The sequence below is a fragment of the Miscanthus floridulus genome, chromosome 4 (genome assembly GCF_019320115.1).
Source record: "Miscanthus floridulus cultivar M001 chromosome 4, ASM1932011v1, whole genome shotgun sequence".
Taxonomy (NCBI): Eukaryota; Viridiplantae; Streptophyta; class Magnoliopsida; order Poales; family Poaceae; genus Miscanthus; species Miscanthus floridulus.
This window is the reverse complement of record NC_089583.1, coordinates 23549166-23621073: the sequence shown is the minus strand read 5'-3', so window position 1 is coordinate 23621073 and position 71908 is coordinate 23549166. Positions and strand designations below refer to the sequence as shown.

The 71908-nt window shown below is 45.9% G+C and overlaps 3 protein-coding genes and 2 pseudogenes across 5 annotated transcripts in view; 3 read left to right on the top strand and 2 right to left on the bottom strand.

Annotated features, from left to right (window-relative positions):
* LOC136548241 (uncharacterized) overlaps nt 1-6667 on the top strand; it is an 8046-nt gene extending 1379 nt beyond the window's left edge. Inside the window, exons 2-5 of the mRNA XM_066539841.1 lie at nt 4797-4957; nt 5060-5392; nt 5767-5824; nt 6647-6667. Of these exons, the coding sequence (XP_066395938.1) occupies nt 4797-4957; nt 5060-5392; nt 5767-5824; nt 6647-6667 (573 nt within the window). The remainder of the gene's footprint in view (nt 1-4796; nt 4958-5059; nt 5393-5766; nt 5825-6646) is intronic.
* A 20102-nt stretch (nt 6668-26769) lies between these two features.
* LOC136551156 (protein RETICULATA-RELATED 1, chloroplastic-like) lies at nt 26770-40306 on the top strand. Of its 2 annotated transcripts, none has more exons than XM_066542741.1 (8): nt 26770-27638; nt 27747-27845; nt 27951-28171; nt 29192-29261; nt 29359-29438; nt 29871-29935; nt 39446-39661; nt 39779-40306. In XM_066542741.1, the coding sequence occupies exons 1-7, from the start codon at nt 27072-27074 to the stop codon at nt 39637-39639; spliced, it is 1296 nt and encodes a 431-aa protein (XP_066398838.1). In that variant the 5' UTR covers nt 26770-27071; the 3' UTR covers nt 39640-39661; nt 39779-40306. The 2 variants fall into 2 exon arrangements, with proteins under 2 accessions (XP_066398838.1, XP_066398837.1); XM_066542740.1 differs by having other exon boundaries at nt 39763-40306.
* On the bottom strand, nt 30217-34625 carry LOC136549545 (uncharacterized). Of its 2 annotated transcripts, XM_066540850.1 has the most exons (5): nt 33886-34625; nt 33717-33811; nt 31619-33613; nt 31393-31511; nt 30217-31318 (listed from the first exon to the last, which is right to left on the bottom strand). In XM_066540850.1, the coding sequence occupies exons 2-5, from the start codon at nt 33733-33735 to the stop codon at nt 30800-30802; spliced, it is 2652 nt and encodes an 883-aa protein (XP_066396947.1). In that variant the 5' UTR covers nt 33736-33811; nt 33886-34625; the 3' UTR covers nt 30217-30799. The 2 variants fall into 2 exon arrangements, with proteins under 2 accessions (XP_066396947.1, XP_066396946.1); XM_066540849.1 differs by having other exon boundaries at nt 33717-34625.
* A 217-nt stretch (nt 40307-40523) lies between the features above and the next one.
* On the bottom strand, nt 40524-44124 carry LOC136548240 (vacuolar-sorting protein BRO1-like; annotated as a pseudogene).
* Nucleotides 44125-58380: 14256 nt separating this feature from the next.
* LOC136549544 (UDP-glycosyltransferase 76F1-like) lies at nt 58381-67583 on the top strand (annotated as a pseudogene).
* Nucleotides 67584-71908: the final 4325 nt, after the last annotated feature.

The following is a 71908-nucleotide window of genomic DNA, read 5'->3' as shown; positions in this document are numbered from 1 at the left end:
TGACAGTCTTGTGGTGGTGTGCATCCGTTCATGGAGGTCGTGGATTAGTTTGTGGCCATGGCTTTGCTTGTGTCCATTGCATGTGCTATGGATTTCATCTTCATTCTCCTTCTCCTTCCCTCCTCAAGGTACTAGCCATGTTGCCCTAACCCTAACTTCAATGTACCTTGGATTTTGCCTCTTTTCTTCTTCCTTTCTCCTTCTCTTTCTTCCTTGTGTGATTGATTGTCTCAATTTGGATCACCATGAATGGGTTCGCAGCATTGTGCACCGGAAGTCCTGGCAACCATCGGAAGTCCTAACTATCAAAACTTCTAGCTCTGGCCAAAACTCCTAACTCCTTGGTTCCCAATCCATTCATGTTTCTCCATTTCTAGATGTTCGTTCACTTATCTTTGCCTTGGTTCTTAGTTTTGTTTGGCTTTTCTTGTAGCCATGGCCTCTGGTAGCGATGACAGTCCTCCCCACCATCAAGATAAGTGGTCCAAGAAGAACAATGACCCCACCGGCTCCTTCAAGCCATCGGGTCGTACCAAGGTAGCTTGTCCCCATGATGCAGCTAGTGCTCATGGTCGTGGCAGGGGTGCTCATGCTCGTGGAGCTCAAGCATCCACTCAAGCTCTAGCTGACCCTCCTCCTTGTGTGGGTGCCATAGCTTGGGATAGGGTCCCTGGCATTGGAAGGATACTTGCAACTAATATGATAGAAGAAGCTCTCAATCAAGAAGGCCGCACTATTGATCTAGAGGTGTGTCCTCGCACACCTCCTTGGGGCATCATTCAATCTGGTGAAAGTCATCTTGTGCCCTTCCAAGGCAATCTTCCCACCATTTGAGAACCTCAGTGCACCCCCAATCCTATCGGTGGCTACACACTGCACTTGTCTGTGGACTATAGTCATGATGTGCAGCAGCTTAGCCAACAATGTACCAGGCATCTCTATGAGGAAGACGGCAAGGATTTGAGGATCAAGTGTCGCATTTGGCACCCCTTTATTTTGATTTCTATGACTACTTGGTCTATCACCATTTTCTTCATAGCTGAAAGCCCTAGTTTGGTCCATCACCATTTTCTTCATAGCTCAGCCAACCGAATGCATAGGGCCACGTCAGTTCAAGGCTGATGTACGCTGACACCAGCGCAGTGTGTGAGCGCCTATGAGGACCGGATGGCGGGTGTGTCAGGTCGATGATGATTAGATACATCCGGTCAGTAAAAATGGCTCTAGATCCTCTCTGTACTCGATCGGACACCATGTTGTGGTGAGTTTGGTCGTTTCTAACTATGAGTCTAGTCATTTCTTAAGACACGAGTGATCGGGACTTGATCGTGAGATTGGGTGGCTACGCTTGAACATAGGGGGCCATGTGGCAGTAGATGCGTAATCGGACGCTGGCGTGATGCATCTAGTCAACCTGACTGGCGCGTCCGGTCAGCATGCAGAGCCCCCTCCTTGACTCTAACGGCTCTATTTGTTTGAGGGGCTCTATAAATAGTATTTGGCCAGCTTGGGGCTCACTCTCTTAGCACTTTGACATACTTGAAAACCTTGTGAGCCTAAGCAAACACCTCCCACTCATCTCCATCATTGATTCATCATCATAATGAGCTTGGGAGTGATTCCAAGTGTATTTGCTTGAGTGATTGCATCTAGTGGCACTTAGGGATCGTTGTGGCTATGGATTTCTTATTTCTCTTAGTGGTTGTCGCCACCTAGATGGCTTGGAGCAGCAGAGGAGCTTCAGCACATGTTACTGATTGTTCATGGCCGGCTTGAAAGGTTCTAATATGGCTAGAGGGGGGTGAATAGCCTATTTAAAAATCTACAAAACCAACTAGAGCAATTTGATTAGTATGACAAATAGCGAAAAGCAACCTTGCTCTAGCTCTACAAGGGTTGCAAGCCACCTATCCAACAATTCTAGTTACTATGATCACTAGACACACAATTTACTAAGTCACTACTCACTAAGAGCTCTCACACTTGCTACTCCAAAGAGCTCCACTAGATGAACTTAAGCTACAAAGCAAGCTCTCAATTCTAGCTACACTAAAGAGCTTGTTACAACTAGTTTGCAGGAATGTAAATGAGTAAGTAAGGTGATTATACCACCGTGTAGAGGAGTGAACCAATCACAAGATGAATATTAACTCAATCATGGGAGAATATCAAAGGGCAAGAGACAAACCAATTTTCTCTCGAGGTTCACGTGCTTGCCAACACGCTATGTCCCCGTTGTGTCGACCAACACTTGGTGGCTCAGTGGCTAATAGGTGTTGCATGAACCTCGTCCACACAATTGGACACCACAAGAACCTACCCACAAGTGAGGTAACTCAATGACATGAGCAATCTACTAGGGTTACCTTTCGACGCTCTACCAGGGAAGGCACAAATCCCCTCACAATCATCGGAGATGGCCACGAATAATCACCAACTCATGCCAATCCTCCTCCACTGCTCCAAACCATCTAGGTGGTGGCAACCACCAAGAGCAACAAGCAAATCTCACAGTGAAACATGAACACCAAGTGCCTCTAGATGCAATCACTCAAGCAATGCATTTGGATTCTCTCCCAATCTCACAAAGAGATGATGAATCAATGATGGAGATGAGTGGGAGGGCTTTGGCTAAGCTCACAAGGTTGCTATGTCAATGCAAATGACCAAGAGTGTGAGCTTGAGCCGGCCATGGGGCTTAAATCAAGAGCCCCCACGAATAGAGCCGTTGGCTCTCTATTCTCTGAAAAGTCGGGGTGACCGGATGCACCGGTCATATCGACCGAACATAGGACCTAGGCATCCGGTCACACGATGCACACCACGTGGCCCCTGCTTCAAATGCTGATTGCCCAATCTCAATGGTCATCAGTGCACTTAAGTTGTGATCAGACACTATAGTGTAGGACCAGACACAGGACCCTAGCGTCCGATCACTTTTAGTAAGGTTCTAGTCGTGACCGAACACATACGGTTATAAGTGACTGGACGCAGACAAGCCAGAGTTCGGTCGTTTCCAGAGAGCTCCTCGAACCACTATTTTGCAACCGAACGCGTCCGCTCCTGTACAACCGGACGCAGCACCTGAGTTCGGTCATTCTCCAACTGTCACGCGTCACTGCTGTTCCTCATGCTACCATGCCAGCGTACGTCAGTACTGACCAGATGTAGGCCCTGAGTGTCCGATCACTCTTCGCACCAACGTCCGATCATGAGACCGAGACCGCGTGCTCATAGTTGCTACTGACCAGATGAAGGGTCAGAGTCTAGTCACTGTGTGACTAGCGTTTGGTGCACTCTGTGAAATCCTGTCTTTTCTGTACAGGGCATCAGTGGCACCATCGGACTATCCACACTCTACGGGCAGACACTCCACCGGTGAAGTTTTGAACCCTTGCTCCCAAGTGCTAAACACAATGTATATCACCTTTGTGCATGTGTGTTAGCATGTTTTCACAAATATTTTCAAGGGTGTTAGCACTCCACTAGATTCTAAATGCATATGCAATGAGTTTGAGCATCTAGTGGCACTTTGATAACCACATTTTGATACAAGTTTCACCCCCTCTTAATAGTACGGCTATCAATCCTAAATATGATCACACTCTCTAAGTGTATTGATCACTAAACCAAAAAGCTCTTTTCAATTTCACCTTTGCCTTGAGCTTTTTGATTTTCTTTCTCTTCTTTTCCAAGTCCAAGCACTTGATCATCACCCTGGCATCACCATTATCATGTCATGATCTTCATTTGCTTCACTACTTGGAGTAGTGCTACCTATCTCATAATCACTTTGATAAACTAGGTTAGCACTTAGGGTTTCATCAATTCACCAAAACTAAACTAGAGTTTTCATGGCTCTAGTGATTGTGAGGGGTCTTGCACCTTCCCCGACAAAGAGCCGCAAGGTAGCTCTAGTAAATTGTCTATGTCATTGAGTTACCTCACTTGTGGGTAGGTTCTTGCAGTGTCCATTTGTTGGACAAGGTATGTGCAACACCTCTTAGTCGCCGAACCACCAAGTGTTGGTCGACACAATGGGGACTAGCGTGTCGGCAAGCACGTGAACCTCAAGAGAAAAATCATGTGTCATTCTTGTGATTGGATTTCTCCTGGTGATTAGTTGTCATCATATTGTGATTGGTTCATTCCTCTACACGGCGGTATAATCACCCTACTCACTCCATTACTTTCTTGCAAACTAGTTGTAGCAAGCTCTTTAGTGTAGCTAGAATTGAGAGCTTGCTTGGTAGCTTAGTTTCATTTAGTGGAGCTCTTTAGTGTAGCCCTGTTGAGAGCTCTTAGTGAGTAGTGACTTAGCTTTGAGTGTACCTAGTGATCATAGCAACTAGAATTGTTGCCATAGGTGGCTTGTAACCCTTATAGAGCTAGAGAAAATTACTTTACGCCGTTTGTTATACTAATCAATTGTTCTAGTGGTTTTGTAGAGTTTTAAATAGGCTATTCACCCCCTCTAATCATATTAGAACTTTTCAAGTGGTATCAGAGATGTGGTCACCGTTTGATTGAAGGCTTAACAACCATAGTGTCAAAAGATGGCTCAAGTTGTGTTCAACCATTTGGGAGGCAAACCACCGTTCTTTGATGGCACATGCTATGATTATTGGAAGAGAAAGATGAAGATGCATCTTGGTTCAATCAATGACCAAGTATGGAATGTGACCGAGAGTGATTATGTTATTCTTGATCTCAACAATCTCACCAACCAAGACAAGGCCAATAAGTAATGCAATACAGTGGCTCTTAACACCATCTACAATGCCATTGATTCAAAGGTGTTTGAGCAAATCAAGGATCTTGAGAGAGCAAGTGAAGTTTGGAAGAGATTGGAAGAAACATATGAGGGCACACCGGCGGTCAAGAGTGCTAAGCTATACATTCTCAAGGACAAGTTGACAAGCTTCAAGATGAAGGATGATGAGAGCATTCCAAAGATGTTCCATAGATTATAAGTGATTATCAATGACTTAAAGGCCTTGGAAGAGAAGATCAAAGATGATGATGTGTCTCATTGGTTCTTGATGTGCTTACCTCCAAGATTTGAGATGTTGAGATTGCTCATCATAAGAGGAGGATTGGAGGAGCTTACCCCTAACCAAGTACTAGGTGATGTCATGACACAAGAGACATACCGTGTGGAAAGGGAGGGGGCTGATAAGGACGAGAAGAAGGAAGATGAAGACAAGAAGAATAAGAGTGTAGCATTCAAGGCTAGTTCATCATCCAAGAATAAGGGCAAGTCTAAGAAAGAATCAAGTGATGATGAAGATGCTAGTGACATTGATGATGAAGTTATGGCTCTCCTTGTGCACAAGATGGGTAAATTCATAAAGAAGGGCTATGGTGCAAGAAAGAAAAGAGATCAGAAGGAGTATGTGAGGAGATGCTACAAGTGCAAGAGCTCAGATCACGTTGTAGCGGATTATCCCTACAATAGTGACAATGATGAGGATGAGAAGAAGAAGCATAAGAAGGAAAAGAAGGATAGGAAGGAGAAGAAAATGACCTTCACAAAGAAGAAGAAGAAGGGAAGTGGCTATGTAGTCACTTGGGATAGTGATGGCACCTCCAATGATGATGATGGCTCTAGTGATGATGACAAGAAATCCATCAAGAAGGCACTAGCAAGCATCACCATCAACAACAAGCCTTTCATCTTTGACACTCCATTGACTTACCTCATGCAAAGCCCACCAAGGTAAAATATGATGTGAGTGATGATGATTGTGAAAGTGATGATTGTAGGAGTGATGATGAGGAAGAGGAGTACACCAAAGAGGAGCTCTTGGACATGTGTGAGCAAGTACATACTTGCTTTGAGATGAAGAGAAAGGAGTACAAAGAATTATGCAAGAAGATCAAATCTCTTGAGCAATCCTTTGATGAGCTCAATGCTTCTCATGAGAGTCTAAGGGAAGACCATGAGAAGCTTGGCAAAGCTCACTCTAAGCTTAAAAAGGCTCACTCCTCTCTCCTCGAGCAAGTCAAGAAGGAGGAAGTCAGGAAGGAGCAAGTGATTGTGTCTTGTGATGTGGGACTAACATGTGATATTCTTGATGAATCTTTTTATAAACCCATTATTGTTGCTCCCACTAACCCTTCTTGTAGCACTACCACTTCTACTTCACCTTTGAGTGATGGTTTCACTTGTGATGCCTCACTAATGGTGGAAAATGAGACCCTCAAGAAGGAGGTGAATGAGCTCACTTGTGCCTTAGGCAACGCCTATGGTGGAGATACCCACTTGCTAAAGTGCTTGGATAGCCAAAGGTTTTCTCTCAACAAAGAGAGATTAGGCTATATCTCCAAGAAAGGCAAGGCGGCATTTTTCACTTACAAGACTAGTTTTGTGAAGGGCAATTGTTAGTTTTGCAATAGATGCAAGCAAGTTGGGCATATAGAGCAAGATTAAAAAACAAGAACAAGAATGCTAATGTATCCTCTATTAAGTTTGATTCTTGTTATTTACTTACCAAGGGTGCCAATGGTGTGAAGGCTATGTTCATTGGTGCACCAATTGTGGGCTCAAAGAAGAAAGCCATTTGGGTGCCAAAGAGCTTAGTAACTAACCTTCAACGACCTAAGTAAGTTTGGATACCTAAAAAGAATTGATCTTCTTTTGTAGGTCAATTATAAAGCTGGATAAAGGCATTGGGTGCTTGATAGTGGGTGCACACAATAAATAGCCAGTGATTCAAGAATGTTGAATTCAATCAATGTAAATGATAGCAATGGGACTGATAGTATCACATTTGGTGACAATGGCAAAGGCAAGGCCAAAGGGCTTAGTAAGATTATAATATTCAATGACTTGAGCATTTCCAATGTGCTACTAGTAGAGAGCTTGAACTTCGACCTATTGTTGGTAGCTTAACTTTATGATCTTGGTTTCAAGTGCATATTTGGTGTGGATGATGTAGAGATCATAAGTGTAGATAACTCTAACTTGATATCAAAGGATTTAGATATGAGAATCTATACTTGGTTGATTTCAATGCTAGAAAAGCTCAATTGTCAACATATTTGCTCACTAAGTCTAGCATGGGTTGGTTATGACATAGAAGACTTGGCCATGTTGGAATGAAACAATTAAACAAATTGGTGAAGCATGATCTAGTTAGAAGCTTGAAAGATGTCACATTTGAGAAGGATAAGTTATGTAGTGCATGTCAAGCCAGAAAGCAAGTTGGAAATACACATCCTAAGAAGAGCATGATGAGCACATCTAATGTAACAACCCAAAAATCCATACATCAAAAATCACAACTACAATTTTTTTTTCAGAACTCCCATATGATGATGAGTGTCATGTATAGAAACCCAACCTAAGAGTTGCATTAGAAGTAACCCAACCCAAGTCAACACATAAGCATGGCATGTCATATGTTGATTATGATTATTTAATTTCTAACAAATAAATGTTGCATACAATGTTAACTTAAATTGTGATTTGGGTTTTCATTGGCTTTATGTTATGCTTAACAATTCCATTAAAGTAATAAACCATAAAGTTATTATTAAACAAAATTCCCTAAACTCCAATGAATAAGTTACCTCAGTTTTGAATTCAAATTCTAAACCAAATTTGAAATTCAAACAATGGAAAAGAAATGTAAAACAGAAAAAGAAAAAGAAAAAGGGAAGAAGAAGGCCTCGCAGGCTCGGCCTGCTCGGCCCGCGCCGGCCAGCCAGCCTCAGTGCGCGCGCACGTGGCCCAGCAAGCTGGCCCAGTAGGCCGCCCATGCCCGCGCGCCCGTTAGCCCCGCCAGCAGTTGCTGCCACATTGGCCCCGCGCGTTAGCCGCACGCTGCTCACCCGCACATCCCCTTTTTTGTTTCGCCCGCAGCCGCTGCCCACTGGACCCCGCACGCCAGCCACTCACTAGCAAAGTAGTGTCTTCTACCTCGCCCACGCCTCGCCTTGAGCTTGGACGTCCCCGCTGCGTCCCCACGCATCCGTAGAAGCATACACGCCCCGCCGAGACGTTTCACCATGACCGTAGCCACCTCACCGACGCCGCCGTCGTGCTCGGAAGGGTGTCACCGTGGCCAAAGCCATCAAAGGCCCTAGAGGACCCCTCAACCAACCCAACATGCCCACTGGTGCGTTGTGTCGCCCATGCGCACCACAGAACCGGCCTATGTCGTAGCCCTGTGCCATTCCCGCATGCCGGTGGAGCTCGAGCCGCCGCTCGCCGTGGCCAGCACCTTGGGAAGCTCTGGCCGCCACTTTGACCCCACCGACGCAGTCGCCATGGCCCGGGGAAGCTTTTCCCCTCCCCAATCGGACACTAGCGCCACCGTAGGGACTCACAGTGAGCTCGCCGCCGGTAGGAGCACTGCCACGGGAGAAACATGGGACCTCTCCCTCGCCGGTCACCCGCGAGTGCACCTGGTGTACATGGACCGCGCCTAAGAGATGAAGGGTGGACTCGGTCCACCGTAGACCAGTCTGCGGTCCATGGACCGTGAACATGGGTCCACCGTGAGCCGCGCTCACGCCCACAGCCTGAACACGAGGCCCAATAAGAGCCCATGGACATGACGTGGCAACGCCACAGCTTGCCACGTGTCCGGCCCGGCCCAGCCCAGACCGGCCCAAATCCAGCCCAATCTAGGCCCAGTTTGAACCCGGTCATGTTGACCATTGACCTGGCCCACACGTTAGTGACACGGACACTCTGGACCCACACGTCAGATGCTGACGTCATGATAACGTCATGCGGGACCCACATGTCAGAAGCCAGTGTAGCCGAGGTGACGTCATGCTGGCGTCACGCTGACATCAGCTGCTGACGTCAGTAGCCTAGGCCCCACATGTCAGTGACCCTGACTATTGACCGTTGACTGACGTTGACCGATGTTGACTTTGACCGGACCCACCTATCAGTGACCCAATAACCTTGGCCCCACCTATCGGTGTGGACGACGTTGATGACGTCACGATGACGTCATGCTGACATCAGCTAGGCCCCACCTGTTAGCTCGGAACCGTGATGCTGACATCATGCTGATGTCAGCAAGCCATGTGGACCAACCACAGCATGACACGTGTCAGCCCCGGATTAATTCAGCCTTTTTTCCATTTTCAGAAATAGATTTAAACTTTGGAAATTCATAACTAATTCATATGATCTCAGAAAAATATGAAATCAGGGCCAAAATTCATCTAAAATCAAGCTCTATGCAATGAACCTATGTTTGAGTGCATTTGGCTCTTTTGAATTTTCATTACTTCTTATGCTATTCTATAGACGTCGCTAATGCGACTATAACACGATCATTTGTAGACTCAGAGGAGAATCGGACAGACGAGGATCGTGAGTACCATGAGGAGTACGGAGACGACTACACTGAAGGTGCCACATCCCACCCAATCTCGTAGCACCTATTACGCATGGCTAATGTAGAACTGCTATTGCTTTACTTTACTGTTATAATCATACTATGATAGGACTTGCATGGTAGTATGCCTTCTTGATGGCCTTTACCTTGATGCAACCTTACCCCTACATACCCTACTATTAGGTTAGACACATGCTTACTGCTATATTTTATTTGCTGGTGCTTCTACTACGCTTAACTACATTAATGCGTGGTGTATTCTGGACTACGGGGAGAGTGCTGCGTGTGTGACTTGGGTGGGTGGAGGGTGAGAGTTGTGTCAACCAAGTTGGAGTATACGACAAGCCTAGGGCAAGTCATGCCATGTGGTGCTACCTGGGCACCCTTGGAATGGATACCTATGGTGGGTAAATGGTATACGAGGTGGTCTTGGGTGTGAACCTATGATGGGAGGAGCCCAGGATGGAGGTGCTATGGTGGCACGATAAATGGAAACCCTGATGAAGACATTCTGGCTTGGTCACCCCTAAGGACTTACTAGTACTCAGATTCACCGGGAAGCCTTATGTACCACTCGCCCTATATGGTGTGGGACGGCCGGACTACTTGGTAGGATATTGCCAATACTGCTAGGTTGATAGCGGACAGTGTAAGGAGGTATGGGGCGTGGAGGATTTCCCCCACACCCTTCTGAGACTTCATGGAGACCTTGTGGACCTGGCTCATGACTCACAATTTCAGCCACCCCAGATTAGACTTGGGGTGTACTAGGGCTAAATGGTAGAGTGGCATTATCCTAGGCTAGCAAGCGGCCGGAATTAGCCCAGTTAACGACGGTCAGTGAGGAAGGTGGATCTTGTGGTTATGTAAAACCTCTGCAGAGTGTATGGATGATCGATCGATACATGTGCTGACTTGTCGGCTATGGACCTTTCCTGGGTTTCGCTTAAACTAGATAGTGAGAGGAGTCCTTCTTTTCCCCCCTAGAAGTGAGTGTTCGGTCGTAGCCAGGGGCTATGGGCCTTGAGACAGTGCTGAGAGGGAGTTGGCCTGTCGACTGAGCGATGGTATGGTATGGTATGGTGAGGGTGTGGAGATGGTGGTATGTCGATCCCCGGGATTGAAACCTGGCTCTAGAATGGGAATGGGTGCAATATGTGTGGGAATGGTGTTAAAACTTGACTATACTGTTATATACTTGATATGCTAAAATACATAGGAAACCCTAGCCTTATAGGTTCCTTTTGACTATATCCAACTTGCATCCAATTTCCACAAAGCAATGCTCATAGGGTTGGGAGTGGCCAGTATAAATCGTACTGATAAATTTTGGCATACAGGTTCTGCTGAGGAGTATAGCTCCAAGGAGTTTGATGGTTGAGGGGTTCGTGCCTACGCTCGAGTTTGGCGATCTTATCTTCAAGCTGTTCTGAATGAATGCTACTTTTGATTCCACCAATGCGGCGATGTAATAATTTATATAATTCCGCACTATTTGTACTCTGATATTATCATTGTATGGATGCGATATTCGACTGGAATTTGGGTAATATGATCTACCACGGTCTTATTACACTTCAACTCTGTGGATTTCCCTTCGTAGAAATTGGGGTTGTTTCATCTAAGACATTTGAGTTATTGCACATGGACTTATTTGGACCAACCACATACACTAGCATTGAAGGAAACAAATATGGATTTGTGATAATGGATGATTTCACTAGATATACATAGGTGTTCTTTCTTGTTGATAAGAGTGATGTGTTTGCAACCTTTAAGACATTCATCAAGAGAATACACAATGAGTTTGAAACAACCATCAAGAAAGTGAGAAGTGACAATGGAAGTGAAATCAAGAACATAAGAGTTGATGATTTGTGTGATGAGTTTGGGATTAGACATCAATTCTCGGCCAAATACACTCCACAATCAAATGGCCTAGTTGAGAGAAAGAATAGAACTTTGATTGACATGGCAAGATCAATGTTGAGTGAGTACAATATGAGTCATTCATTTTGGGCCAAAGCAATCATCATAGCTTGCTACTATAGCAACCGCCTCTATTGTCACCTCATGATGGAGAAAACACCATTTGAGCTCTTGAATGGAAGAAAGCCCAACATTGCATACTTTTGGGTTTTTGATTGCAAGTGCTATATCTTGAAGAAAGGCACAATATTGAGTAAGTTTGAGAAAAAGTGTGATAAAGGTTTCTTGCTTGGTTACTCCACTACTAGCAAAGCTTATAGAGTTGAGAATTTGGCTAGTGGTACTCTTGAGAAGGTTCATGATGTGGAATTTGATAAAACCAATGGTTCCCAAGAGGAAGATGAGAATCTAGATGATGTGAGAGGCACTCAATTGGTCAATGCAATAAAGAACATAGACATTGGTGATATAAGGTCTAGAGAGGTGATTGATGTTGAAGATGATAAGAATCAAGTGCTCTCTAACTCGAATGTTCAAGCTAGTGGCTCTCATGATAAAAAACAAGCTAGTACTAGTGATGGCAAAGTGCAAGATCAAGTTCATCATCTCAACCAAATGAGCAATAAAGTGCAAGCAATCAAGTTCAAGTGCTCCAACCAACCAATTTTGCAAGAGATCATACATTGGATTCTATAATTGGTGATATCTTAAGAGGTGTACAAACAAGATCAAGATTGGTATCATTTTGTGAACATTTCTTATTTGTATCATCCATTGAACCAAAGATGATAGATGAAGCTTTGTTGGATGTTGATTGGGTGAATGCTATGCATGAAGAGCTAAACAACTTCACAAAAATCAAGTATGGGAGTTAGTTGAGAGGCCTAAGGATCATAATGTAATTAGAACCAAATGGGTCTTTTGGAACAAGAAAGATCAAGATGTGATTGTAGTAAGGAACAAAGCAAGATTAGTAGCTCAAGGATACACTCAAGTTGAAGGTCTTGACTTTGGAGAAACATATATCCTGGTTGCAAGATTGGAAGCAACTAGGATCTTGTTAGCATATGCTTTGCCCACAACATCAAGTTGTACCAAATGGATGTGAAGAGTGCATTTCTCAATGGGTACATCAATGAGCTTGTGTATATTGGGTAACCTCCTAGTTTTGAAGATGAGAAGAAGCCCAACCATGTGTACAATTTGAGAAAGGCTTTGTGTGGATTGAAGCAAGCACCTAGAGCATGGTATGAGAGATTAAAGGATTTCCTACTCTCTAAGGGGTTCATTATGGGCAAGGTTGACACCACTCTCTTCACAAAGAAGATTGGCAAGGACTTGTTTGTGTTGTAAATCTATGTTGATGATATCATATTTGGATCAACCAATCAAGATTTTTGTGAGGAGGTTGGAAAGATGATGGCAAGCGAGTTTGAGATGTCTATGATTGGAGAGCTTAGCTACTTCCTTGGTCTTCAAATCAAGCAAATGAAGAATGTCACATTTGTAAGTAAAGACAAGTACATCAAAGACATGCTCAAGAAGTTTGGTATGGATGAGAGCAAAGCAATTAGTACACCAATGGGGACAAATGGATGCTTAGATAGTGATGCTAGTGGCAACATGGTGGATCAAAAGATGTATCAGTCTATGATTGAAAGCCTATTCTATGTGACCGTATCAAGGACGGATATGATGTTTAGTGTATGCATGTGTGCTAGATTTTAAGCCTCACCAAAAGAAAGTTATTTAAAGGCAACCAAGAGAATATTGAGGTACTTGAAGTATACACAAAATATTAGATTGTGGTATCCCAAAGGAGTGAGATTTGAATTGATTGGATATTTGGACTCCGATTTTGTGGGATGCAAAGTTGAGACAAAGAGCACATCAGACACATGTCAACTATTGGGAAGATCACTTGTGTCTTGGTCATCAAAGAAGCAAAATAGTGTAGCACTTTCAACCACCGAAGTGGAGTATATTTTGACTGGTAGTTGTTGTGCTCAATTACTTTGGATAAAGGCTACTTTGAGTGACTTTGGAATCAAATTCAAACAAGTGCCACTGCTATGTGACAATGAGAGTGCCGTGAAGCTCACCAACAACCCGGTTCAACATTCAAGAACAAAGCACATAGATGTCCACCATCATTTCATATGAGATCACCAATAAAAAGGGAACATTTGCATTGAGTGTGGGCACCGATGATCAACTTGCTGATATTTTCACCAAGCCACTTGATGAGAAGAGGTTTTGCAAGCTAAGAAATAAATTGAACATACTTGACTTCTCAAATATGTGTTGATGCACCCCAATTATATGACATGCCTTTACTTCGAGCCAAGCAAGGTAAAATTGATTGACATGTCATACATCATTTGCTAAGGACTTATTTAGTGCATCTTGTCATTCCTATCATGTCTTAGGCTCATTCATGAAAATTAAATGAATTTGATGCTTGTATGTACCACTATTGCTTCTATGCTTGAAATGATCTAGTGGTAGCATATGACATGTTTGTGGGCTTGTGAACCTAGTGTTTGATCTAGAAAATGAGCTATAAGTGTTTAACTCAACATGGTACAAGATAACCCTTATTTGGAGGTGTGAAGAAGCTTGTCCTTGGATCAAACTGAGTTAAATATCTTTTGCAAATGATCTAGATTGAACCAAATATGGGAAAATGATCCTCACTTCACATGGTTTTGCCCCAACCTATCTAAAATTTGAGCTCACCTTTTGTGTTCATCGATGACAAAGGGGGAGAAGTAATTCACAAAGATAGGTGTTTGACAAAGGAAGGGGATCAATTAAAATTTGAAGCACACAAGTAGGGGGAGCAAGCTCATAAACTTGTTTGTTGCATTTGTATGTGCATTACATATATTTGCTTGCATAGCACAAGTTTTAAATTCAAATATCCATGCTTGTGTGATGTATGCTAGTTGGTAAACATGATTGATGTAATGAAAACTAGCATGCATAGGGTAGCTAGACACTTCAATTCATTTTACAAGTGGTACTAGAACCTTGTTTCTAATATTGGTCTCACGAGGTACCTAGTGTATTTTGTTTTCAAGTGGTATCTAGCAAACCATGGTCTAAGGATGGTGTTCAAATGGCAACTTCAATTGATATCACGCTTTAAAGGTCCATTCTTTACACCTTAGCATCATTTGGTAGACATTACTTCCCCACACTTCCTAATCTATGCATATGTGCAAGCTTTCACATCCAAACACTTAACACATATGTAGGGGGAGCTAATGCTACCAAATTGGGTTTATGAAACTTGTCCATAACCTTTACACATGGTAATATGCTTAGACAAGCAACATGAATCCAAGAAAATTTTACTGAATATCTTTGTGAAAGGGTTGTCATCAATTGCAAAAAAGGGAAGATTGAAAGCCCTAGTTTGGTTTTAGATAACTGATGAAGCCTATGGACTAATCCTAAGTGCTAAGTGTGTAGACAAGAGAGGATACTCCATTCCAAGTGGTGAAGCAAGAGGATGATCATGGTGGATGGTGATGACCATAAGATGATCAACTGCTCAACTTGGAAAAGAAGAAAAAGAAAAAGAAAATCCCATGGAGATCAAGGCAAAGGTTTTGCTTAGGGTTTTGGTTTTGGTGATCAAGACACTATAGAGAGTGTGATCACATTTAGGATCGATAGCCGTACTATAAAGAGAGAAAATCTTTGGCTAAATAGTTTATCGAGTGCCACTAGGTGACATGATTCTTGCATATGCATTTAGGAACCTAGTGTGCTAACTTTGTCCCTTGAAAAATCTTTGAAAAATGCTAACACACGTGCACACAAGTTCTACACTTTGTGGTTAGCGAGTTGAAAGCAAGGGCAAAGTGGTTGTGGACTTAGAAAAAGAAAAGGAGGAGCAGCATAGTGACCAAACTCTGGCGCCAGGGTGACCGGACTCACCTCAGGCGTGTTCAGTCATTTATAGCCGACTGCGCGAAGTTGGCCGAGAGTGTCAAGGATGGACCGGGTGTTGTGACCTAACTCTAGGATAGAGTCCAGTCATGTGATCCAGAGAAGGAGTGGCGTGGCCTTGCGAACGGACACTGGCAGCAGAGCAAAACTAAACACATAGGGCCTACATCAATTCAAGGCTGACGTACGCTGACGCCAACGCGGTGTGTGAGCACTTGTGAGGACCAGGCACCGAGCATGTTAGGTCAATGATGATCGGACGTGTTCGGTCAGTAAAAAACAACTCTACATCCTCTCTGTACTCGATCGGATGCCATATTGTGGTGAGTCTGGTCATTTCTAACTGCGAGTCTAGTCATTACTTAAGACACGAGCGATCAGGACTTGACCATTGAGATCAAGTGGCTAGGCTTGAACATGGTGGCCACATGGCAGCAGATGCGTGACCGAACGCTAGCATGGTGCGTCCGGTCAACCTGACCGACATGTCCAGTCAGCACGCAGAGCCTCCTCCCTTGACCCTATCGACTCTATTTGTTTGAGGGGCTCTATAAATAGTGTTTGGTCAGCTTGGGGATCACTCTCTTGGCACTTTAACATCCTTGACATCCTTGTGAGACTAAGCAAACACCTCTCACTCATCTCCATCATTGATTCATCACCATAGTGAGATTGGGAGTGATTCCATGTGCATTTGCTTAAGTGATTGCATCTAGTCGCACTTGGGGATCATTGTGGCTGTGGATTTCTTATTTATCTTGGTGGTTGCCGCCACTTAGATGTCTTGGAGTAGCAGAGGAGCTTTGGCACTTGTTGGTGATTGTTCATGGCTGGCTCTAGTGATTGTGAGGAGTCTTGCACCTTCCCCGGTGAATAGGCGCAAGGTAGCTCTAGTAAATTGCTCGTGTCATTGAGTTACCTCACTTGTGGGTAGGTTCTTGTGGTATCCATTTGTTGGATGAGGTTTGTGCAACACCTCTTAGCCACTGAACTACCAAGTGTTGGTCGACACAACTAGGACTAGCGTGCCGACAAGCATGTGAACCTCGGGAGAAAAATCGTGTGTCATTCTTGTGATTGAATTTCTCCTGGTGATTGGTTGTCATCGTATTATGATTGTTTAATTCCTCTACATGGCGGTATAATCACCCTACTCACTCCATGACGTTCTGGCAAACTAGTTGTAGCAAGCTCTTTAGGTAGCTAGAATTGAGAGCTTGATTGGCAGCTTAGTTTTATTTAGTGGAGCTCTTTAGTGTAGCCTTGTTGAGAGCTCTTAGTGAGTAGTGACTTAGCTCTTGAGTGTGCCTACTGATCATAGCAACTAGAATTGTTGGGATAGGTGGTTTGCAGCCCTTGTAGAGCTAGAGCAAATTGCTTTACATCGTTTGTTATACTAATCAATTGCTCTAGTGGTTTTGTAGAGTTTTAAATAGGCTATTCACGTCCCTCTAGCCATATTAGGACCTTTTAGCAGCAAGAAGGGGGAGCCTCTGGTCCTTGACATGAAGTATGTTGACACTTACAGTCTTGGTTAGATGCCAGAGTTGTAAATCAAGCAGCTTGTCCGTGATTTGAAGAGAACAGGGCTTGAGCACTTGATGGAATTCCACAAGCCATGGAACAATGAGATTATTTGTCAATTTTATGCCTCCTATCACTTGGACATCCCTAACCATTACATCCATTTGACCACTAAGGGCAAGCATTACAAGGTTGATGCCATCACTTTCTCTTGCCTTCTTGGCTTTGGCAAAGAGGATCACAATCAAGCCCGGATTTCTAATCTTTCCCAACTTGCTATCATGGAGTATCAGTATATGTACATGGATGGTCATTGGGATGATGGCAAGATAGTTTATCTCAAGCCCTACTACTATGTGTTGAACAATATCCTTTGCCAGATTCTCTATCCAAAGGGAGGTGATTCAACCTATCTTCGAGATGATTCTCCTATAGTGCTTGATTGTTTTGGCGAGCATCTCACTAAGTTCTCCATTGGTGAATACATTTGGGATAGGATCACTCAAGCTAGTGAGGATGTAGTGAGGCACTTTCCTTATGCTCCCAACATTATGCACATCATTAAGCAAGTTTCTAGCATCAAGTTTCCCACCGACGCCCGTCATACCGTGCTCAAGATCTCCAACAAGATGTCATTGCAGGCTAAGAAAGACCACCTAGAGAAAGCCAAGGGTGCTTGTGCTTCCGGATCCACCTCATGTGCTTCTCTACCATGTGGTTCTCACTCTCGCCATGCTTATAGTGAGGAGCCTATCTCCTCCTCCAGTGGTAAGCCCCCTAGCAAGTTCAAGTTCTTCATGAAGTATATGTTTGGGGCTTGTTGTGCTAGTGCTGAGCGTGAGCATGAGATGTTAGTGAGGATGCATCGGATTGAGCAGAAACTTGATATTCACTCCACTCCTCCTCGGGATTTGGAGCCCCTTCATGACCCTTTTGAGCTTTATGATGAGGCTTGCAAGGAGTTCTATGGTGAGTCATCCGATCAGCCTCGGGGTTGTGGCAAGCAACAAGTTGATGTTGATGATGAGGAGTATCGTGAGGAAGACGACAATGACAACGATGATGATGGTGATGATGGCGGCGACTATGACGATGAGGACTATGAGGATGAGTAGTCATTTCTTTCATGTGGCCTACCCCTTTTGGCACTTGTTGACAAAGGGAGAGTGTTAGGCTTTGATCTTATTGTAATAAGTTAGTTGGTCGCTTGTGTTCAAGACTTTAAAACTTTTAGCTTGTATTAACTATGTCGCGTAGTGACACTATGAGATGGACAACTATATATTTGTATGACGGATGATTGTAGGACAAGTAATGTTTATCTATCTATAGTATTAGCTTTTTCTTGTCTCTACTTGTGATTGATGGATGTTATATTTTGATGGCCATGTGTTGTCAAATTTTTCTACTTTGAGATCTTGGCCATCTTCTTTCTTTTTATTTGTTTGTGAATATAACTTGTCATATCGCATCTCTTTTCATGGATATACACTACTACACTCGCACCTTCATAGCCACATCGTAACCCCCGTGGCAATCCAATTTCAGCCTCGATAGTAAGCTATCAGCAGTGATAGTCATAGTCATCACCATCCCTATTTGAGACTGTCTACGATGTACACACACACCAGCGTATTGGCTTGTGATCCATCCATGATAAGGTCCATACTTCTATCACATTGGAGCATGACCCAGCTATGTTGGTATACACTAACACCATCATATTGGCTTATGATCCATCCATGATCAGGTCATTGTTTCCATTGCATTGGAGCACGACCTGCCTGTGTTGGTGTACACTAACACCGCCATGCTGCCTTATGATCTATCTGTGATTAGGTCATTGTTTTCATCGTGTTGTACCATGACCCACCTGTGTGGGTGTACCTAACACCGCCGTTTTGACCAATAATCAGGATCACAGTCAGCTTGCACAATGACCTGATTGTGTGCAGTGCGTGTTCACTATCACTTTGGCGCCTGACACGTCTATGTCGAGGTGGACATCACCATCACTTCAGTGTATGAACCGTCCAGTCATCAAAAATGGTCATCATCGCATTGTAGTACGATTCAGCGGTGATACACTATTGACCCCTGTCGCATGAGACAAATAGCGGCGGTGTTGGTCGTCTGCTTCACCAACGACGAGTGTTACGGTGGTGATGACAAAATAGACAACGGCCCTTATAGCTGACGGTGATAGAATTGCATCTAGTTTTCATAATTTATTTACTAATTCAGATGGGCCTTAATAACTTACTAAACACACACCATACAGATATAATCATTACACACCATTCATCATGTCCACAACGAAGAGTACTTTTTATAATAAGAAGCGACACTAACATAACAATTGTGTCAACTCAAGAATTAACGCAAGCGGTACATAGATAGGAGAATAAAGGTTCTGCTCCCTATAGACTTACATAATGAATATGAGGTAGATGTGCTCCCCTCCTTTAGATTGGCACTCCTGCTTGCACTGTTCGCCTAAACGGCCGTTTAGCCCGTTTACACACCGTTTAAACACTACACGGTGGTACACCGTTTCCGTTTAATCGGTTGTTTTGACCGTTTAAACGGCCGTTTTTCCCGTTTAAACACCCGTTTTGCCCGAATAATGGGCTAAACGGTAGGTGACCGACTGTTTACCGTTTAGCGTTTAGGATAACACTGCCTGCTTGCAAGGCAAAGCTTTCTTTAGCTTGGTAGCCAGTGCACCATGGAACCCCTCTTCTTCCTCCCTTAGCCATTGCAGGAAAATCATTCAAAAGCACTTACACTCCATAACCTGCACAAAGCACCAGCATTAATAATATTCAACATACAATTGCTTTAGTTACCAAGGCAAAATTAGACTGTATATAGAATCAAAACAACTCCCTACCTAAAGAAAGAACGACATATGCAACTTTACTGCTCTCCTACTGACTCTATGAACAAGGGAACATAAGAAACATAGTGAGGTCCCACCGGATGTAGCCTCTAGGTAGGTCTACGATATCGCATGACCTGGGCAGGGAGGACAGGAACTTTTCTGAGGTTCATGTCATATGCGATCAGTTTTTTGTCCTCGCCAACAAGGAAAATCAAATTCCATTCTAGGTGAACTGCAATCACTCTGTAGTCCGCATCACAAACATCGTAACCAAATTGAATATTGTCCCATCCAAATATCTCTAGCGTGGTCACCATATGCTTTAGTGTCTAGTTATCAGTACCATAGTCTTCTAGGATCTAGAATGAAAGCAGATACTTCCTGAACATACTAGCAGAACATAAACACAACTAACCATGAGCTTCATGGATGGAGATTGCTTCACCACATGGCCTATGAATTTTCCTCCATGTCTTTCCCTGCATATCAACAGCAACTATCTAGGATAACTCCAGCCAGTGCATAGGAACCATTAAGAAACACACTTGTCGAATATGTGCATACAACACCATCGCCCCATTTAGATTCCTTAAACATTCATGCTGCACTCTTAGATGAGTAGATGCTCACACCTACGGACTCACCCACCCTCTTCTTCCCATATTCAATCACATGAAAGTGCGAGGAGACTTTTGGATCAAACCCCAAGCGAGCTGAACCAAAAGAACGGTTGTTATCCGGTAGTAACCACCATTTGTTAGTCACTAGATTGCAGACAACATAGCGAAACCCAATGCACCAGCATAGGATGAGCCCATGGCAGCAATCTGAGATCACAACATCCTTAATGGGGAAGGGCAAGAAGGTCAAGGAGGGGTATTCACTATTGATGCTGATGAACTTGTGTTTGCCTTTCCAGCTATGAGAGAAGAATCAGACGACAATCTAGGGCAGCTCCTTATGGTACTCGGATTCAGAGAAGAGGCAGTTCCAGGAGTGATAGACACACTTGTAGCTGCACAAGGTGCGGGCGGTGAGGTGTTGGAGGATAAGGATGAATACATGGTCTATGAGGACGACCACTTCGTTCCTCTTGTTGGGGGCCTCCACCTCCATCTTCAGTTCTTAACTAGGATATAGTGGAGCGGGGCCAACAATGGAAGCGGTTGCGCTGCCACCTAAATTAGAGAAGGAGTGCCTATGGAGATTGGATCATGAGCTCCTTAGTAAACAGATGAAATCTTGTTTCATACTTAGATGAGTGAAGAGGGGAATAAAAATCCAAGAAAGATGGAGAGAAGTGCGAAAGAATTACCATTGCCTTTGGATCTTGCGGGATTGGTGGCCACTATGATGACAAATAGCAGCCTAGTCACTGGTGGATCTATGTGGGCCTGATGATGAGGCATATCGCTGTGGGGTACTAGCTTGTCAATGGTGAGTGGCAGCTTGCACCCTACTGAGTTGGGGCGGTCACGCAATTCAGCATTGGGGAGCAAGGAGCGGCGGTGAGTGGCAGCTTGCACCCCGCTGAGTAGGGGCAGTCATGTAGTTTAGCACTGCAGAGCAAGGAGCGGCGATGAGGAACAAAAGCTATGGGCAAGGAGAAAGACACAGGGTGGGGAGTGTGCTTTGTAAGCAACCCTTTTAGACGCAGGAATGGAAATTGTGCACAACTTTGTAAAAAATGCACGGGCTTAGAAATTGACGAAAGTATTACCAACCAGACCGTATGCAGGCGGTGATGAAGGCTACCGGTGGTGGTGAATGGGTCCTACGAAGGTGTTCTAGGAGCCACTGTGCCACTGTCGCCGCGGATGGCGGTGACTGCTGCCTGGTTGAGGGCGTCACTCGTTCTACCCGATTGTAAACCGTCACTCGTTCTACTCGACTGTAACTAGAAAAATGTTAGATTAAGGGCTTGTTGGGTTTCCTCCTGCTAAAGTTTAGAATGAATCTCTCCATTAAGAAGGGGTGTTTCATCCATATTTCATTTTATTCTACATGACGTGGCTATCTTGGAAACAACGTAATAAAACTCTCCACTAAGACTGGCCCAAGTATGAAATAAACTAGAACTGAGTCCAACATTTAGCAATAAATCTTCCATTAATATCTTATACCCTACATATAATCTATAGGTCCAAGAATTGAAATACGGCATTCTAACGATCCTCATAACTTGCTTTGCTTTGGATAAGGGTCATTTGCATCTATCTCCTTAATACGTTCAATCAATGATGGAGCTAGATGTAACAACATTCTTCCATTTACAAAGACCTTACAAGTATAGGGGGTAACCCATACCCAACTAAATTAAATAGGAGAATGGAGATGGGGAACAGCCTCGTGAAATTTCCTCTAACATCCCCCTAGGGGCAGTGGGTGGAAGAGGAGAAGCAGAGCAACGAGGATATCTATTCCCACATCTGGATTGCATTCGTGAGCCAGAAACTGCTCTGGCTCATGAAACCAATCTAGATGATGCTCGGGCCTTTGCTCTAGCGAAAGCTCTAGAAGATCCACCGGTGTCAGGGCCCTTGCTCCAATGAAAGCTCTCCATGGTTTTGATTCCACATGCTCTAACCGCGGATGGCGATCAATAGCGGGACCATACCATGGAGGTGTTGCTCCCTACCTTCGTGAAATCATCCTCTAACACCTAGGATGAGTGGACATAGCTGTGCCGAGGTGATGGTGGAAGCTGATCTTGAAGGCCTTCTCCTAGTGCCATCGGAGTCGATGGAGGTCTAGGGTAGCCATGGCGATAGGGAGACTAGGAGCAACTGAAGGATTTCTCTGGTTTGTCCGATGGTAAGGGAGGTAGAAGGTTGGGATTAGAGTGCGCATAAGAGGCTTGCCTTACCTTTGCTTAAATAGCCCCACCTCAAGACACGAGCGGGGAAGGAACCATCAAGATACATGACTTGCACGGTCACCCACGCGGGTCACGAGCGACTGGCGCGGCGAAGATGATGGGAAGTGGAAAATGAGGTGGTTTACATTCACCTGCACATTTCAAACTATCCCCGCTCATTGGATCTCGAGCGATCTTAGTGGAGCTTTCATTTTCATTAAATAGGTCCATGTCTCAGTGGGACTTTCATTTTCATTAAATAGGCCAGGTCTCCCATGTGATCTTAGTGGAGCATGCTTCTCCCAGAACGATGTTGGAAGTTGGATAGAGAAAATTGACTACACGACGCAGCTAGTTGTGAGTTCCCATGCCACTTCGCAGAGGGTATTTAGCCCCTCGCTCAGCTGCCTCCTCACGTCATAGCTCCATCACACTGCTACTGAGCCCTCGGTTGGCCTCAGTCACATTCCACAATGTCCGACGTCGATGCTGACAATCATGGTAGCGAAGCATGCATTGCACTGTTGCTGACGGCGCTCCCTATTGACATAGCCATGGAGATCGCCTGGCCACCTCGCTGCAACATCAGAGCAGCCCATGGATGACCTCAGTAGCCTACGGGCAGCCTACTCATCCATGCGCAGCATTTGTGGCATTTCCCGCCATCGGTCAGTGTGTGTCACTGGTTCGGTTCAGATGTAGGATGACGTGGGATGACCCCTATCGACTACGAAGCCCTCCTTGCTAGTCCGATCTAACTCAGGCAACCTAGAGTCTTGTTTCTTCATCTGGGATACGAACCTTATTCATGGAAAACCACAGCCCCCCCATGATGCCTTGATGATCTCGCTAGTGCCACCGATGGCGGGCACAATCTGGTGGCCTATCTGGTCGCCCTATTGCTCTATAGGCACAATGGCACTGCTGGCGATGACGACACAGCGAGGCGGTACATGAGACGGATTGAGGGCAAGGAAGGATCACAGGCGGCGGTGGTGGGTGGTGGCGACAGACCAACTAGTAGGTGGCTAAGCAACGATGAGTGTGTGCTGTGCCACCGCCCAGTCATCAAGCTGATCTACCAATCGACATGGGGCGTGTTGTCGTTGCCGCCACTGGCATAGGTGCGCGGCGATCTTCCGTGTGCTGGCGGCGTCTACGACAATATTGTAGATGAATTGGAACTTAGGGCTCTGTATTGCAGCGAGGACTGTAGGCTTCGCCAAGAAATTCATTTTTTCGAATGCAAATTTTGATTAAGAGACTAGTAATATAATTCACTCTTTAGTGTATTCTAGCATTTGAAATTTGTTCTCAAATATAGTGTATTATGCAGCTTTTGATTTCCTGTTGCTTTTCCTTAATTAATGCATATAAAAATAGGAATGTGAGTTGCATGAAAATAGCAATTATTAAAAACTAAAATGATACACGTGGGACTCACGCGCGGGCTTGGAAATTGACACGAAAGTGTTACCAACTACACCATCTGCAGGCGGCGGTGAAGGCTATCGGTGGTGGTGAATGGGTGCTACGAAGATGTTACCACCACCTAATAATGATGGTCGTGTCACATGGTGTCATATGTGTCAAAGGCGCACAAATGGAACATTCTAGGCAACAGTAAACACAGATATGTTCAAAGTTCAAACTCATAGTAAATAGTAGTAGTATGAACAATTTTTATATAGGATGCAGATGCAGATTACAATCCAACTACTCGTGGGGAGTGTTAAGAATGATGTTCGGTACATCCATCATGGTCGAGATGGCCATGACCATGGGCTAAAAGTAGACGACGAGGTCTGTTCGATCGTGAAAGGATGATCCTGGTGGGAACCCTGGCTCCTGCCCATGTAGGCCCCCCACGCCAAAGCTAGGCGGTGGCCAGGGCCCCCGTGTCACCATGGTGATGCCATAGTACATTGGTCACCTCCACGACCCACGCCGGCATGGCGTGGAGACTGCTCCTCCGCTATGGGTCGTTTTGCACACAGATTCGACGGCCGGTTGGCCTCGTAGTCACATCGTGGCTTAATGGCGCCCACCCGCGAGTAGTCGTGTGCTGCGGAACGTGAGCTTAATGCGTAAGGCTTCACGCCAGTGCGTGGGCAACCGTCACTCTGCCTTCCCTCCAATCACTTCACCTACCTAGGTGTCCGTCGTGGTTTATAAATACGCTAGAGTGGTACGGCGAGGGAGGCATTCGCTTTAGGTCGCTTGCTCTGCCACTTCCTTATTCTTGTTCTTGCACGCTTGTAGCCTCTTCTCTGCCCACCGAGATAGATCACGGCAAGCATCCTCGAGTGGAGTCACCAGGAGGCCGAAGGGCCGCCACCACATCTCTGAGCCTACCTGCGCGGGCAAGGGTAAGTTTTCGAGCAATGTTTTCAGAATACGATTGACCTGCGTTGATCGGTGATGTTTCTAAGGCCGTTTCCCATGCCTCATCTAGAGGGGCTGCCAATGCCTCTAATGCCATGACCCCATCGATGGTGGGGTCGAGTTTGTCCTCATCATCGTCTTCCTCGGATGATCGGTGGGAGTTCCACGAGCTCGTCCACTCAGTGGATGAGGCCCGCCGGTGCTACTCCGACGCCACCCACGAGGTGGGTCAACTGGAGCGCTGCCTCACCGCCTCGAAGGTGGAGACTATCGCCACACAGGCAGTGATCACCGATGCCTTGACCCATATCATCGGTGAGAGTTCTCTCTGTCTTGTCATCATCCTATCTGACATCCATAGCTTCTGATCTTCTCGTCGTATTGTTGCCAGCGCTGGAGGAGCAGCTGGAGGCCTCTCACCATGAGACGAAGGAAGCCCGCCTCTAGGAGTTTCTCCTAATGGAGGACCATGAGCGGGCTATGGTGGTAGGAATCTGGCAGGGAGCCAACATCACCCTCGCCACCATGTAGCTCTGCTTCGGTCAGGACTTCCGTCGGGTGGAGCTCGGGTTCCCTGGCCACACCTGGCAGGCAGAGTGGGCCGAGCTGGTTGGTGACTTTAGCCGCCGCGGCGGCTGCCAGTCGTGGCCGCCATGAATGTGGAGGACATCCTCCGTGGCGGTGGCCAAGGGCCTTAGGTTGTACCTAGCTAGGGACCTTTTTGTAAAGAAATCTTCTTAGTTCGTGTTTCTTGATTTATTTTGTTTTGTGCACTGCCGTCTGTTCTTGCCGATGATCTGATCGTTCGAATGTCCGTAGTCACGTGACCTTGCCTAGGGATCGACCCGCGAGGCTTAGCCCAGTGCAACTCCATTTTTGTGACTGAAGTGTTGTAGGATAGATCCGGCGGCATCGCGCCCTCCGTCGACCTCTTTCTTTAGGTCGACCTACCCGAGGGGAATGGCCTAAAGTCTGGGTATGACTTCGTGGAACGGAGCATCGACTGCTGGAATGTGGTCGGAGTGATCCTTTCTGTCGAAAGTGATTGCAGTCTTCGACCATTTCAGGAAAGTCGGGACGACGTCGCCCAGGGTGGCCTCGTTGACCTCCCTGTCTGTGAGCTTTTGCCGACGTTTGGACTCGTGCGCCACCGGCCCACCAATGATCATGAGGCACCTTTTGGGTCAGGATACGCAACCCTTTTATCGAAGGATATATAGGTGAGCTAGGTGTCCGTTGGATTTCCCTACGATTGCACCGAGCGAGAGCAGGAGTTAAGACAAGGCCACGTCTCCCATGATCTTAGTTGGACGGAGAAAATAGACTACACCATGCGGCTCATCGATCTGAAGGGTCTCGTCCACCCGATCGTACGCCGCCGGAGTAGAATAAAAATAGGAATGTGAGTACCATAATGACATGAGCCAACATTTCGTTAAAAAAGTAGTAAATCTTTATTCATAAGTCCCGTAGGTTATGTAATACATTCGAAAGGTGTACAATAACAAAGATGTATATCGAAGACTACTGGTGTACAATAACAAAGACTTATCGAGTACATAAAACAACCTATACTCAACTGCGACGTCGTAAAACTTCCACTAACATCACCTAAGAAGGGGCATGGAGCAAAGTTTGAAACAACAGAGTTGGAGTCCTAGGCTGCTCTGACGAAGAGAGCCGACGCCACACCCACCTCGTAAAGCTTCCCCTTGCATCCCGTGTAGGCAAGGGTTGCAGCGGAAAACACCAGGTCCGACTCTTCCACAGATTTTTTTTTTCTTCCCTAAGCGTGTAAACCAGTATAAACCACGGTTCCACAACGGACAGAAACGTCGGCCTCTTTACGGCCCGCATGGCTGAGGTTACGGCCCCCGGCCGCAGCGAAACGCCAGCCGCCTCTCTTGTCCCCAACCACCGTTGGGAGCCCGCACGCTTCTTCTTCCCGCCGCGCCGCCACCCCACCAATCCCAGTTCCCAATCAAACCCCTGTCCCTCCTCCTAGGCTCCAATCCCCGCTATTTCTCCGCCGAATCCCACCCATCCCCCGCAAAAATTTCCTGTGATCCACCGCGCTCTCGATACCCTCTCCGTGGCGCGCTCCCCTCTCTCGCCGCGGCAGTAATCGTTTACCCGTCCGAATTCGACCATTCCTCTCCGAGCGAGCATGAGCATGGCGTTCTCCTGCGCGGGCGCGCGCGTCCACGGCCGCACCGGCGTCAAATGCCGCCCCGGCGCGGCGGCCCTGCTCGGGCGGCGGGGCACCTGCTTCCGCCCGACCGCCCGGAGGTGGAGCACCGCCGCCCCCAGGGGAATCCGCGCCGACCTCCCGCCGCCGCCGCGGGCTAGCGCGGATGGCGGCGCCGCCACCTCCGGCCAGGCGCCAGTCGCCGTCCCCGAAGCGGGGGACGCTACTGAGCAGGTGGCCGCGGTTGCTCAGCCTGTTGTGCTCCCGGAGAGGCTTGACGTCGATGATGGGGCTGGTGGGAATGGCAAGCTCCCGCCCGCCGGCGGCGGCGGCGGTGGGGACGGGGAGAATGGCGGTGGTACCGGCGGTGGGGGTGACGGTGACGACGGAGGGGATGAGTTCGGGCCCATCCTCAGCTTCGACCAGGTGGTCCAGGAGGTGGAGAAGCGTGGGGTTAGCTTGCCCAGTTTGCCCGCGGACATGGTTGAGGCGGCCAAGAGCGTTGGGATTCAGAAACTGCTGCTGCTGAGATACCTGGACATGCAGGTCTTTTTAAAGAGTTATTGTTATTGTACTTGTATGTTTTCTTGTTTGTATGTTAATTTGATTCTGATGTGCCTGACATGTAATTGTTTTGCTGTTTGGATTTCAAAGGCGTCGGCTTGGCCCTTGGGACCTGCAATTAGGTCCTGCTCGCTTCTCCGGAATAGGATGCTGGTTGATCCTGCATTCCTCTTCAAAATCGGCACTGAGGTTGGTTCAGTTGCTTACTTCAATTAGTATTGTGCATTTGTGCAATGCTACTGACAATGGTCCATCGGTTCAGTCTTGACTGTTTGCTCCATGGTTATGTTGCAGATAGTTATCGATACGTGTTGTGCGACATTTGCTGAGGTTCAGAAGAGAGGGGAGGAGTTTTGGTCAGAGTTTGAGCTGTATGCAGCAGATATGTTGGTAGGAGTAGTTGTTAATGTAGCTTTAGTCGGCATGTTGGCGCCATATGCTCGATTTGGTAGCAGATCTGCATCAGAAGGTCTCCTTGGACGCGTTAGGCATGCTTATGATGCCCTCCCAAGCAGGTTTGTTGTCAACAGAAAATTATCGTTCAAAGTTATATCTAAAGCATACCATTCTACTAGTTGTGTGAACCTATTTGGACTGTTGAAATTTGCTCAACCTGGAAAAATAATTACTCGAAACAGATAATTATTAGAAGAGATTTTGTAGATCAGTAGATGAGTTATATAGGGGCACCAAATACTGCTATCATGCTTTGTTTCATTCTTTCTTTTTTGGTTGGGTGGGGGTTGGTCATTTCCTGCATTAGAGTAAAATGACATCTATGCGGGATCAATAGGAGCATTTTTCTATGCCACTGGATGGTACACAATGTTTGAGACCCCTGATCTGCTGTGATAAGAATAAACCATGAAAATGTTCACAGAATAATTCCGTATTATTTTTACCATTATCATAATTACCAGTTGGACATGCTATTTTTTTTACTTAATGACAAGGAAAAAATATTTAAAATATGGAAATTATTAAATCTGGAGGCTGGAGCTGAAATGCTGAATCCTTAGCTCCTACTTTTGCACTATTGGAAATACATGTTTACTCGCATACCTAAGATTTATTCTGCGGTGAACTTAAGGCCTTGGCAAACATGTTTGTTAGATTATTTTTTCGTAAGTCAGTTATATATAATTGATTGTGAATTTGTCATGAATCATTGTAACATGTATGTTGGAGCTCTGTTTCCAACTTGTAGCATATATAAGCATTTATGTTCAGGTGTGGAGTTCAGGCCTTTTGTAGCCTGAACAAGCATGGTGTGCCCCAATGTTGTTACTCTAAACTGGAGCATAGGAGTCTTTGGAGGACAAATAATAATACTGCCAAGGGCCTATATTCTTTTTTGCATAACCTGTTGAAATAGTGATCTCGCTCCTCCAAGCCCTGTCTTTCATTTTCATTACTTGTTGCATGATTGATTTATAGTTTTACCACTATCATATTCTGGCAACGTAGTTCATTTTTTTTCCAGTACTGCATTCAACCATTCATTTGGGTAATGGTATCAAAACTGATTCTTGCAGCGTTTTTGAAGCTGAAAGGCCAGGATACAAATTTTCTGTGCAGCAACGGATAGGAACATACTTTTTCAAGGTAACTTTGTGTTTAGTGAAATACTTACTATTTTCCCCAGAAATGTTATCAACCATAACTATCTCTTTAAATGTCTGAAATATTATTCGTGCAACAGGGAATATTGTATGGTTCTGTTGGATTCTTTTGTGGTCTTGTGGGACAAGGGATTGCTAATTTGATAATGACAGCCAAACGGTATGTTCTGTTGTACTATATCTGGTAATGTGCATGCTTACTATGTTCATAGTTTTGCTTCCTCATCTTGTTATTCTGTTTAACATACATATGTGTTAGTAAGAAAATCATGTCTCAAGGCTCATGAAGCTAATGTTTCCTTTACATTATCTTGCTATGGAATGTACTTGAGTTTCGACGCTGTACTATGGTGTTTAATTACATGACAACTGGCTGTTTGTTCTAAACCTTCTACATTTATAGAGGGTCTATTTCTGATTTCTTGATCAGTGTGAAAATCTATTGCCTATTTCGATAAGTATGTCGAGTGTTAGGTGATAGCTAAAGATTAAGGTGTGTATGGTGATAAAACTTAGCAATATCTTTCTCAAATTGTTTGTGTACTATTCATGAATCTCAGATTTAGTTATTTCCTTCAAATTTGTACCTCAGGAGTGTTAAGAAGTCAGAGGATGATGTACCTGTTCCACCTCTTCTCAAGACTTCTGCTTTGTGGGGTAAGGCTGTCCAGACAATTTCTTATCACAATTTCATATCTCAATTGTTTGCATGTCGACATCACTGGATTAAAGTTCCTCCTTCATCCCTGTATGGTTGAATTCAATACATGTAGGTTTCCATGTGAATTTTTACGCTAAACACCTATATGTTACGGATACATGATCATATGCAAAACTTTAGTTTGCAATAAATATATGCATGTTAGTGTCTAAATATTTACAGAACAAAGGAAAAAACTGATTTCTTTCATCGTGCTGGATCCTGCATGCATAAGCAATGTTTTCAGGTCGTCTAGTCGAACCTAGTCGCTATAGGACCGACCAGGCGACTAATCGTGATTAGTCGTCGACCAGGCCGATTAGTCGAGCCTAGTCGACCCTGGTCGTCCATATAATCGTCCTATGCATCAGGACATATACATACTATATATATACCTATATGTACTATATAGTGTACACAATATAGCAAGCATCAAGACTACATTAGTGTTTAGCAAGTGACTTACTTGTGTCCTTGTGGGAGTTGTTTTCTTGCCTTTTCTTCACTGTCCAACTGTCCCAAACTCCATTCCTTTGCTGACTTGTTGCTGGAAGCCTGCAATACCAAAGAACACCATAATTAGCAACACTAATGTAGTCTTGATCTTGAGTTATTGACACATATCAATAGCAGCACTGCTGCAGTAGCAAATATCTAGCATTTAGCAGACCATGGCAGCCACACGGGCAGCATATTACATAACCAAATTAGTTTAGTACAGATAAGCAAATTAGTTTAGTACAGATAAGCAAAAGTGTTCAACACAAAGTCGCAAACATCAACACACAATAGTCCAACAAAAGTAGGCAACTAGTAGCCATCTAATAAAGCAAATCATCATTGAAATGGAAGCCTCCATGTCCATCTGCAGTTGCTGTTGGTGGTGGTGCAGATTCTTCATCCTCATCCATATGTGTTGCTGAATCAGATTCTACTTGCTGATCTTGTTCTTCATCATCTATTTCATCAAGATCTTGAGCCACTGTGTTCCTTGGACGCTTCCTAGCATAAGTATGCCTCACAGGGGCAGGAATAGCAGTACGAGCAGCAGCAGCCCTAGGCAAGTTACGGCCCTCTAGACCCTGAGTTGCACCAATAGCATCATCCACATTAGCCCAAGTAATAGCATTGGCAGCACCTTCATGAACTGGTTCACAATTGTCATTGACCCATTCATTTTCCCAATGAAATTCATCAAGCAAGAGTGGATTTGATCGCTTTCCTTTGGAACCCAGCTCTCTAATGTTTTTAAATCTGTTTTCCATCTTGCGGTTGTAGCTGACATATACCAACTTATTTAACCTTTTGTGCTCTAACCGGTTTCTCTTTTTTGTATGGATCTACACAAAAGATTGCAGAATTAGATACCATACTCAATTACTTAGCACAACAATAGCTGTAGCATAGCACTTACAGTAGAAAATTCACTCCAATTACGCTCGCATCCAGATGCAGAACAACAAAGGCTAACAATCCTTTTTGCTAAACATTGAAGTTCATATGTCAGGCCACCATATGCACCCCACCAAAGAACTGCAAATTCCATTCCAAAGTATAGAAATCCATTATTAGTTCATTGCTGATATCTTTCAGAAAAGGTAAGGAAATAATTATACAAAATTTCAGATTGGAGAACTTACTAGGATTTTTTCTATCTCTGTCTCTTATTGCTCCTGGCTTTGAGAAGGATTGGCCTTCAGACCTCTCATAGTCATCTGCTTGCTTGCTTATCTTGTTTTGGTCCTCATCATCACTCACCATCTTCCACATAACTTGATTAAACATAATTCTCAGCTTTGTGGCTTGTCTCCTATCTTTTTCCCTTATGGCAAAGTACTTGCCTGGATTCAAGTATAGGGCTGCTCCATACAACTGCTGCTCCATTTGGTTTTCCCATCTCTTGTCAAAATATTCTAGTACCTCTTTGAGTAAATTTGGTTTGTCTTTCAAAGAATCCTTGATTGCAGCCTTTGCATGATCCATGGCTGCCATAATCTCAGGAGCCGCAGGTGTCTCATCTCCATCTGCAATCCTAAGAGCAACAAGAAGTGGCTGTGTAGCTCTTATGCATAATTCCACTTTATTCCAAAATGGCATTGAAAGGATAATGTTCTCAACTTGCCGGCCTTCTGTAGTGCTAGAGAAATTGGTAGCTTGCCATTCCTCACTAACCACTAAATTCCTCAATCCAGTCTTGTTCTTATGCATGCTTGCCAATGTGAGAAATGAAGTGGCAAAGCGAGTTATAGCTGGCCTCACAAGATCTCCTCCAATCTTATCTCGCATGAGATCTAGAATCCTCCCATGCTTGTACATGAACCTACACACCTTCTTTGCCATGTTGATGCAAGTGTTGAATTCCTTGATCTTCCCAATGTCCTCTAATAACAAATCCAAGCAATGGGCAGCACATGGTGTCCAAAATAGATGTGGGATCCTCTCCATTAAAAGCCTCCCTGCAGCCTTGAAGTTGGCTCCATTGTCAGTGACAATCTGTACCACATGTTCCTTCCCAACCTTATCTATTTGCTTCTCCAACAAATCAGCCAACAATGGTCCATTTGCTATCTCACTTGAAGCATCAACAGACCCTAGAAAGAAAGTCCCTGCTGGACTGTTAGCAAGGAAATTGATGAGATGGCGATGGCTTGTGTCAGTCCACCCATCGGACATCATGGTGCAGCCATATTCCTTCCAAGCCTCCTCATGCTTCTTCCTCAACTCTGATGTCCTGTTCACAGCCTTTTCAAGCAGTGGTACCCTTATATCATGATATGATGGTGAGCGGTACCCAGGGCCGTATTGTCCAATTGACTCAATCAAAACTTCCCAGCTTCTAGAATTAATGACTTTCAATGGAATGCGATTCTCATAGAAGAAATCTGCAACATGATCATCAACAACTACTTTGGCCTCCTTACTTTTCTTTGTGCAATGCTCAAGTGTAGGTTGACTATGCTTGGATTTGTGCCTCTCTTCAACTACTTCTTCCGGTGACTTGCAAAGCATTGAGCTCACTGATCTGGACATTTTTTGATTGGCTGGTTTTGGTGCAGCAGTGACAGTGAAAGAAGAGATGGCAGCCTGAGCAATCCTCTTCTTTTGCTTGACTTTTGTTCCAGAGCTTGGTTCTGGTACAGCTGCTGGTTCTTCTGCAGCAGTAGCATCATCTTGTTGCTCTTCATCTTCACCTAATGTAGGATTCAAAGCTAGAATAGTTCTTGAGTTCTTTTTCAGGTAATCAGCCATCTCCTTCTTAACTACTTCTGGAGCACTAGGACATCCAACTGCATCTCCATACCCTCCGGCAAGGTGCTGCTTGAATCTTTTTATTCCAGAGGGGACAATCTTTTTGCAAAATATGCACTGCACAAAATCCTTCTTCGAAGCATCTGGCCACCACCCATACTTCCATCCTGGATCTTGTGATTTTGCCTTCCTCTTGGTGTCAACAGCTTGGGCAGCAAGCTCTGGAGGTAGCTTTGCAATAGCCCTCTCAACTAGTGTTGCAACATCTGGACTAGCTGAGGAAGCCGTGGCAGCTGCACCTGACCCAGATGATGAATGTAGAACACCTCCGTCAAGGTCAGGCATCGGCATTATCACTTCCACGTTTGCACGTCGTTGCTCCACAGCTGTACAAGCACAAGGCTGATAGTTAGCAGCATTACTAGCAGAGCCAGAGAGGATGCAGCCATGTAGGTCAGGAGAGCAGATGGGGAGGGAAAATGGACATACAGTCGTCAGAGCAGCTCATCACCAACGAGCAGAGGGCCGGCACCTTCAGGCCTTCAAATCAGAGGAATGCAGCTCTAACTCTGAGCCCCTGACCCCTGAGAGAACATGAAGCATCCAAATCAGAGGAGCAGAGATGAGAGGGCAGAGGAGCAGGGGATGAGGGAAGGACCTGAACGGCAGGGAGGCAGCTGCGGCGGGAATAGATCAGCAGAGGGCCGGCCACCTGCTGGAGCAGAGGGCGGCGGGAGGAGATGGCAGGCGACGGGAGCAGACACCTGAGCAGAGGGCTGAGCGACCAGGCACCTGCAGGAACAGAGGGCGGGCGGGCGCAGAGCCGCAGATGGCCAGCCACCGCGGAGCAGAGGGCGAGCGGACTGGCGCAGATGGCCGCCGGCGGGAGCAGGATGCAGAGGGCTGGGCGTCTGGCCACCGCGGGAGCAGAGGGCGGGCGGGACCGCCGGAGCAGAGGGCCGCCGGCAGGAGCAGGCTGCAGGGGCGCCGGCCACCGGCGGAGCAGAGGGCGGGCGCGACTCGCGAGTCGCGAGCACAGGGCCGGCGACGGCTGTTAATTTCCCGTGAAATTTTTGTCGCTACCAGCCAAAACCCCTTATCCCTCCCACGCTCGCGCGCGCCCGTGACCCGCGCGCCCGTGACCCCGCGCGCGCGCGCTCACGCAGCTGCGTTTTCGCGCTCTGGCGCGCTCGCCCAGTGGCCCGCGCGCGGCAGCCAAAAAAGACAGCCAAGCTGGTCGTCCCACCCCTAATCGGACGACTAATCGCGATTAGGCGACGATTAGTCGGACGACCAGGCCCCTAATCGAGCTAATCGGGTCGAGGTCCCTAATCGAGCACCCAGGACCGATTAGGACGATTAATCGCGATTAATCGCGATTAATCGGACGACTTGAAATCATTGTGCATAAGTGATTTCATACCTTCCTGTATTAAATGTTTCTGAACTGCTTATTTTGTTTGTGTGGTTGATTTTGTTTTGAATACTAATAGTGGATTAAGACTTGTGAAGCTATAGTGAAGGTTATATTGAGCGAGCGAGAATATTTCTATTCAATATCAAAGCTATGTGGTATAACTATGATCAGAGCAATTGATATTTAGCAGGTGTCTGCACGATGCTATGTCATTGTCTCACTGTTGTGGTTCAAGTGCATCTGATTAAAGTTTCCTATGATAAGATAATTACAAGTTTACATTGTTGTACCTGTAGTCAAAGTCTGCAGTTCTTTTTTAGCTAAGCTTTTTTACTGTAGCCAATGAAGGCAGGTTGAGACTCTTAGAGTTTTGATAATGATAGATAGGCTTTGTACCTCGCTATTTCCTGTTAGAATCCCTAGTCCTGCGGGAGAGGGATCGTAGGTTGTATGTGTGAGAGGGTGGAGGGCGAGGTCGGAGTGCACGAGGAAGACGGCGCGGCGGTGCCGTGGCTGTAGCGAGGGAGTGGCGGCTACGGCTGTAGCCCTAGACCCCTCGCGTAGCTACAGTAACGCGTGAACAGTAGAGGCAGCTAGGGTTAGGAACTCCCGGCTCCCAGGGGAAGCCGGAAACAATAGATTGTTTCTGCTTGCCATCTCAATAATGTTTACAAGTATTTATATGTCTCTCAACTAAAATAGGAAATATTCTAATAATATAAATATGGGCTTTTAGGCTCCTAGCCACTAGCGGGCTTGCGGCGTGAATAGCCCACGCCGGTCATAACATCTCTCCCCGCCTGCTGAAACAGCTCGTCCTCGAGCTGGAAGTCGGGGTAGGAGACACGAAGATCGTCCAGCAGCTCCCACGTCGCCTCCTCTTCAGGAAGTCCTTGCCACTGCACCAGCACCCGCCAGACGCCACGGCGCATCTGGGCACGCAGGGCCTTGGCCGGTGCCGGAGTGCGCCGACCGTCCAGCACTGGGGGCAGCTGTCCAGGCACCACGGGCAGGTCCCCGTGGTCGCGGTGTCGCTCAGAAGGCTGACATGAAACACGTCGTGGAGACGAGAGCCCTCCGGTAGCTCCAGCCGATATGCCACCTTGCCAATACGCTCGAGGACACGGAAAGGACCAGCATAGCGCGGCCCCAACTTGCCCTTGGCCTGTGGTGCCAGCGACTGGGTGGCGCGGTGAAGCAGACGGAGCCACACCCAGTCACCAACCTGCAGCTCCAGATCGCGATGACCGGCGTCGTAGTACTTCCTGGCAAGATCCTGCGCCTGAAGAAGCCGTTGACGCACCTCCGCCAGGACCTCGTCCCGTGAGCGTAAGAGGCCGTCAACAGCGTCCGTCCGAGCCGTGCCGGCCGTGTAGGGCAGCAAATGGCCGGCTGAAGTAGGCGATTGGTCCAGCGCCCTGGTGAAGGACGGCACCAAACCCCGTACCCGACGCGTCGCAGTCAACCATGAAGGGCTTGGCGAAGTCCGGCATCTGAAGAACAGGACCCGTGGTTAAGGCACGTTTGAGTGCCTCAAATGCTGCCAATGCATCGTCGTCCCACACAAACGCGTCTCGTCGCAAGAGACGCGTGAGCGGAGCGGCGATGGCGCCAAAGTCCCGGATGAACTTCCGATAGTAGCCGGCGAGGCCCAGGAAGCCCCGCAGGCCGCGGGCAGAGGTCGGAGATGGCCACACAGCCACGGCGGCGATCTTGTCGGCGTCCATGGCAACACCGCCCGCAGAGATCACGTGTCCCAGGTAGGCCACCGAGGACGCCCCAAAGGAGCACTTGGAGCGTTTCAAGTGGAGGTGATGCTCCCGCAACGCGTTGAGGACGATAGTGACATGTTGCAAGTGCTCGGCCCACGACGAACTGTAGATTAATATATCATCAAAAAATACGAGGACAAACCGCCGCAGGTAGGGCCGGAGGACGTCGTTCATCAGGGCTTGGAAGGTTGCCGGGGCGTTGGAGAGCCCAAACGGCATGACCAGGAACTCGAAGTGGCCGTGGTGAGTGCGGAAGGCTGTCTTGGCGATGTCGTCGGGGTGCATGTGCACCTGGTGGTACCCCGAACGAAGGTCGAGCTTGGTGAAGAAGCGGGCCCCATGGAGCTCATTCAAGAGCTCGTCCACCACAGGAATCGGAAATTTATCCTTGGAGGTCTTGGCGTTGAGGGCGCGATAATCAATGCAGAAGCGCCACGAGCTGTCCGCCTTCCGGACCAAAAGGACCGGCGCGGAGAACGGCGAGGTGCTAGGCCGGATTATACCCTGGGCCAGCATGGCAGCACACTGGTGCTCGAGCTCGTCCTTCTGTAGCTGCGGGTAGCGGTAAGGACGCACCGCAACCGGCGCGGTCCCCGGCAGTAGGTGGATGCGGTGGTCGTATGGTCGCGCCGGAGGGAGCCCCGTGGGCTCGGCGAAGAGGTCATCGTGCTGCAGGAGGAGGCGGTCCAGCAGCGGCAGCCGCGGGTCAGCCGAGGCCACGGCCAACGCCTGTTGTTGCGTGGGCGCCGTTGGCCCAGACACGCCCTGCCACGTGACGCGGCGCCCGTTCCGCCAGAACGACAGCGTGAGGGCCTCGCAGTCCCAGAGCATGGGCCCCAGCGTCCGTAGGAAGTCAAAGCCGATGATGAAGTCGAAGACGACCAAGTTGAGGCCGACGCACGTGATGGCGAAGTCTTCATCCCCGATGCGGATAGGCACATTGCGTGCGATCCCCTCGCACGTCAGGCGATCACCGTTGGCGACGGTGACACGTAGATGCTCGCCACCCGCGGGGGAGAGGCTGAGGCGGCGCACAGCGGTCCCTTGGACGAAGTTGTGCGTGGAGCCGGTGTCGAGGAGGGCGAGAAAACGCTCGCCCTTGACGGTAACGGGCAGCAGCATGGCATTCGGCGGTCGGATACCTGCCACAGCATGTAGGGAAACCACCAGCGAGGTCACTGTGGCGTCCTGGGCGGTCGGCTCCTGGTGGGCGGCTGTGGGCCCGTCCGCCGCGGTTGCATCCTCCGAGTCGTCGGCGATGTAGTCGGTAGTCTCGATGTAGAAGAGCCGCTTGCACACATGGCCGCGCACATACGGCTCGTCGCAATTGAAGCACAGGCCTTGGCGGCGCCGTTCCACCTGTTCGGCCGGCGTGAGGCGACGTAAGGGCCGCGGCTGGCCGGGAGCGGCTGTGGCCGTCGGCTGAGCCGGGGCAGAGGCAGCTGGTGTCGCCGTCGGGGTCCGTAGGCCACGGCCACCCCTCTGCTGCAGCTGCTGTATGGCAGGGAGGAAAGCCGCAGTGCGACGCTCGTAGGCCCACGCGTAATACATTGCCGTCTACAGGTCAGGCGGATGGTGCATCTCCACATCGCACTTGATATGCTCGGGAAGACCGCCCACATACAGCTGGGCCTTCTGGCGGGCGTTGAGTTCCCGTTCATGGCAGAGGACGGCGTTGAAGCGGTCCGAGTAATCCTGGACCGTGGAGGTGAAAGGCAGCCGGGCAAGCTCCGCCAAGCGCGTGCCCCGCGTTGGAGGGCCGAAACGGAGTTGGCACAGCTCGCGGAACCGCTCCCACGCTGGCATGCCCTCATCTTGTTCGAGCGCGTAGTACCAAGTCTGGGCAGCGCCACGGAGGTGGTAGGACGCCAGCCATGTGCGATCCGAGGCGAGGGTGCGCTGGCCGCGGAAGAATTGCTCGCATTGGTTGAGCCAATTGAGCGGATCGACGGTGCCATCGTAGGGTGCGAACTCCAGTTTGTAGAATTTCGGTGGAGCGTGGGCGCCGCCGTGCGCGCTGCCTGGCGCGCCGTCGTCGGTGTGGCTGCCACCCCCAGGCGCAGAAGGTCCAGGAGCTCCGCTGTAGAACAGTGTCCCATCGGTACCGCCGTAGAAGGTCCCTGAGGTTGGAGCCAAGGGCACGAGGGAGGTGGTCATTGCCGATGGCGTGGGCGAGGTGGCCGTCGTGTAGATCGGCCCCGGTGCCGTTCCCGTCATCGCCCATGTCGGGATGGGAGACGGAGAAGGCGGCCATCGCAGCGTGTGTAGGGGCACCCCCGTCCCGCCATGGAGCACGCCGGAGGGGTAGCTGATCGGCGGCGACGTCGTTGGTGCTGGAGGTGGAGGCGGCGGAAGGAGGCTCGCCAGGGACTGCTGCATGGCTGCCACGTTGCGGCTGAGCACGTCCATGTTGCGGCCGAACTGGTCGACCACACCGGCCAAGGACGCCAGGGTGAGTGCGCTGCCGGAGGACTCCGAGATCTCGGAGGACGCGGCGGGAAGCGGCATGGTGGACACCGGTGTTCGAGACCCGCCGGAGGTCTGCGGAGGCGTGGACATCGTACCAAGGATCTCTGATACCAAACTGTTAGAATCCCTAGTCCTGCGGGAGAGGGATCGTAGGTTGTATGTGTGAGAGGGTGGAGGGCGAGGTCGGAGTGCACGAGGAAGACGGCGCGGCGGCGCCGTGGCTGCAGCGAGGGAGTGGCGGCTACGTCTGTAGCCCTAGACCCCTCGCCTAGCTACAATAACGCGTGAACAGTAGAGGCAGCTAGGGTTAGGAACTCCCGGCTCCCAGGGGAAGCCGGAAACAATAGATTGTTTCTGCTTGCCATCTCAATAATGTTTACAAGTATTTATATGTCTCTCAACTAAAATAGGAAATATTCTAATAATATAAATATGGGCTTTTAGGCTCCTAGCCACTAGCGGGCTTGCGGCGTGAATAGCCCACGCCGGTCATAACATTTCCTGATTGTATCTTCTGAAACCCTGTAAAGTGTAATGAATAATGGACCTAATTTTTGCAGGCGCATTCCTTGCTGTTTCTTCCAACACACGGTACCAGATTATTAATGGATTAGAGCGCCTGGTTGAGGCTTCACCTGTTGCGAAGCGTGTCCCAGCTGCTTCTTTGGCATTCACTGTTGGTGTGCGGTTTGCCAATAACGTGTATGGAGGAATGCAGTTTGTTGACTGGGCAAGAATGAGTGGTTGCCAATGAGGTGCGAGCTTTCATTTTCATGGTGAGAATCTTTACATTCCTTCTGCTATACATGTTTTACCCCATAAATGTAGCTCTCTTCTCTTGATGTAGCCAATGGCTAACATTATGCCAATTACGCAGATGCTTCTTATTGCAGTCACCATTCACTGTGATGCCGTATTGCTGTTGCTTGCTGTCTGCTATTTGTTATTCCGCCCAAATTCGTCGAATTTTCATCATGACAAAGTCAAAGATGTGGTATAAATATCGTGAGGGCAGAGGATCTAAAAAATAAATGTGGAGGCTTCTTAGAGATTGAGTTTAGCATTAGGAGTGCTTAGGGCAGGGTAGAACCAGAAGAGATTGAATTGCTTGTTTTGTTGAAGATTCACCGTCTTGATTTGGATAGTTGAATCAACTAGCTGTACTTGGCTGTTCCCATATTTTGATGTCATGTGGATTACTTTGAAAGTCCACAATCGTGTCACTTATTTATCAGGGGCTCTTGCGTTTGTACCCTTGTTTTGTATCGAAATTATGATTTTGTCCCTATTTTTTTGACTTTGTGAATTTACCCTTACTGGGTCATTCACGAAGCACCAGTTTGCCCATGCTCCGTCATTCACCTCTAACGGTGTTAAACTTTGTACAAAAGGACATAAATGCCCATGCGATTTTGCCCCTGTTTGTTATGCCTAATTGTGATTTTACCCTGATTTAGAATTAGACTTTTTTATTGTATGTCTAATTATAATTATTTGAACTTAGATTTAATATTGATAAATATTCAAAATTTTGGCAACACCTTTGCTATATTTTGCTAGCATCATGACAACAATATGAAGCACATATAAAACACATAAGAAAAATCATGGAGAACCACAGCATTTCAAAGTCTACCGTACAACATATCAACATGTCCACAAAAGTTGTGAAAAAAAACATGTCCACAAAAGCTACAGGTCTACACCATGTCACATGTCCACAAAAACAACTACACCGTGTTATATACTATTGTTAAACTCTCACTGGTCTTTTGTCAAGGATAGGCATCAATGGATAGTTCTCCTTCACACCTCGTTCAATCAGAGAATCACTATCAGCAGCTCTCTTGAGATTAGAAGCAAACAGATTCAATCTATCCTGAATATTCTTGTTAGGGTGCTTGATTGAGGTCTAGTCCAACGACTCCCAAATTGTGTACGAAATTGTGCGTCTTCATTCGCCTCCTTCTGTAGAAGTTCTTCAGTCTGAACAAGCAGTTCCTGATTGACCCTGCTCAAATCCCTAAGCTGCTGCAACTCAGATTCTAAGCCAGCAGGGCCACCACTTATCTGCACAGCCTCTACGTCTTCCTTCAGATCCAAGGGCAAGGTTATATTTTCTTCCAATGAAAGAATAGAATCTGGTAAGTCCATTTCCTTCAGCCTGACTCTAGTGATCTCACTAGCTTGCTGTAATTTCTCTGCCTGGGTCCAGATAATATTATCTACCATCTCTGTGTACTTAGAGAGTGCTTTCATGCTGTCATTAGGCACAAGTGATGAAAAAAGCCTTTCCTTGCTGGCATCTAAAACTTCAGCCAAAGAGGTAGGCTTTACAAGGGACGCTGCAGGGAGGGCTCCCAAGGAACCAGCAGCTGGAACCCGCATCAGGTAAACACGATCATTCTCCTTCATAGCCCTTTCCAAGTTGGTTTTCATGTTACTTTCCAGCTTGTTGACAGAATCCAGAAGCTGGGCAGCAACTCCCTTCGCAGTCTTCTTAGCATCTGCCAAGGCACTCATACCAATCTTTAAACGTGCAATTTCCTCAGCAATTTCTTCTTTCTGATGAAGATCTAATGAATACCTATAGCAAGCATCGGCGTAGAATTGAGCAGCTTTCAGCTGGACATGGGACACCCATGTCTTATCAAAGTGCTGACTTAGAGGAGGTGCACTGAGAGCTGCATATGCTTCTTCATAGAATATGCCCACCTGAAAAGATATGTGAACATGTAATGACGAAGAATTAGTTAGATAGCACATTGACACCAAAGTTTTGCAGAAGAAAGAACTGTACGGCATCATGAATAAGAATGTGCTGTATTAATGGTAGCTAAAATGAACCGTGCAACTCATACAATTAAGTCATCATATATAACTAAATCAAATCAATTGTAGGAACTAATCTCACAACTGGATACACACACGAACTTGCTTGCTAATTCCTAAACAACTTAAGAAACATTCAGAGCTTTCATTCATTCCACATCAATCCAAACTAAGCTCCCATATCGCAAAACCTGAACAACAGGAAGTAATCACGCACCTGTCGCGCCACCTTGGAGCATAGCGCGGGTGGCTTCCCTCCACCAATGACCTTCTCAAAGAAGCACTCCTGCGCCTGCGCGAGCATGAGTTTCTCCAGCATGCCGGCGCACTCGGGCGTGATGTCCACGGTGGTGGCCCCCGCAGCGACAGCCTTGGCCGCGACCCCGCTCTCCCTGAGCCACGCGAATGCCCCCGCCGCACTCTGGAAGGCGCCGCACGCGGTCTTGATCCCGACGTCGGTGGAGCGGTCCGCGGCAAGCGCGATCTGGGAGTAGACGGCGCCGAGGTTGAAGAGCACGGCGGCCTTCTCGAGGTGGACGGAGGCGAGGGCTCACTTCTTGTTCCCCTTGAAGGCATCGTGCCAGGTGAAGGTGAGGGAGTGGACGTGGGCGCGGTCGGCGGAGATGGGGAAGCGGGGCTCCACGAGCGCCAGGGCCTGCGCGTAGGCGAGGAGCGCATCGCGGCGCTGCTCCAGGGAGGACAGGTCCGGGAGGGAGGGCTGCTCGACAGCAGCGCGGAGGTCGCGCACCACGGTAAGGTCGTCGTCGGCCGCGGCGGCCTCGCGCTCCGAGTAGACGGAGGTGATGTAGAGGCGCAGCGGGCGTCCAGGCACCGGAGCCGCCCGCTCCGCCCGCCCCTGCGCCCCGGCCCGCTCCACGCCCACGTCGCCCCGATGCCGCACCTGCTCCGCCCGCCCTGATGCCGACGCTGCTTCGAGCCGCCGCACCCACGCCGCACGCTCCGCCGCCTAGAACCACGCCGCCCGCTCCATCCCTCTCCGATGCGGTCGGTGTCCTGTGGAGTCGAGAAACAGGCAGAAAGGATAAGGGGCAGTCTGGGCATTTAGACTTTTCTTTTCAGGTTTCGAATTTTTTTAATTCATCTATTCGATGGCCATCCGACGGACGTCCAAAGCAGGGGCAGACGGACACTTCAGTTCAAAATAACAAGGGCAAAAACACAAAGTTAAAATAGTAGGGATAAAATCACAATTGAAGTACTGAACAAGGGCAAGAACACAATTCTCCCTATTTATTATTAGTTTTTTATATGGTACTAGTGTGTATCACAAAACTCTACTGTTTATGTTTCACCAGAAACCTAATACGCGGGGTCTAAATTACAAGATGACATGGCACTTATGTTGAAGCCAAAAGTATACTCGTGTGGATTGACATAAGCGCCACATGATCAGCTGGAAAGATGCAATAGTTTTGTTATTCCCCATCCCATGAACTGAATGATTGTTTCTCAAGTTGGGATTGCAGAGTTTTCAAGCGCAGGTGCTTCTGTAAAAACAAACAAAGTCAAGAAATTCAGCTTAATTTGTTTCAATCATTTGTATGTCTTGCAGCAGGTTGGCTAAAGAGGTGGGCTATATGTGTATATGAAAGAGAAGATGAGAACCATGGTGGCCATGGCCTCTTTAGACCGAGAGAAATGTAGTGATAATGCAAAGGAAAGGGCCAAACCATGTAAGGGTCTGAAAGAGCAAAGAAGGTGCGCCGTGCTCTTGCGCAAAGATCACATAACTGATGAAGTGATGAGTTTACTGAGCACCTGGGAAAGGGGCTGAATGATGGTCAATTCTGTGGAGCAGGAGCGGGGCACTTGGCAAATGTACTGGATGCTCCATTCGTGAAGCAGAGTCATGCGTTCGGCTACAAATCTCTCAGTTGACGCTGGCACATGGGAAACGGATGCACAAAAATCTGAAGACAGCAGTTTGTCGTTCCATCGACTTTGAAGGTTGTGATGCTTGTGGCACGAACTGGTTTTGAATGATTTGGTGTCCTTGCTGACTACTACTGACCTTGTTGGCCCATTGGCCTAGTAGAATGGAGTGCATTTGGAGAAACAGAAAAACACTGACAAAGTTTCGCTTGATAATGCAGATTTTTCGACCTTCCATGTTCGCAATGCAGATAACCTCAGACCTGGGACTGCTACAGACCTAGTAGTTGAGATCTGGGATAATTTCATAACTATTAGGTCGAGAGACCAACCAGCAGCTGAGCTCCGTCTCATTAACTGCTTCAGTCATGGTACACAACTTGGCATGCACAAGTACAAAGGCCTATGTTGCAGACCACAGCAGATTCAGATTCACTTGCTCGAAACAAGCACACTCCAAAACACAATCATAACATCCCCGGCCGCCCCCCGTCGCGACGTCGCCGCCGTCCATGGCTGCTTTGCTGCTGCTTTGGATTGGGAAAGAAAGAAAGAAAGAAAGGAAGAAAGAAACGGAGCTGAGGTGGGTTTGGGGATCGGACTGGTGGCACTGCCAAAGCCCCAACCAAGCTGGAGTAGCGTCGTCGGCTGGTCGGTGAGCACGTATGTCCATATGACGGGCACGGACGGACCTGAGGTGCGAGGGAACAAAGGAGAAAGCGTGTCCAGACTGCGAAAGTTGATTGGTATAAAAAGAATCATATACTTCCCTTAATAAATCAATCTTTAGACTTCTTTTTTTTTAATTTGATCGAATTTATAAAAATACAAAAATTTACGATCGTATCATTAGATTAGATAATTGGATATCAGATGTATGGTTGAGTATCAGAAATCCGAGAATTTATTCATAGTATTATTATTCCAATAGATGTGTGGGATATCCCGTTAATAGTTGTATCAACAATCGTTGTTCACATGCCTTTAGATACACACTGTGTCACTAGAGCTGGGTTCGGGTGCAGCTTCAGCGAAAGCTGCTGCACTGATTCACCGGAACAATCTCATCACTATCACGCGCAACATTCACATTATGCCTGTTAGTCGTACTATTTCAGCGAACGAACAGGTGTTTTTTCTCACAAGAAATCAACGAACAATTAACAAATAGTACTTTCAGCTATGACTTTTTAGCAAAGCCAACAGGGCCTCTAGCTTCGTTCAAACGAAAACTTGAAACACGCAATTACGTGTGTACATCGCTAATTTGCTTCTAATAGATAAGTATATCCAACGTTATTCATGACCGCAAATGTGAATGACACCCATTTTAACACCGCAAAGAGAGCTCAAGTTCAAGGGCAATCAAAAAATTCAGCCCGATCTGGCCCAACCTGAATCCCAAGCCCATCATGAAATGTGTGAGAAATAGGCCTGTAGACCTTGTTAGACTGGGCCCGATAATAGTTTCCTGGTTCCATAATTTTTTGCATGGGTCCATACGATGAAAAGTTTATTTATTTTGCCTTTAAGTTGGCTGAGTGGCTAGCCCGAGGATCGGTATGTCGGTTCCGTTTGATAGTCTAGAAGTATATTTATTTTAGCTTTTGAGCTGGCTTTTAAACAAATTGAAAAACTAACAGCTGAGTAAATACATAAACTAAAACCTATAAAACACGTTGAGACCTGCCCATGCAAGAGAACAGAGAGCAGCTGACTGTTTGCCATTCCAGATGCCTTGAGCCTTTCCTGAAATGCTGCTGATTTTGTTAGGCAGATGGGACTACACTAGATAAAAACAACAACCTTGATTTTTTTCAGCACTTCTGAACTCACATACTCCCTTTGTCCCATTATGTGTCATTTTAGCTTTCTACTAAGTACACCAAAGATTCACTAAACCTGGACACAGGATGTGTAGATGCATGCATGGAACATTGTGTGAATCTAGACATCCAAATGAACTGATAGAACGACAAATAAAGTGGGAATGAGGGAGTAACTATGTTGGTGAAACTTGATGACGGTGAGGCATATCATATCTGTCAACCTGAAAATAGTCAGTTAAAAAAATCCCAGTATATCATTGTTTTACAGAGATCTTCTCTCTTGTGCACATCACCTAGATATCTCAAGATACAGTGAGACCACCTTATTTATTTCTGACAACTGAATATAGATTAAATGATGGTCCCATGCCAAATAAATTATGAGCAAACGTGTCCTCTAATAGTACTATAATATCTTAATCGGTGAGAAAAATAAATGATATGTTTAGAGGGGGGGTGTTATCAACAAGATATCTATCCAAAATGATGACTGTTGACTTTTAAAAAAAATATGATTGTTGATGTTGGTAACTGTTCATTTTCAATTGGACCAATAATGTATTCTGTGGTGGTTCATTTATCATAAAGGGCTTAAGATTACTTGGTTTGTACTATTAGATAATAATTAAGTAAATAATAATGTATTATGTGGTTGTTCAATTATCATAAAAGTATTTCTTGAATCGAGGGTCTAACTTGCACTTAGGACGTTCTCAGCGGTGGTCGAACTCGCTAGCAGGTGATAGACTTTGTGCCATAATTAAGGAAGAAAGAGAATGGGAAAAAGAAAGAGACCAGCAAGCTCCCAAATGATGGGACTATACTAGATAAAAACAGCAACCTTGATTTTTTTCAGCACTTCTGAACTCACATACTCCCTCTGTCCCATTATGTGTCATTTTAGCTTTCTACTAAGTACACCAAAGATTCACTGAACCTGGACACAGGATGTGTAGATGCATGCATGGAACATTGTGTGAATCTAGACATCCAAATGAACTGATAGAACGACAAATAAAGTGGGAATGAGGGAGTAACTATGTTGGTGAAACTTGATGACGGTGAGGCATATCATATCTGTCAACCTGAAAATAGTCAGCTAAAAAAAATCCTAGTATATCATTGTTTTACAGAGAGCTTCTCTCTTGTGCACATCACCTAGATATCTCAAGATACAGTGAGACCACCTTATTTATTTCTGACAACTGAATATAGATTAAATGATGGTCTCATGCCAAATAAATTATGAGCAAACGTGTCCTCTAATAGTACTATAATATCTTAATCGGTGAGAAAAATAAATGATATGTTTAGAGGGGGGAGGTATCAACAAGATATCTATCCAAAATGATGACTGTTGACTTTTAAAAAAAATGATGACTGTTGATGTTGGTAACTGTTCATTTTCAATTGGACCAATAATGTATTCTGTGGTGGTTCATTTATCATAAAAGGGCTTAAGATTACTTGGTTTGTACTATTAGATAATAATTAAGTAAATAATAATGTATTATGTGGTTGTTCAATTATCATAAAAGTATTTCTTGAATCGAGGGTCTAACTTGCACTTAGGACGTTCTCAGCGGTGGTCGAACTCGCTAGCAGGTGATAGACTTTGTGCCATAATTAAGGAAGAAAGAGAATGGGAAAAAGAATGAGACCAGCAAGCTCCCAAATGATGGGACTATACTAGATAAAAACAACAACCTTGATTTTTTTCAGCACTTCTGAACTCACATACATCCTCTGTCCCATTATAGTGTCATTTTAGCTTTCTACTAAGTACACCAAAGATTCACTGAACCTAGGACACAGGATGTGTAGATGCATGCATAGGAACATTGTGTGAATCTAGACATCCAAATGAACTGATAGAACGACAAATAAAGTGGGAATTCGGGAGTAACTATGTTGGTGAAACTTGATGACGGTGAGGCATATCATATCTGTCAACCTGAAAATAGTCAGCTAAAAAAATCCCAGTATATCATTGTTTTACAGAGAGCTTCTCTCTTGTGCACATCACCTAGATATCTCAAGATACAGTGATACCACCTTATTTATTTCTGACAACTGAATATAGATTAAATGATGGTCTCATGCCAAATAAATTATGAGCAAACATGTCCTCTAATAGTACTATAATATCTTAATCGGTGAGAAAAATAAATGATATGTTTAGAGGGGGGAGGTTATCAACAAGATATCTATCCAAAATGATGACTGTTGACTTTTAAAAAAAATGATGACTGTTGATGTTGGTAACTGTTCGTTTTCAAGTGGACCAATAATGTATTCTATGGTGGTTCATTTATCATAAAGGGCTTAAGATTACTTGGTTTGTACTATTAGATAATAATTAAGTAAATAATAATGTATTATGTGGTTGTTCAATTATCATAAAAGTATTTCTTGAATCGAGGGTCTAACTTGCACTTAGGACGTTCTCAGCGGTGGTCGAACTCGCTAGCAGGTGATAGACTTTGTGCCATAATTAAGGAAGAAAGAGAATCGGAAAAAGAATGAGACCAGCAAGCTCCCAAATGATGGGACTATACTAGATAAAAACAATCAACCTTGATTTTTGTTCAGCACTTCTGAACTCACATACTCCCTCTGTCCCATTATGTGTCATTTTAGCTTTGTACTAAGTACACCAAAGATTCACTGAACCTGGACACATGATGTGTAGATGCATGCATGGAACATTGTGTGAATCTAGACATCCAAATGAACTGATAGAACGACAAATAAAGTGGGAATTCGGGAGTAACTATGTTGGTGAAACTTGATGATGGTGAGGCATATCATATCTGTCAACCTGGAAATAGTCATCTAAAAAAATCCCAGTATATCATTGTTTTACAGAGATCTTCTCTTGTGCACATCACCTAGATATCTCAAGATACAGTGAGACCACCTTATTTTATTTCTGACAACTGAATATAGATTAAATGATGGTCCCATGCCAAATAAATTATGAGCAAACGTGTCCTCTAATAGTACTATAATATCTTAATCGGTGAGAAAAATAAATGATATGTTTAGAGGGGGGGTGTTATCAACAAGATATCTATCCAAAATGATGACTGTTGACTTTTCAAAAAAAAGATGATTGTTGATGTTGGTAACTGTTCATTTTCAATTGGACCAATAATGTATTCTGTGGTGGTTCATTTATCATAAAGGGCTTAAGATTACTTGGTTTGTACTATTAGATAATAATTAAGTAAATAATAATGTATTATGTGGTTGTTCAATTATCATAAAAGTATTTCTTTAATCGAGGGTCTAACTTGCACTTAGGACGTTCTCAGCGGTGGTCGAACTCGCTAGCAGGTGATAGACTTTGTGCCATAATTAAGGAAGAAAGAGAATGGGAAAAAGAATGAGACCAGCAAGCTACCAAATGATGGGACTATACTAGATAAAAACATCAACCTTGATTTTTTCAGCACTTCTGAACTCACATACTCCCTCTGTCCCATTATGTGTCATTTTAGCTTTGTACTAAGTACACCAAAGATTCACTGAACCAGGACACATGATGTGTAGATGCATGCATGGAACATTGTGTGAATCTAGACATCCAAATGAACTGATAGAACGACAAATAAAGTGGGAATTCGGGAGTAACTATGTTGGTGAAACTTGATGATGGTGAGGCATATCATATCTGTCAACCTGAAAATAGTCAGCTAAAAAAATCCCAGTATATCATTGTTTTACAGAGATCTTCTCTCTTGTGCACATCACCTAGATATCTCAAGATACAGTGAGACCACCTTATTTATTTCTGACAACTGAATATAGATTAAATGATGGTCCCATGCCAAATAAATTATGAGCAAACGTGTCCTCTAATAGTACTATAATATCTTAATCGGTGAGAAAAATAAATGATATGTTTAGAGGGGGGGTGTTATCAACAAGATATCTATCCAAAATGATGACTGTTGACTTTTCAAAAAAAAGATGATTGTTGATGTTGGTAACTGTTCATTTTCAATTGGACCAATAATGTATTCTGTGGTGGTTCATTTATCATAAAGGGCTTAAGATTACTTGGTTTGTACTATTAGATAATAATTAAGTAAATAATAATGTATTATGTGGTTGTTCAATTATCATAAAAGTATTTCTTGAATCGAGGGTCTAACTTGCACTTAGGACGTTCTCAGCGGTGGTCGAACTCGCTAGCAGGTGATAGACTTTGTGCCATAATTAAGGAAGAAAGAGAATGGGAAAAAGAATGAGACCAGCAAGCTCCCAAATGATGGGACTATACTAGATAAAAACATCAACCTTGATTTTTTTCAGCACTTCTGAACTCACATACTCCCTCTGTCCCATTATGTGTCATTTTAGCTTTGTACTAAGTACACCAAAGATTCACTGAACCAGGACACATGATGTGTAGATGCATGCATGGAACATTGTGTGAATCTAGACATCCAAATGAACTGATAGAACGACAAATAAAGTGGGAATTCGGGAGTAACTATGTTGGTGAAACTTGATGACGGTGAGGCATATCATATCTGTCAACCTGAAAATAGTCATCTAAAAAAATCCCAGTATATCATTGTTTTACAGAGATCTTCTCTCTTGTGCACATCACCTAGATATCTCAAGATACAGTGAGACCACCTTATTTATTTCTGACAACTGAATATAGATTAAATGATGGTCCCATGCGAAATAAATTATGAGCAAACGTGTCCTCTAATAGTACTATAATATCTTAATCGGTGAGAAAAATAAATGATATGTTTAGAGGGGGGGTGTTATCAACAAGATATCTATCCAAAATGATGACTGTTGACTTTTAAAAAAAAGATGATTGTTGATGTTGATAACTGTTCATTTTCAATTGGACCAATAATGTATTCTGTGGTGGTTCATTTATCATAAAGGGCTTAAGATTACTTGGTTTGTACTATTAGATAATAATTAAGTAAATAATAATGTATTATGTGGTTGTTCAATTATCATAAAAGTATTTCTTTAATCGAGGGTCTAACTTGCACTTAGGACGTTCTCAGCGGTGGTCGAACTCGCTAGCAGGTGATAGACTTTGTGCCATAATTAAGGAAGAAAGAGAATGGGAAAAAGAATGAGACCAGCAAGCTCCCAAATGATGGGACTATACTAGATAAAAACATCAACCTTGATTTTTTTCAGCACTTCTGAACTCACATACTCCCTCTGTCCCATTATGTGTCATTTTAGCTTTGTACTAAGTACACCAAAGATTCACTGAACCAGGACACATGATGTGTAGATGCATGCATGGAACATTGTGTGAATCTAGACATCCAAATGAACTGATAGAACGACAAATAAAGTGGGAATTCGGGAGTAACTATGTTGGTGAAACTTGATGATGGTGAGGCATATCATATCTGTCAACCTGAAAATAGTCAGCTAAAAAAATCCCAGTATATCATTGTTTTACAGAGATCTTCTCTCTTGTGCACATCACCTAGATATCTCAAGATACAGTGAGACCACCTTATTTATTTCTGACAACTGAATATAGATTAAATGATGGTCCCATGCCAAATAAATTATGAGCAAACGTGTCCTCTAATAGTACTATAATATCTTAATCGGTGAGAAAAATAAATGATATGTTTAGAGGGGGGGTGTTATCAACAAGATATCTATCCAAAATGATGACTGTTGACTTTTCAAAAAAAGATGATTGTTCATGTTGGTAACTGTTCATTTTCAATTGGACCAATAATGTATTCTGTGGTGGTTCATTTATCATAAAGGGCTTAAGATTACTTGGTTTGTACTATTAGATAATAATTAAGTAAATAATAATGTATTATGTGGTTGTTCAATTATCATAAAAGTATTTCTTTAATCGAGGGTCTAACTTGCACTTAGGACAGTTCTCAGCGGTGGTCGAACTCGCTAGCAGGTGATAGACTTTGTGCCATAATTAAGGAAGAAAGAGAATGGAAAAAAGAATGAGACCAACAAGCTCCCAAATGATGGGACTATACTAGATAAAAACATCAACCTTGATTTTTTTCAGCACTTCTGAAGTCACATACTCCCTCTGTCCCATTATGTGTCATTTTAGCTTTGTACTAAGTACACCAAAGATTCACTGAACCAGGACACATGATGTGTAGATGCATGCATGGAACATTGTATGAATCTAGACATCCAAATGAACTTATAGAATGACAAATAAAGTGGGAATTCGGGAGTAACTATGTTGGTGAAACTTGATGACGGTGAGGCATATCATATCTGTCAACCTGAAAATAGTCAGCTAAAAAAATCCCAGTATATCATTGTTTTACATAGATCTTCTCTCTTGTGCACATCACCTAGATATCTCAAGATACAGTGAGACCACCTTATTTATTTCTGACAACTGAATATAGATTAAATGATGGTCCCATGCCAAATAAATTATGAGCAAACGTGTCCTCTAATAGTACTATAATATCTTAATCGGTGAGAAAAATAAAATCCAAGTAATAGTCAGCTAAAAAAAATCCAAGTATATCATTGTTTTACAGAAAGCTTCTCTTGTGCACATCACCTAGATAACTCAAGATATAGTCACTACCAGGATCCTTAAATTTGCTTAGTGTTTTTTGTTTGTCGAGTGTATTCTCTCGGGCACTCGTCGAACAAGTCCTTTGCCGAGTGTTGCGATAAAAACACTCGGCAAAAAAAAAAACACTCGGCAAATAAGGAGTTTGCCGAGTGTCAAAAAAAACTCGGCAAAGATGAGGTTTGCCGAGTATAAAGAAACACTCGGCAAAGAAATAAAAAAAATTCCTAGAAAAGAAGGAGAAGAAAAAAAAATAAAAAAACTTTGCCGAGCGCTCAGATCTAGAACACTCGGCAAAGTAATAAAATATTTTTTCTAATAAAGAATGAGAAGAAAAAAAAAACTTTGCCGAGTGTCTGATCTGGGACACTCAGTAAACAAAAAAAATCTTCAACACCTAGCGCCCCACTCTCCTTCCTACGCATGCACCTAGCGCCAGCGCCCCCTCCCTTTTCTTCCCCAGCACCCAGCCCCCCTCCCCTCCTCTCCCTCTCTTCCCACTGCCAGTGCCCCTCCCCCTCCTCTTCCTCTCTTCCCCGGTGGCGGATCCGGCGTGATCGCCCCCTCCTCTCTCTTCCCCGGCGGTGGATTCGGCGTGGCCGCACCCTCCTCTCTCTTCCCCGGTGGCGGATCCGGTGCGGTCGCCCCCTCCTCTCTCTTCCCCGGTGGCGGATCTGGCGTGGCCTCCCCCTCCTCTCCTTCTCTTCCCCGGCGGCGGATTCGGCACGGCCGCCCCCTCCTCTCTCTTCCCCGGCGGCGGATCCGACACAACCACCCCCTCCTCTTCCTCTCTTCCCCGACGGCGGATCCGGCGCGGCCGCCCCCTCCTCTCTCTTCCCCCATGGTAGATCCGGCGCGACCTCACCCTCCTCTCCCTCTCTTCCCCGGTGGTGGATCCGACGCGGCCGCCCCCCTCCTCTCTCTTCCCCAGCGACAGATCTAGTGCGGCCGCCCCCTCCTCTCCCTCTCTTCCACGGTGGTGGATCTGGTGCGGCCGCCCCCTCCTCTCCCTCTCTTCCCTGATGGCGGATCCAGCGCGGCCGCCCCCTCCTCTCTCTTCCCCGGTGGTGGATCCGGCGCGGCCGCCCCCTCCTCTCCCTCTCTTCCCCGGCAACGGATCCGGTGCACCGCCCCCTCCTCTCCCTCTCTTCCGTGGATCCAGCGGCCGCGCCCTCCTCTCCCTCTCTTCCCTGGTGTGGCAGGTAGTGGCCTGGTGGTGGTGGGCGGCGGTGGCATGGTGGTGGTGGCCGGTGGTGGCTCGTGGCGGCGGCCGTGAAGCCGGGGAGCGAAGGCGAGACGCAGGGGAAGGGCGCTGACGAGGAGACCGACGGTGGTCGACAGAGACCGGCCGATGGTGGCTTTTTTTTTGAAAAAAATGTTTGTGATGTTTTTTTTTGAAAAAATATTTGCCGAGTGTATTTTGGGTACTCGGCAAAGTCTTTGCCGAGTGTCCGACAAAAAACACTCGGTAAACTAGCGTTTGCCGATAACCAGTTTACCGAGTGTCGTTTGCCGAGTGTAACACTCGGCAAACCGTTTGTCGAGTGTTTTTGTGGCTTCGCTGAGTGCCTCTAGCACTCGGCAAAGCTCCTGTATCCGGTAGTGACTGAGACCACCTTATTTATTTCTGACAACTAAATATAGATTAAATGATGGTCTCATGCTAAATAAATTATAAGCGAACGTGTCCTCTAATAGTACTATAATATCTTAATCGGTGAGAAAAATAAATGATATGTTTAGGGGGGGGCTATCAACAAGATATCTATCCAAAATGATGACTGTTGACTTTTCAAAAAAAATTATGACTATTGATGTTGGTAACTGTTTGTTTTCAATTAGACCAATAATGTATTCTGTGGTGGTTCATTTATCATAAAGGGCTTAAGATTACTTGGTTTGTACTACTAGATAATAAGTAAGTAAATAATAATGTATTATGTGGTTGTTCAATTATCATAAAAGTATTTCTTGAATCGAGGGTCTAACTTGCACTTAGGACGTTCTCAGCGGTGATCGAACTCGCTAGCAGGTGATAGACTTTGTGCCATAATTAAGGAAGAAAGAGAACGGGAAAAAGAAAGACCAGCAAGCTCCCAAATGACAGTGTCACATATACCGATGAACTCTGTGTCGTTGCTTCACTTCGCGCTGATTTTCTCTGAACTTTGGGTTTTTGTGTCTCTCAATGCCACATCAGTTGACGGCTGTTGAGGACGCCCTTAGCCAGGAATAACACTGTGGCAGAACCGCTCGAAATAACACATTTTCAGAGGCATTCGTCTTCCACTAGACACTAAGCATCCCGAAAATTAGCTGCATCGGACAGTTCTATCGAGCACACCCCAAGAGAGAACTCGAACAATCCACATTTTTCACTCAGGATTCAATAATGAGTATGAGCTTATAATACTTAGTCCATTTCGTACAATAAGAGTTGTCGGAAATACATTATTACAATACTAAGTTCAGTGTGCGGAATTTAAACAGTGGAATTGAAATAAACATGTAACGATAAGATATAAGGATCCGTCTGTGCCCACCAGAAGAATCCTCCGCACAACAACCACTCCTCAAGCTGCACCTGCAATAGGGGTAAATAAACCCAGAGTACACAATATACTCGCAAGACTTACCCAACTAGTGAGAATAATTTTCTGACTCCAAAGGATATGATAAGTTTTATGGTTTACTTGGTTTTCTTTTTGTGAAAAGCATTACTAGTAGTGAATCCTTATATATGTATTTTATTAGCAGTCATGATTAGTTCATTAGCTCACCATTCTATGTAAGCACCTATTCTACTTTCAAGCAAGAGTTGAGCAATCAGATTCATTCATCCCCTTTCATCTTCCAGTTCTTACTACGGTGCTAGATCATAGCCAAGTCGTACCATATCACACGGTGATTCGCGAACCAATGTATCCTAGCTGGGTACCCCCAAACATACGCCCTGCTTGTACCCTAGGCACAAGCAAGACCAACCCACCACTCTCCTATCAAGGGGTCCAGGTCTCCGTCCAAACTTGGACTCCAAGCCCCCACTCCTGAGTCCCAAACTCAGTGTGGTGCTTAGACCTCCACCATCCCCGCCTCCAATGAGTTGGTCCAGAAAGAGCTGGAACCCACGATAAGAGAGCAACGAGCATTCCCGCTCCCATAAGCAAGTATGTGCTCAGGATAATAAGTTTGTGACCTAACTAGAATCCACAACAACGGACGGTCCTTAACCGACATGGATAGGGAAAACAGTGTAACCAAGCTATGCCCCGTTGGCCGCAGGACACAACCTATTACACCCACCAATATCCGTACCATATCCCTGCCCGATCTCTATTTTTTTCACTATTTTATCATGAGAGTAATAATAATAATCACCTATTATGAGTAACGACAGGTTACTCACGTTACCAATAGCCCAAGCATAGCAGCTACTCGACCTATGCTAGTAGGACTCATAGGTAGGTTATCTATTGATGTAGTTCCAATATAAATCCTATAACATAAATGCACATCACATATATATATATCCAGTGATCATTCAAAATAAGGGCTACGCACCGGGGCTTACCTTGGATAGGCGGGGTGTCAGCTAAGTCAGTCAGTGATGGTTCTAGGACCTCCTCCTGCATAAGGACCTCCTCCTCGTACTCCTTGATCACTTCTTCGTACTCCTGCTCTCCGACGATCATGAACTCCACCAACTCGTTCTCTACATGCATGCAATGATGATGCAACACTTAGTATTTTATCAACAACAACTCTTAAAATGAGAATACACATGCTAAGCTACTAAGTTAGCTCTAATGACTAAGATACTAAGCTAATCATTATCTCTACCAAATAGATTTCAAGCTTACCCACCAAGTGCTTAACTTTTATAAACCAACAGCCTGCCATTATTCCTTTAGCCTTAATGGCCATTTAGCTACCATATTAAGTAGTCTATTCTAGGGCAACAAAATTATAGTGAGCACATAAGAATACCAGAAAACTACCATAAAAATTTAGGATTAAAGCTATCACCAATTTACCACAAAAATAGCTACAATATGTAACCTAATAATATTAAGCACTCTTAAATGATTTAATAGCTCCTGGTATCAGCATGTATATATATGAACTAAATGCACTAATAGACAGAGCATAATTTTAGGAACTTAACAAAATTTGTTGCATAATTTTTGGATACCTATATAATTTTATATGATTTACCAAAGATCAGCTTAAAATTAAATCAGAAAACTATTTCTAATTCTTTATGAAAAAGGAAAATGAATTCTCCCACACGGCCCACAGGCGCGACCCATAGGCGCGGCCCACACGAGGGCGGCCTGCAGCGCAAGGCGGCCCGCGACGAGGAAATCCCGCGCTGGCATATTAGCAAAAACGCCCCTGGACTATGAACAAAATAACCCGCAGTCCACGTTACTATTCCTAGAGACAACACCTATGCAAAAAAGGCCTTTGTACTCTCTCCTCTTTACAATGGCATGGTCCTTGGCCTCCCCCGCACTCTCCAGCGCAGTGAGCGGTGGCACTGGTGACAGCGCTGGCCACCCGGGACCCATGCTAACCTAGCTAAGAGGCTAAATCTCACCAAGGGGTCGACACGAGGCGATGGGCGGTGGTTGCATGAGTCGGGACGCCGTAGAAGGACCTCTCCATGATGGCGGGCACCCTGTGGCAATGGCGATGGCGTTTAGGTAAGCCACATCAACAACAAGGCAGTGGGTGAGCAACAACAACTCACCAGTGACCTAACCGAGGTGCCGGCTCGGCCGGAGATGACCTGAGCGAGGCTGGCCATGTGCGCGCTATGAGGTGAGCGGTGGACCACAAAGGCATGGCCACATTAGCGGTGAGGAGGCGGCACTAGAGCTGTGACTAGCATGCGCACGACAAAGAGGGGTTCTAGGCGGGGCTAGTGGTACGGTCAATTCAACATGAGATGGCGCGGTTGGAGCTGGCCACGATGAGGTGGGCTGGGCCTTAATGGCGCGGCGACGGGAGCAACGCTCCAAAATTGGAGCTTGGCCTGGCCATAATCAAGGCGGGGAGGGGGTGGTCGGCAAGAGCACGTAAAGGCAGAGATGCGGGCCTGAGGAATTGATGATAGGTGCTCGCTCTCTGGCTCACCGTAACCATGACTCGACGGCGGCGAAAAGCAGAGGCAGAAAGAGAGAAACGGGGCGCGATAGGTGGGCTCGGTTTGTCCTCACCTTGGCAGGACACGAGCGGTTGTGGCCAAGGGACCTACTTCCAAGCACGAGGGGGCCTACTGGCCATGGCTCGCGCGCCGCAGCTCCATTAATAGCGTGACGACGGCGTGCACGGCCACGTGCGGACAGCACCCAACCGGGCCAGGGAGGGGCAGCGCGATACACTGAGCAGACACAAGTATGGGTGTGACACGACGGCAACGGCAGCGTCGCGACATGAGGCAGCAGTGGGTGGACGCGACGGCAGCGGCAGCGCGGCCGTGGCGGCTCCAATGGCGGCAGTGCGAGGCAGGACAGCAGGGCGCGGGGCCAACGGCTCGCTACGGCCGGCCTCGGCCAAGCCTAGGCGGCCCGACCGACCCAGCGTGGCGGCACAGGATGACCGTGCGAGACGCAACCATGTGCGCGGCGTGGGGAGGCCACGCGATGATCGCCCACATGGCGCCAACCAACCTGAGCAAGTACGTGCACGAATTTCAAAGCGTTGATCACGACCAAACCGTTGCTCCTAAACCTAAACCGGCTTCACTACACTCAAGATGGCATATGGAACTACTAAATCGAATCATAGCACTACACCACTCCTTAAACCAATCTCTGCAAATAAATTGCTAAACATAGCAGCGTCTAGCTGTTGATAGACTTGGAAATTTTGTTTTGAACTGAACTTGATTTCAATTTATGATTTCTAGGCTATTGAAAATATTACAAAGCAATATTATTTTTCAAAAGCAAATATTTCATTGTCATCTATAAAGTTTTTACTTCAAACTTTATTTAAGCATCACACACATGTTCTATAGTATTTTTGCTTAATAAAAATTAGTTTTAAACCCAACTTGATATGCATGAACCATCAAACCAACTTTCGTTTAGCATTTTTATGGATCATTTTGAGTTACAGAAATTGATCTACACACTTCACCACATGCATTAACACACAAGTATGATGCTTATGACATGTTTTAGTAGATGATTAACGGGGTAACACCGAGGGTGTTACAAACACCCACTGCAATTCTACAGGCACAATCATTTAAGCCCCATTTGGCCGGGTTTCTTCATGCTTCGGCTCCTTGCTACAGTACTAAAGGAGCTAGAGTACTAAAGGAGCTAGAGTCGGGGGAGCCAGAAATCGTGGCTTCTTTTGACTCCACATCCATTTTAAAAAAGAGAGAAAAAACGACTCATGTGAACAATACTACTACAATTGTTGTAGGAGAAGCTGGAGCTGCAATGAGCCACGCCAAACATGCTCTCAGAGCATCTCCAGCAGTTCCCCCGGAACAAAGGGGAAGATATCATCTCCCCCGATAGCCTGGACCCACCACATCTGCCACTTCCCAACCGAGCGCTGCCGCTACGAGATGCGCCGAACAGATCCACGCGTCTGGCGCTGGCTTCCACGGAGTCAGGCGGGCGACAAATCTACGTAGTGGAGTCGGGTTCAAGGACGGCGACAAATCCGGCACAACAGGGACAAGGTCCGATGCAACAAGGGACGCGAGGAAGGAGGTCGTAGACATAAAAGGACGAGAAGCCAAACCAGCAGCGAGAGGTTGAAGAAGCTACTCTAGACGCTGCATGTAAGTGCATATTTGTGTTGATGTATTGGTGACCTGCTGCAGCAATTTTTCAATAATATGTTCAACGGTTAGAGATGCTCTTGCTTGCGTACAGGGTAGGCTGTAGCTTAGCCGCCAGGGGAGAGCCAACCGCGACGAAAACATGATAACCCCTTGTATATAAAAGCAAAGACGACGACAACAATGCCTCCACACAGAGCGCATGCTATGCTATATATGAATACGAATGAAGGCCTACAGCACACGCATTTCCCAACTGATCTCCCAGATCAAATCCTCTTCACAACCTCGTGTATCTTGCTTCCTTCCTCCCTTCCAGCTCAATTATTGAATGCAAATTTTGAGCCTTTCTTGATTTCAGCAGTATTCCTTCCTTCCAGCAACCAGCCAAGGCGGCCATGGCGACGACAGCGGTTTCAGCCTCTCCGGCAAGCTCTGGCGGCGTCGTCCGCCGGCGGCGCGTGCTGATGTTCCCGCTGCCGTTCCAGGGCCACCTGAACCCGATGCTGCAGCTGGCCGGGGTGCTGCACTCGCGGGGCGGCCTGGACATCACCGTCTTCCACGGCACCTTCAACGCGCCCGACCCGGCGCGCCACCCTCCGGAGTACCGCTTCGTCCCCGTCGGCGAGGGCGTGGCGTGGGCCGACCTCGTCCCGTCCGGCGGCGGCGGGGACGCGGACGACGACATCCCCGGCGCGCTGCTGCGGATCAACGAGCGCCTGCGGGAGCCGTTCCGGGACCGGCTGCGCCAGGCTCTCGCCCTCGCCGAGGACGACGACGCGCCGCCGCCGGCGTGCCTGGTGCTGGACTCCAACCTGCGCGGAATGCAGCTGGTAGCCCAGGAGCTCGGCGTGCCCACGCTCGTGCTGCGCACCGGCGCCGCCGCTTGCCTCGTCGCCTACATGGCGTTCCCGGCGCTCTGTGACAAGGGCCTCCTCCCGCCGACATCGAAAGGTGATAATCACTGAGCTCTGCAGTTTGGCCTTTGTCTTGTCGCCATCTCATGTTATTGTCGATATATCAACGCCAGCATAGTACCGGCCTACACAGCCTTGCGGTACGGATGAACACGATTAGTAAAAATCCCACCTGCAACAGCAAGGGTTTTCAGGTGCCCATAAGGCCATAACCATACCAAGTCCACCTATTTTCAGTTTTATGGACAATCATGTGAATGACAATGCGGGTTTTTTAGTATGTTTGCCACAATAGACGCGGCTTTATGTCGTTTCACGGAAACTCTATTGTCTTAAAGATATAAACAATACTTCATTCAACTACTCCGTATGTGTGGCGATGGCGATGGCGATGCCATTGGAGCGGTGAAGGAGGAGAGTGCCTTCCGGACAGGGAGCAGCTCCTGCTGCCGCACCGCACTACGTCTACGACTCCGTGATCCGCCGGGGACAACGACAACTGCATCTCGGTAGCAGATTCCATGCGTCCGAATCAGTCAAGTTTCTCAGCTGAGCACATCATTTTGTAAGACAGTATTTGTTCATCGTAAACCAGCCCTCCACCCGCGGCGCCGGTCGCCGGCGTGCCGCCCCGCCCCTCGCCCCCGCGGCCGGCGCGTTCGGCCGCTGCCCGCTGGGCGAGATCCCGTTCGGGCGCCTGGCGAGACCCCGCAGGAGCCGTCCTGCCGGCGTCCGGCGAGCCCGACGCCCTACTTGCCAGGACTGCCGACTGCTCCAGTTGTTTGCTGTCTGCTCCAAAGTCCATCTGTCCAAGCCGCCGCCGCCGCGCCACCGGCCGCTGCCCCGCCCTCTGATTTGCTGCCTCCGCACCCGCGTTGCGCGCGAGAGCCTCGTCCGAGCGGCGGGCCAGGCAGGGACGCCGGATCCAAGCCGGGAAGGGGCCTCGTCCGAGCGGTGGGCCGGGGAGTGCACGAGAGGGCTCGCCTGCCTGCACCGGATCCGCGCCGGGGAGGGGCTTCGCTAGATCCCGCGCCGGGGAGGCCTCACCTGCCTGCGTCGGGGAAGAGAAGCCAGGGACGCCGCCAGTGGTTGGTCCTGTGGCAGGGACACGACGTCAACGCACCCACATCGGCCGCGATGTGAGCACCACCATCTTCGTCGTCTCCTCCCGGGGAGGCTTGCTGTGGGGGGTCATGCGGCATGCTGCAGCTTCGGGCGTTCCACGCTGAAATCCCTCGCTGCTGCCGCCGTTGCCACCCGGACTCGCTGTCGCGCCACCTCGTCCTCATCCCAGCACCTCGTCAGACCGCTTCGTCTTCGCAGGTCCTCTCACCTATCGCCGCCGTGAACTCAGCCGTACCCGCAACTACAGTAGCGGAATCAAGGTTCCTGACTCTGCGCCATCGGGTTGCTCTGGATCCTTCCGACTGTGAGCTCATCATCCGTCAGATCGTCACCTGTCTCCTCTGTCGCCTTGTGAGACGGGGCCATGACTCCTTCAACGCTGCCGGCCAGCGTCTCCGGGCTGAAGTCTGTGGTTCAAAAGAGTTGCTCGCATCGCAATGACCTTCAATCGTCGCCACCGCCACGTGCTTCAGAGTCGGAGCGGAGCATCGCCTTCAAGAGATGGGCTTGAGGTAGATGCTATCGCTGCCTCGCACGAGATCACCAAGTCAGCTCCTGCAGGGATGCTTTTCGATGCATTCAATGTCGCCGTCCAGGACATAGGGAGCGACGCTGCCGTCTTCGCTCCACCTCTTCTGCTCCTTGGGTCAACTCTTCTTCGGTGCAACCTTACCATCCTCAGCAGTCGAAGAGTTAGGCTCACGTTGTGGCCATGCCTTCATCGAATGAATGTCGCCCTACACTATCATCAAGCACTGTGACTCTGTCCACGGTCGCACCTCTGACAGAGTCTTTACATCGGAGATCCGACAATTGGTTCTAGATTGTTTGGAGGAAGTATTGTGTCCCCTCAGGGAGGAGGCTTCTACTATTAAGCTGTGGCTAGCACGTTTGGCCAACCATTTAGAGTTTTGCAGAGCCACATGGAGAGCAAACGTCTTTTTCCAACATGTCTGAGCTCTTCGGCCCATGTTCTCCTGTTCGTCGCTCACCAACACCATCAATCCTCACTTCTCTTGTGTTGGTCTGTACGCATTCTGACTCCTTGGGGCCTGAGGAGACATATGTGAACACAGCAAACACTGTCGCCGATGAGTTGGAATTTCACACAGTGTTGAACCCTGACAGTAATGAGGTGGATGATGCAGAGATTCGCCAAAAGATGCCCATGGAGCAAGCCACCGAGGTGCCTTCCGTGACGTCGTCGACCCTTGCTTCTCTTGTGGAGGCTTGCACGCCTGTTGACTCCTTGGTGTGTGGGGACACATCAGATTCCATCAAAGGCGAGATGACCATAGAGAAGGTCGTTGCGATGCCCTCAATGGTCTCGTTGCTACAGACCGTCACCCCTGTTGAGGATATTGTTATGGTGGAGGATGCGTCTCATGATGAGGAAGCTATCTCACAAGTGACAATTGAGGACCCCATCTTTCTCATCACCATTGAAGACAACCCTATGCATTCTGTGACTGACGTCACGAAAGAAGTCATCATCAACATTGAAGACAACCCTTTGCACTCTATGAGTGAGGTCAACGAAGAAGTACCCACGACGTTATAGGATCCATCAAGTAATGCAGCTTCTTCAATGGCCACAGCTATAGAGAACGATATGACATGTCCTCCTATACACCTACCTTCACCATCGGCTACACCTGCAAGACGTCGACGCAAGCCTATGATAGATTTTCGCTTCGTCGAAGTGGCCGCATTGCACAACACAATGTGTTAAAGGATTTGGGTGTTGTTGGGAAGGATGGGAAGCTCAATGAGAGTGCAATGCAAGACATCGTAGTTTGCCTAAAGGAATTGTTGCCACCAGACCTCCTCAAGCCACTGATGAGTTTAAAGGGTCGTGCCTTTTGGGACTTTGTGACGGAGGCCTCTCCGCATCTTCGTTAGGGGTCATGAAGGACGGCGCAATTGCGATTTTAGTGTTTTGACGACGACTGTTGTTCATGTGATGTGTGTCACTTGGCTGACTACTGCGGAAGAGTTTATGGAGGTTCAGTCTTTGGTCTGCATTAGTGTTTGTATTAGTTGTTTCAGTTGCTTTAGTTGTGTTGTTGTTTTGTTGTGTTGTAGTTTTGTTGTACTACCTAGTCTGGGTTTCTTCTTTTTAATATAATCAGCAGCTCTCCTACATATCCGTTTCAAAAAAACTACTCCGTATGTGTCAAGCTACTACTGTAAAAATTATTTTTAAATTTAGATAAACCAACACATATCATTCAGATTTCAGACATGCATATTTGATTCAACTACTCCCTCCATTCCAAATTTTAAGATGTTTTAACTTTTTTTTAGATACATAGACCTATGCACTTAGACATACACTATATCTGCATACTACATAATAAGAGTAATGTATCTAGATAGAAAAGCTAAAAACATCTTATATTTTGTAATGGAGGGAGTAGTATTATCACGGTGTTGCCAACTACTGACTAAAATTAAACTTACATTTAGAGACAAACTCATATCATTCAGATTTCATATTTACCATGGTACACTACTGGATTCAGGTTCTTTGCTGAGTGTCTGAGGCACTCGACAAATGCCAAATTGCACTCGGTAAAGAACACACAGTAAAAAATTGATCGGCAAAGACCTCTTTGCCGAGTGTCTTTTATCGGGCACTCGGCAAAGGCTTTGCCGAGAGCCCCGAGGGCACTCGGCAAAGAAAAGCGACCGTCACGGCGCCGGCCCCATTGATGGTGGCTTTGCCGAGTGCCAACCCTGCAGGCACTCGGCAAAGATTTTTTTTTAAAAAAAATTTCTTTGCCGAGTGCCCCCTGGCCGACGCTCGGCAAAGTTTGAATTTTTTTTAAAAAAATCTTTGCCGAGTGCCCTCTTGCCGGCACTCGGCAAAGTTTGATTTTTTTTTAAAAAAAATTCTTTGCCGAGTGCCATCTGGACGGCACTCGGCAAAGTTTGAATTTTTTTAAAAAAAATTCTTTGCCGAGTGCCCTCTTGCTGGCACTCGGCAAAGTTTGATTTTTTTTTAAAAAAATTCTTTGCCGAGTGCCATGGTCATGGCACTCGGCAAAGCTAGAAAAATGGTTTTCCGAGCGCCCATTTTTCCAGCTTTGCCGAGTGCTGTGACCATGGCACTCGACAACGGGGTCCTTTGCCAAGTGCAACACTCGGCAAAGTGACCCAAAACGGCAATTTTAATTTTTTTTACATTCCATCATGACAAATAAATTCATACAATCATATATCACATATATATCTCATCCATCACATATATATCTCATTCATCACATATATATATCCTCTATCAGAAAGCCCAAACTATCAATATTGTACATATCGATTCAGTTTGGTCAATATATTTCAGGATGTACTGTTTCCTATACACAAACATATGGAAAACGATAACGACGCATACAACAAAGTGGATGACTTGATAATGGTGGATTTACAGCAGCCGTCTGTCATTGTTGATCAACTAGGGGTAGTCCTGGAGCCCAGAGCTCTTGAAAGCTCTCTAATGATGACAGACTTCTCCTTTGCTTCTTTATTGCCTTCGAAATGCCATTTTCGGGACATTTCTTCAGCCTGCAGTTACAATACATGGAATGGTAAGTCAATATTGTCACAGACCCACAATAGTCCACAGCTGACAGCCCCAAAGCAAACTTGAACAAAACTGAAGGGCAATGTGCTGAAGGGAAATACAATAAGCAATTGTTTAGCCAGAACAAGAATCGCAGAAGTTCACTTACCCAGCTTCTCAATGGAGCTATTTGTTCTTTAATCATATCAGCTCATGGCTGCAGTGCATATTTTCCTTTTGTTTTCACGTCATCTACCTGAAAGGAGAAACAAGAGTTGTTTCCAATTTTTGAGACTAATATCACTACCATTGAACTTAAGAACCCCTTGACAGCCTCAAGGCTAACATCCAAAGTTTCATCACATAAATATATCCACAGCTTATTTCAACAATAAGCTCCTAGGCAAACTATTTCCAACATGAATTTGTTAGCTAGGGCCCCATTGGTGGCACAGAACTTTGCTGTTCCGCAGATAGCTCAGACCTTATTTTTAAAACTGAATTTCGCTTTCCATGGTTGAGTGGCAAACAGAACAGTATAGCAAGGGCTCCATGCAGAGATGTCCTGGTTTGTAAGCATCGTACGTGACAACGTGCACCAAACCTTCTCAAATTTTTTTCATGGCCTCCACATACGATATCACGACATCTCAACAAGTTTCATGATTTTCGGACTTCGTTTGCTTTTTATAGAATTTAAAAACACTTCGCACGCAAGTTCACGGTCATGTTTTGTGAACAAGATGTCCGAAATTTTGGGGTCCGTTCCTGGATACAACCTCACACTACACTCAGCAACATGACTATCATTTTTTGAATCATTAAATTCTATTTTTCGTACCACGTGCAGTTCAAATTTATATTTTTCGAAAAAATTCAAGTAAACGAAATAAAGTAACTAAATATATAAAAAAACCACAAAAAAATCCCCAAATTCTAACTAGGAGTTCCTGGTACCTTAAAAGGTCTGCACAAAAAATTTGGAGGCAAAAAAAAAAATCTTTGCCGAGTACGCACTCGGCAAAGGGGGTCTTTGCCGAGTGCCAAGAATAAGGCACTCGGCAAAGAGGGTTTTCAATTTTTTTTAAAAAAATTTCCTCTTTGCCGAGTGCCTTCCGAGGGGCACTCGGCAAAGACATTTCAAAAAAAAATTCTTTGCCGAGCGCCGTGTCAGGGGCACTCGGCAAAGTATTTAAAAAAAAAATCTTTGCCGAGTGCCAGATCTGGGACACTCGGCAAAGATTTTTTTTTTTTAAAAAAAAACCTTCTTTGCTGAGTGCCTAACAGCAGGCACTCGGCAAAGAAGGACGTGGCCGAACACCGTTACGCGGGGCAGCCTATGCCGAGTGCCGTGCTTTTGCCGAGAGCCTGGCACTCGCCAAAGAAGTCCTTTGTCGAGAGCTTTTTTTTTGCCGAGTGTCCGGCACTCGGCAAAGAACTCTTTGCCGAGTGCAATTCTTTGCCGAGTGCGACACTCGGCAAAGCATTTTGCACTCGGCAAAGATCCCGTTTCCAGTAGTGGTACCAGTACTACCAACTGAAGTTAAAGTTGTTTATGTTACACGTGTTTTGGATCATCATTTCTAGGAGTCTCGTTGTCTCATGTTTGCCACCCATCAGTCCATGCACCGATGAAAGCTTTCATTCCATTTAATTTATCGATTGCGAGGTGATATAAATATGTCATTTTCTCACTGAAATAACCTTTTCTAGATAATGATGATGCACGAGCTGAGCCATTAAAGTGGATCTCACTTTCATCAGATGCTACGGATTAGTATGGTCCATGTTAATAAGTTTAACAACACATGGTTAATAAGAGACAAGCTACAACTTGTTGCATTATTAAGGTGAAAATCAATACCATAACTGTTCTTTTATAAGGCTTGTGAACTTGCTAAGCTTCTAAATAGTTTTTCTTGTCTCATAATGTATTGTGTTCTGCAAAGAAAAAAAAAGAGCATCAACCATAATTTTCTAAATTGAATTGTATGCTTTTGAGAGCCAACTAGAGGCCACGATAATGATTGTCGGAATCGAAGATATATATGCCAATTGTGTTATCTATTGGGTACGCTGACCATTTCTCATTATTTTTCAATTATATTCCAGATAAGTCCCAGTTGGACATGCCATTAGATGATCTTACACCACTACGACTAAGGGACATGGTGTTCTCGTCCGCTGCTACACCTGCTAATATGAAAAAATGCCTAAAATGTTTAGTGGATGCAGCAAGGAGTTCTTCTGGTGTCATACTTAACACCTTCCGAGACCTTGAGAATTCTGATCTTGAAAAGATTGCCAATGGCATCGCAGTTCCAATATATCCTATTGGGCCACTTCACAAGATTTCTTCAGGCACTGATGACAGCTTGTTAGCACAAGATTGGGCTTGTTTAGAGTGGTTGGACAAGCAAGAGGTAGACTCTGTTCTTTATGTAAGCTTTGGGAGCTTGGCATGTATAGATGAAAAGGAACTGTTGGAGATAGCATGGGGCTTGGCCAACAGTCAAGTGCCATTTCTGTGGGTTATTCGTCATAACTTGGTCAAATCCTCCTCTAATGATGTGAGCCTTCCTGATGGCTTTAAGGAGGAGACACATGGAAGGGGAATGGTGGTGCCATGGGTTCCACAACAAGAAGTTTTAAGACACCATGCAATTGGTGGATTTTGGACTCATAATGGATGGAACTCAACTCTAGAGAGCATTTGTGAAGGTGTCCCGATGATATGTAGACCCCAATTTGCTGATCAGATGATAAATATGAGGTACGTCCAGACGTGTGGAAGATAGGGTTTGAGCTAGATGGTGACTTAGAGAGGGGGAAGATCGAGAGGGCTGTTACAAAGTTACTTTGTATGGAAGAAGGAAGGCATATGAGACAGAGGGCCAAGGATTTAAGGAACAAAGCCATTAAGTGCATCAAGGAAGAAGGCACCTCTAAATCTGCAATTGAGCTATTGGTAAATCACATAATGTCATTTTAGTTTATATGACGTATTATGTACCTTACATGTAACAAGTAGTTCCATGAGAAGGCAGTTAATAAATAACAGTGCATGAGATGAAAAGAAGGAATTATATGACGCCAATGGCGGAGGGCTCAATGTGATGCATTGAATAAATATTTGTGAATAATATAGTTTATAATAATGTTATTGTAGAACTCTTTACATATTTTGTGGTTAGCATAGTTTGTGACTCTGTGCCTTCATTCCTCTACGTATAAATATTTTCGCTTGTTTTTAGCTATTCTTGTGTGTGTATGGATGGCCAAATAGGCGACATGATATGGACATGACTAGGCATGGGCACAGTTACCTGGTCGGGCCGCATGTCGTGCTGGCCGGGCTTAGGCATGACCTTCACTGGCTTAGCCATGTCGTGCTGGTACGCTAACCACGGTAGGCTTGGTGTGCTCGTGCCAGTCCAAGCATGACAGTTAGCTAGCCAAAACTACTCATTTGGTTCCAAATTGAACAAATTTTCATTCATTTCATCATCTGTATCACAAAACTCACGCATGAATATCATCACATATTCACAGATCATAGCACAAAGCACAACTCACACACGCACACACGCACACACGCACACACACAAATAAAGTTCAATCTTAAAATAGCAATATAAGTTTGAGCTGTTTGTGCATTGACTATGTCATGCCAGCACGAACACAACTACCTATGTACGTGACATGCCTTGTGTTGTTCATTTAACCTATCCTTTTGGCTATCTATGAGTCTAATTGGTTGACTCTATTAGTCTACCCATATTTGGTTGCCTACAGAGGTTCTTAGGGCGTCCACAACAGTAGTACCAAATAGACAGCTGACGTGGTAACTTGAGTGAATAAAGAAATAAAGAAAAAAAAATGGCTGCGCATACGAGGAAATGGAGCAGCATGTCAGAGACCCCTAGTTTCTTGGTGGCCGTGCGAGCTACCTGCTTGTGCAGTCGCTAGCGAGTGAGTTTTTCGTCTTCTCTCTCTTCCAGATGAAATAAAATATACTACTTGCTAGGCTTACACAGTCCTCAAAGATGGGTTTATCATCACCGTCTCGATCAACGATATCTGGTTTGTTTAGGCCGTTTAGATGCCACCCAAAATTCAAAAATTTTCAAGATTTTCCGTCACATCAAATCTTGCGGCACATGCATGGAGCATTAAATGTAGGTAAAAAGAATAACTAATTGCACAGTTTGCCCATAATTGGCGAGACAAATCTTTTAAGCCTAAATAGTTCATAATTGGACAATTTTTGCTAAATACAAACGAAAGTGATACAGTAGCTAAAAGCCAAAAATTTTCGCATCTAAACGGGGCCTTAGTTGGGTGAAATTTGAGATTTTGACTACTGTATCATTTTCGTTTTTATTTGACAATTACTATTTAATCATGGACTAATTAGGCTTAAAACGTTTGTCTCGCGATTTCCAACCAAACTGTACAATTAGTTTTTTTCCGTCTATATTTAATGTTCCATGCACGTATCGTAAGATTCGATGTGATGGCTACTGTAATACTTTTTGAGAAATTTTTTTGAAACTAAACAAGGCCGCAGCTAGATGGGTTTATCATCACCATCTCAATCAACGATATCTATAAAGAGCTACTAGTTGGTAGGTTTCTAGGGACATGGACGCAAAGACTGACGGGCCTTAAAGAACGCAATGTATAGACAAGTGCATGCATACTGCGTGTGTGAATATACGGGCCCTAGGTTTCGGTGGCGTGACAGAATTGTAGGGTTTTTTTTTTGTTCCTATCTATAGAACAGCAGCATGTGAACGAAATTGCAGTTTTCATATATATGGTCCACGTCGTGTCTTCTTAATTATATATACGCTCGGAGGTCTTTATCTCGTACGTCGATCTCTGTTGTTTTCGTGCCATTATTTCCCACGTGGATATACTTCCAGTGTACTAGTGGAGTCGATTTTTCTTTTGGTTCGTCACAAATACGGTTGCAGGTTCTTAAAGTAAAAAGGTGGCCAACTTTTACTCTTCGACGTGATCGAACCAACGTGCTATTGTTTGGGGAGCTCATGAAGCATGCATGTGGGCCAGGCCTCTCCGAAAGAGGTCTAAATAGAGGTTTAGGCTGCTAAATGTAAAACCCAGTTCTATCAAGAGTCCCCTTACAAATGACCACTCCCCCTATATAAGTGTCAAAAGATATAAGGGATGAAGTTTCTTTGGAACAAAAAACAAAATAACCCGAATTCTTGTGACTCAGAATTCTGGTTGGAGATGATAAGAGCCGAAGGAAGGTAACATCCCTCGGAAGTCTAATAAAATGGTAACGGTCTATGCAAGGTGTCCATCCGTCCAGACTCCCCTTTCTGGGCATGCGGACCAACCCAACAGACCTGCTCCTCTAACGAATTCTTCGTCTAAAAAAATTGGACTCATTCCCCTTCCTCCTCGACCGTTGTGGCATTCTCCACCGCGCCATCCGACCGCCGCGGCTGATTCCATTGCGCCGCTCGCCATTCCACCGCGCCACCCTCTCGCCACTCGCCTTCTCCAGCACTAGGCAGCTCGCCACGCAGCTCGCCACGGGCGTCATACCCGCCTGCCTTCCAGGGCATTCTCCAGCGTGGGGCTGCTTGCCGCGGGCAGTGCACCCACCCGCGTGCTGGTCCCCTACCTCCGCGCCACTCCATGGTATCGAGCTCCGCGCCGGCGTCGAGCTTCATGTCGACGAGCCTCCATTCGTCCAAGCAGCAAGTAAATATTGCGCTGAAAGCACATGTTTAAACATATATTTCAAGTGTTTCTGATGTTTCAGTGGTATGTCGCGTGTGTTTTATATGGATGTTGTAAAAGTATATTCGGATGTTGCAATGGTTATACATATATGTTGCAAGAGTTTATCTCAAATGTTTCATCTATTTCTGACATACGTTGCAAGTATTTTATGTAGATATTGTATATGCTTCACATTCTCTGTTCGTTCTCATTTACCCAGCGTACAAGGCCTAATAATAGGTACCAAGACGTTCACCGAACACGCGAAGCCTATTAACTCAGTAGCTAGTGCATGCCGTCGGAGGACGCCATCACCCTCACTGGCCACTGCATGTAGCCAGTGCCGGCGTTAGGGGTAGGACACGAGGTGCGACGGTCGAGGGTCCAAGCGAAGAGGGATCCAAACCCAGATATACAAACTTTCAGGTCCTATAGTTTATTAGACATTAGCAAACTAACGAGAAGAAAGACATAAAACTGAGAGGAGGCGAGGAGTCACGCTGCACACAGCACACTCTGATTGTGAGTTCGCGACGTGCGCCTTACACACGCGGAGCTGGCGAGCCGCGCCGCCGCGAAGAGCTAGACTACCGGAGACATGGACACGGCGCATGAGGACAGCGACCAAGCAAAGCTCCACGACGACGACATCTTAATTCTTGCCTTCTTACGAATTACGATCACCGATCAGTTGTTTAGGCCGAATGAATTTTTTCCTTTTTATTTTTAATCCAAATTAATTATTTGTACATTATTTCAGACTTCTAGTACTTTGTACCCATATAGTCATATTTTTTTTTCTAATTTGGAAAAAGTCTACTTAACCCCCCACCTTTCATACTTGGTCTACTTCATCCCCCAACTATGAAACCGTCTGTTTTACCCCCTGAACTTTCTAAAGCCGTCTATTTTACCCCCTGGACGGTTTTCAGCGGCGGTTTTGCTACAATAACAGCGTGGCTGCTACAGTAACCTTAGATTAATTGGAAAATCTAATTTTGTCTGTAATTAATTAGAATAATTCATAGCTGCAGCTTCTATGGTCCAATTGTCGTGAAATTTTTATGGTACGCTAATTATTATATGCTTGAACTATAGTAAAAATTTCGTACTCATTGGACTATGTATAACTTAGTTATATATAAATTCTAATTAATTACAGATAAAATTGGATTTTCCAATTAATCTAAAGCTACAAAAAAAATTTGTACTAAAGCATACCGTATTATACATTCACTGTGTAGATCTACTCACGTGGAGTCCAATAAAATTATATTTTACATTTTATGATTTTTCTATGATTTACTATGATTTTTCAAAAATTCACCAAAAATAAATAAAAAAAAGAAAATTCAAAACCACTGGCACTGTAGCGGCCACGTTAATGTAACAGACCCGCTGTTACTGTAGCAAAACCGCCGCTGAAAACTGTCCAGGAGGTAAAATAGACGGTTTTAGAAAGTTCAGGGGTAAAACAGACGGTTTCATAATTGGGGGGTGAAGTAGGCTTAGTATAAAAAGTGGGGGGTTAAGTAGACTTTTTTCTTTCTAATTTAGGTGTTAGAATTTTAAAATGTTACCTAAGAAACATTTATCTTGGATGAGAAAAGAAAACAAATATATTGCTTTTTTTATCTACATTGTCTCTCGTTAATTATTATATATCTACAAATATATTGCTTAATCTACATTGTTTCTTGATAATTATCAGATA

Coding starts and splice junctions, on each gene's coding strand:
- LOC136549545 (XM_066540849.1), bottom strand. Junction 31,512..31,618: donor CAGAGATAGAAAAAATCCTA/GTAAGTTCTCCA, acceptor TGGAATTTGCAG/TTCTTTGGTGGGGTGCATAT. Junction 31,319..31,392: donor ATTGGAGTGAATTTTCTACT/GTAAGTGCTATG, acceptor TCTTTTGTGTAG/ATCCATACAAAAAAGAGAAA.
- LOC136551156 (XM_066542741.1), top strand. CDS start 27,072: ATGAGCATGGCGTTCTCCTGCGCGGGCGCGCGCGTCCACGGCCGCACC. Junction 27,846..27,950: donor TCTTCAAAATCGGCACTGAG/GTTGGTTCAGTT, acceptor GTTATGTTGCAG/ATAGTTATCGATACGTGTTG. Junction 28,172..29,191: donor TATGATGCCCTCCCAAGCAG/GTTTGTTGTCAA, acceptor TGATTCTTGCAG/CGTTTTTGAAGCTGAAAGGC.